Consider the following 61,393-nt stretch of genomic DNA (forward strand, 5'->3'; position numbering starts at 1 on the left):
CCACCTCCTTTGAGCATCTGTGCTGCTAAACAAACAAATCTTCTTTCCTTCCAGAGGCCTCCTGCCCCACCTTCATAAAAACCGAATACTAGAGCATGTTCTCACAAGAGAAGGAAGGAGTATAACAGGCCTTTGTTTTCTCCCACCATGTATTACCCATGTACAGCATAACAGACTGTGGAGGGCAGCCTTATATAGGAGAAGATCAGAGGTGCACCGTTACAGCAGTAACAGCACGGTTTGTGCTGGGCAGTCAGAAATGGAGTATATGAATATAATGCCTGTGTAGACAGAACAGGGAGAACAAAAGTGCAGTGAGTTTGAGCCCCAGCAGTGGTACAAGTATGTGTGCTCCCACCCACACTCTGGATAACTCTGTAAGGTAGCAGAATAGTGCAGAGAAGACTGGGATCAAAGCCTTTTTGTGGTCAGGTGCTTTCATTCCATCTCTTGCATTTGTAGGCTAGGTGATCAGCTGCAAGACTCTCTACCTTCCCAAAATGTGTCATCTTGTTTTTTCCCTAATTGCATTCACAACAGATGTATAAAGTTAGTATTCTCAAGAAGTATAGGTATTACCAAGCATTCAGGATGTATAGGTATTACCAAGCATTCAGGATGTAGTAGTGTAGTTCTGGAGACTTGAAAAGTCCATACTTCCTCAAAGGAGGAAGCTGAATGGTGTACAAAGTCCATTCCCAAGGCCAAATGTCTCCCGCACAGCTAGAATTCTAAAGCTTGCAGTTGTTCAAAGGACAGACAGATGTCATCCTGGCCTGTCCACGAGTTCATGTGAAATCTCTCACTCCTCTAGGCTTACCAGTTACAGAACAGCTTCAATACCACCAGACCTTTGGTCTTGATACCTCTTGAGTGCACATGCCAACGCTGGCATGCTCCTGTTATAATCAAAACAACAGCCTCTGTCTCCTGCTGATAACTGGAGTTTATCAGCAAGAACAGAAGCTTCTCTGTTATCAGGCTGTAAAGTAGCTGTCAAAAGCTGAACATCCGCAGAGGAAGTCGGAAGGAGAGCAACAGCTTGCAAATTTGATTCTTGTCTATATTTTTCATTCGTTGTGTTAGCATGAACATGCTTCTTCTGGTGTTTCTGTTCCCTCAGAAAAACACAACATATCTTGAGTCGAGATAAGACACTCACTCCTTTAAATAGCAGTTGTGAGTTTATTTCTAGATGGATGATTGCCCTGGTCTGATGGAACCACCTGTAGGAGAGTGCAGTTGCCTGCATCAGTACAGTGCCTAAGATTTGTTCAGATAGGATATAAATGTTTATTCAGAGAGATTCTCCTGGTAGGTTGCCCTCACACACATCCCAAGGTTAGCAGCACCTAAAACTGATAAAGCCCAGCCCAAGTTAATAGAGATTTCTTAGAAGGTATGGATGGGAAGAAACTCTGGTATATGTCGTTACCCTTGAAGAAAGGTGCTGTTTCAGAAAGTCGCTCTGTGTCTTAACTGATGGCTTCTGGATATGGGTGATAATAGAAAGGAAGGAGGTCTAACACTGACATATGCATGTTAAGAAGCTAATGCTGTGATCAAAAACATAATTTAGTCTTTAGTCAGGTGATGGGAATTTTAAATTATGCTACTAGAATGGCTGTCAGGTAATTTTATTATTATTATTATTTTAATCTTCGTATAATGGTGTAGCTCGGATTAATGGTAAATGGTATAGCTAGGGTTATGTCTGCTATTTGAGTAGTGATTCTTGCTGAACTAGATTGGACTTGCTGTTGTCTGTCCAGCAACATCCCTTTTAAATAATGACAACACTGTTGTAGCAGGTTTGCTAGCCATTTGCTTTTACATTTTGCAACATGCTCAACTTCTGCATGTAGCTGAAGTTACAGATTATACTACAATTAAATAAAAGATGCTGTTCACTCTAATTCTTCACTAATTCAGGTACCTTTCATCTGAATATTTAGGTTCTGTGGGGTTCTTTCCTTCTTTCTCTAAAAAATATATATATGATAACTGAAAAACCCACTTTTCTTGTCTGTAGAGGGGAGGCAAAAAATAATGATCAAAAAATGTTTGCCCAATGGTTTTTATTTGAACCAAATGAGAAGCTGCAATAAATACTGGGTCATTCAGCTCCTTCCTTGAAGAATTAAGGTGAAGAGCATTTTTTCATCACACTTTGTTTTGTGAAGTGAAATACACATGACTGCTTCCGCATGAGCCTGTGCTTTTTCTGTTAACAAATGTTTCTACTCCACTCCTTCCTCACCTATGCCCACTTTCTAATAGGCACTACTAAAATGCTTTACGCTACCTTGATTTAAAATGCATGAGATGGTTTGGAATTGCCCCTACCACCGCCCAATAAATGTATGTTTTAAAAGCACGGCCCAGGGGACTGGATTTTGCTTACAAATGTTAATTCACTGGCATATAGTATTATGGCATTTGCCTTAATTTTAATCATGGGTGAGCTGAAAGGCCAGTTATTTATTATAAAAACAAACAAAAAAAAACACAAGCTCAAAGGCCAGCTGGAAAAGCTAAAGAGATGAAGTCAAGCTTTTAAAGGCAACTGGTGATTTTTTGGTGTTGCCTTAATGAAGCTGGTTTAAAAAAAGCAATTAGATTTTGGTGAGCAGGGATAACTCGAGAAGCTGCACTGTACTGTTGGATCACATTTTCCTACAGAGAATCCTACTTCACAAACATAATGTTGATGTTAGTAGGACTTGAACTATCCCATGCTAAATAATTTAGGATCTAGTTGTAAGTAGGGGGAAAGAAGCATCTTCTAAAAATAACTGAACCGATTTTTATTTCTTTTATGCTCAAACTTCCACTCTAGCTGGACTAGCAGTTACATGGCTGATTCCAGGAACTGCAAAATGAAATTCTAAGACCTGAAATAAAAAGAAGGTCAGGTTAGATTATCTCTTCTAGCTTTAAATAATATTATCATAACATTGCACAATAACCAGTTTTAGTTGTTTCTACAGCACCCTTTTCTCTGTTCTCTTGAAATATGGGCTGGGATGTGCATGGGCAAGAAAGGGGGAAATGGTGAAGGGATTTCACTCAGGTGAATGTGCACAGCATGCTGCGGGTTTAGGTTATGGTGAGAGCAGTATTTCTGAGGTTAACTAAGACAGTGCTCTCCCCTTTTTGCAATCAAGGTTCAAAGCCTGCTGAGAAGTAAAGCATGAAGCCATCAGGATGCACAGAAGGAAGAAAGGGAAAGAAGAAAAAAATTTGATGGCCTGCTGTTTTTGTTTTTTGTTTTTGTTTTTTGTTTTCCCTAGACACGAGTGAAATGATAGAGATGCAAGGTTTTGGGACAAACTTGCTTTCGTGGCAGCTGGAGCATTGTAGCCAAGGCTCCTCATGTGTCTCCTGTTCAACAGGCAGCTCTCCCTATGACATACCCAGCTGCTGCAACTGCATCCACGATAGGTAAGCAAGTTGTGCAGACAGCTTAGGTGGGAAAATTTGTGCCACAGTTGAAAGCAAGAGTATTTTATTGGTTGCAGCACCAGAGACAAAGAATAACAATTTTCAAATAGTTTCTAACATGAAAAGATGGAGTTTTATAGCGAGGCACTTAGTTTATTAAAACTAGCCTATTAAGCCAATCTCAAGTCACGTTTTGATAGAAAATTTGCAGTTAGTTTTTTTGTTTGTTAGTTTAGTGCAATTTAGTTCTGGAAGCATGTTATTTAACAAGTAATTAACAATTATAATGAAGGACAACAACTCATCTAATTTGACAAGGACCTTTACAATGTACCTGAAGCAATTGTAGCTAAATGCACCAGATTAATTTGTTTCGGACCAAAATGCTGGTGGGAAAATGCTTTTAAAAGTATAATTTCTAATTACTGTTGTCCCTTAGGTAAACAAATCTTGATGCAAAGAAATAATTGCTATGTGTAGATCATAGGGCTCAGCATAAAGTTCACGATGATTTCTGTCCCTGTGACCTATCATGTTCCTGATAACGTGTCTCCACAGAACTCCATTAAAGATGCTGTGTGAAAGCATGAAGAGGCAGATAGTGTCCAGAGCCTTTTATGGATGTAAGTGAAGCTTCTTAGATCCAGCCCTTGTATCTGTATGCTTACCTAAAAAAACATGTAATACTTGCTTTAGAAAGTAGTCTAAAACCAAATTTATCGTTGCAAGTCAGATCGACTCAGGACACTTGTGTGGTCGTGACCCAAGTATCACAGCTCCGTAATGCCGTTATTTGTAGGTTTTAATACAGCTCTGGGAAAATTGATGCGTGGTAAAGACAGAATGTAATTTTACGCTGCAATGCAGTACTCTGCTTGGGTTTTACTTGGCTTTGTAAAATGGATTTAATCTTTGGCTCTGTTGCAGTTCCTCATTTTTGTATAGTACAAGTGCGAGGTTACCTCGTATAGGATTATTAGTGGCAAGTTTAAAATGTCACAACCTGATCTTGAAAAAGGCTGCTGATATTGTATAGGTTGCTCGTTTATGTTTACCTCCTTCCCCAATCACAGGGCTTGCCTACTGCCGCCATTTGTCAACAGTGCGGACACATCTGTCTGCCCTAGTGAACCACACAATTATCCCACCTGACAAGCCATCCAGTGCTGCAGGAGGTCTGACCAAAGAGGTCTGGAGCAAGTATCAGAAGGACAGAAAAGTAAGTAACAGAATGCCTCTACGATCATTAAACTAACTCCTGTACGCTGCTGTGGTGAGCATGGTGTCCCTTAGAACTGTCCGCAGGATGTATTAAAGCTTTCTGGTCTTCCCAGGGTGACTTCTTCCTAGTAAAAGACAGTTGATTCTTACACTTCTTTATCTTTTGCTTCTTTGATGATGGCAAAGATGTCAATGAACATCAAAGCAACTGATCTCATGATGACTCTAATCTATTAAAAATTAGATTATTTTCACGGGAGACATGACAACTTTTATTAGATTGGATTTGAACTAGGGCACTAAAGGCATGCATCAAGTTGCAAAATCTGTTTATTGCCTCGGGTGCATTTCACTGTCTTTGTACTTGGAATTAAGTGTTTATGAGCATGCCTGAGGAAAATAAAGATGTATTACCTTCAATACCTCTTTCTCACAACTGCTGCAGAATTACAAGGAACTGGAATTGCTAAGAAGAGTTTATTATGGTGGGGTACAGCATGAGATTCGAAAGGAAGTCTGGCCATTCTTGTTAGGTCACTACAAATTTGGCATGGCCAAAAAGGAAATGGACCAGGTAAGTACAACTTTCTGGGGATTTGAATTACCCTTGCAGAGTAGGCTTTGTTTTTCAAATAGCAAGTGTTAGTCTTTATTACTTTATTAAGGAGAATTTTATCCTGGGAGCTATTGAAAAACAGCTGAAAGACAACACAGTCACTGCTCACAGCCAACAGGGTTCACGAGGAGAAAATCCTGTTTAATTAATTTAATTTCCTTTTATGAAAAGGTTACTCACCTAGTTGACCAAGGGAAGCCAGTAGATGTAATCTTCTGGGATTTCAGCAAAGGTTTGCTTTATTTTTAAACTCATGCCACCAAAAGATACTGAATTTGGAGCTTCCTTGCATAGACTGCATTTTGCTGCCTCTGTTCTCCACAGTTATATGACCCATGAGATTGATGATCCACGTGTAGGAGTAGACGGTATGCCTGGAACTGGAAAAAGAACCCAGATACTTAGTTCTTAGATCAGGAAATCTGGAGTTGCAACTCATGGATTCTAGCCCCCACTTCAAAGAGTACATGCATTTATACAGCTACAATATCAGAGATTTGGAAAGAAGAGAGAACTACTTGAGTCAATTCATAAAATAAGAATTTCAGCAAATTCAGAAAAAAAAAAAAAAAAAAAAAATGTTGCACAGCGTAGAAAAATTGATCTGCGGAATATAAGCTCCTATAGCCAGTTCTTTTCCCTGAGTTTGTACCATACGAACCCGAGGATACTTGAAACCTTATCTGGAAATCCTGAGCTAACTCAACATCATCAGTGAGTAACAGTAATACCTGACTCCTAAAAGAAATGCACTGTTGGACTCTAAATAAAGCTTACCATTGAATCTAACAGTCTATTAAATGAAAAAGATGGGAACAGTCATAACATCAGCACATATAGGAGACTTCTCTCCTTAACTGAAGTCATCACGGGTAATTTATCATCGTTGCCTTCTGGTGATATTTTTGCAGTCATCCATCAGCATCTGGGGGACTTCGAAACATGGCTGTCCTCCAGCCTTCCACTGTTGTATTTTGTGATTTATGACTCCGCAGCTATCTCAAGTGACAAATAGCCTGCAGCTCTTAGTATGAATGCTCTGGTAGCAACTCCAGCCAGCAGAGTCCAGAGCCTGGAGCCAGCTCACAATTGTGGTTTGTCTTCAGCTCCTGACAAGTGACAGAGTAGTGAAATTACTCCATGCCCCTTAACGGCTCAGGGTTCTGTGTCCATCTTTCAATGGAGGAAGCCAGAAATGGCAAAAATCTGTTTTATTACTAGGGGAACCAGAGTGGCTGGATCTGGCGATGTGCAGTATACTAGGCTATGTCAGCTGGGATTTCTACTATTCAAGACTCCATTCCAGCATCTAATTCTTTATAGGCTGATGTCAATAAACCTGTGTCCTGGAATTCATTGCAAGAGCTATGTTAGAGATGGAACAGAGAAGGAGTTGGCAAGTATAATGAAATTAGGATTAATCCAGCTCTTGCTCCATCAGATTGCATCTGACTGCTGTGTGAGGTTTCACAGTCAGTGACATCTATGGTTCTTTCCTGAAGAGCATCAAGGCGCTGTTGATGGCACATACCGATGTCTATATGAATCTTTTCTGGCATCTACAATGATAGTTTATTCCCCGCAGTAAATACCTAATTGGCCTTTCCTGTGCAACATCTTACTGTTCCAGTCATTGCATTTTACAGTGATTTGGGCTCTAGCAAGAGGACTTCAGGAGCCTTCAGGCTTTTGATTTGATACATTACTTTTGCTTTAGTTCTTTCCTTCTGGCTTCCATTCATTTTTAATGCTGTCTTTCAAGGAGGACCAACATTTTAGTATCTGTCTGTCTGCCTGCAGGTCGATGAAGACATTGCTCTCCGGTATCAGAAGGTCATGGCTGAGTGGAAGGCCTGTGAGGTCATTGTAAAGCAGCGAGAGAAAGAATCACATTCTGCCACATTGGCAAAGTTTTCGTCAGGTAGCAGCATTGACAGCCACGTCCAGCGACTGATACACAGGGACTCCACCATCAGCAATGATGTAAGTACTCCCCTCCTCACTCAACTGATGCAGGCAGTGCAGGAGGCTTAGCCTTGGCACGGGTACAGCACAAGGAAGCAGAGATTTAGGTTACCAGTAGACACAGCTCTGTCAGTCTGGAGCTACTTAAATCCTGTATGGAAATTGAAGCTGTAGGCCTTCCACGATACAGCCAAGAGCCGGTCTCTATTTTGGGTAGTCTATAGCTGTTCTGAGCAGGACCTGCCTAAAGACTCTAAGGTTCACGTCAGCCTCTCGGTAGTGGAATAGCTTCCTAAGTCTCTTTATTTATAGGTCTGTCACTCAAATCCAGCATAGGAGCAAGAGATCACTACTATTAAAGCGTATTTTTGATTCTGTCCTGTCCCTGATTGAGAGGTTGTGTGTAATTTCATTTTGGGAGAGGGGATCTTTGTCAATCTAAGATGCTAAGCAGTAGAAAGGCAGATTGAATTAACATCTTGGTAAATTGAATAACCAATAAAGGGGTTTCTTGATTATAGTCACAAGTGGACAGGAGTGCTGGTGTTTGTGTTCCAAAAGTGTCTCTGTGTGTACGTTGCTTATGCAGACTTCAGTTAGCTAACTAATGGCAAGTGAGAATACAACTTGCAGTAGTTTGAAAAAGAGTTTTTAGCAAGAGAAGAGGCAAAGTGGTTGCACTGTTAAAAGAATCTGAAGGCCAGTCTTGACTTTAAACAACAGTATCTGAACTGAATTGTCTGAGGCCAGAGGTAGGTTAGTCCCCTTCAAAGATACCTTAAAAAGAGCAGGTGCTTTTAGAGTTGGTGTTGCAGCTAGGGAAGCTTCACTGCTTTCCAAAAGATTTCTAATTGATGATTGTGAAAGAGGAAGACATCATCAAAGGAGACAGATATAAGATCATAAATTGTTATTATTTTTAGAGAGTTTCAGTATAAAGACTGAGCAGTTCTCAACTGTTTGCTTGCAGGGAAACTCCATTAATCAGTGATCTTGCTCACTGCAGCAATGTAGTTACTTGTCTCTTGTGGTTGGTTTGCTACATTAATGTTTCCTGCTTCTCTACTCTCCCCCGCTTTCTCTGAATCTTTTTTTTACTCCCTCCTTGCCCACCCCAAGGTCTTTATATCTGTAGATGAAGCAGATTCAGCAGAACGAGACTCAAAAGGTCAAGATGACCCTACTTTCACTGTGGTGTCTGCCGACACACCAGCAGCAGTAGCTGCCGTAGAGCAACAGTCTGTCGAGTTTGACTCCCCCGACTCTGGGCTGCCATCCTCACGGAACTACTCTGTGGCCTCAGGCATCCTGTCCAGTATTGATGATGGGCAGAGTGTCTCCTTTGAAGATGGGGCTGAAGAAGAAACTACTACTGACTTGGAAAGGACAGATCCAGACGTACCACATGTGCAGAAAGCCAAGTCAGTTGTACTGCAGTCTCAGGATTCTGTATCAGAAGAGCAGCTGTGTTCCCAGGTGGATTATTTAATGGATGTTGCTTCTGTCTGTGCTGCATCCTACACAGTAGGTCACAACTTATGTATCATAATATTTTTCTGGCAAAGACTTGTACTGGATTTCAGATAGGATTTAGTGAGAGACAATCCCAAACTAGAACTACAGGTGGTGGGAGGATAATTGAGGATCTTTGCATCCAAATCATTTCATCTGGATTTTGAGATAGATTATAAGACAGCAATAAAATTTTGGGTCTTTTTAGAGTGAAAATAGCATGGTAAAGATCTAGTAGCTAAAAATTTTAAGAGATGATAGGACACCAATTGTAAGATTTCAGTGTCATTTAATTCAAGTTGAAATCCCCATTTAAGCAAATTGAATCACAACCTAAATGAAGATCCAAGATTTCACCATGTCTGTTAGTGTTGCTGTTAACAGATGGAGTTTTTGCTTCCATTTCTCTGTTGGAGTTGCTCATCTGGACATAACCCTTTGTAAAGAGGACAGGCTTGGAACATTTGTCAGAGAAACTGTGCACCATTTACTTGGGATTTTTGACAGTAATTGAGTAGTTCAGTGCTCTACTAAGTCCAAAGCATAATTTTACTGTTTCTGGTTTGTTGATTCTTAGACTCAATCTGCACCTGGGAATGCTCTAACTCAGTCTGTACCCACTAGTGATGGATATTCTCTTGTTAGTGCCACCTAAGGTAGTCATAAGGTTAGCATCAACTCTGAGCTGTGGAGAGAGGAAAAAAGATACAAGCTCTGTTTACAGCTACATGCTCCTTGCTGATGTTATCTATCTAAACTAAATGTCTGTCTAAAAATGATTTAGCAGCCTGCCTCTCCTTTGACTGAACAGCAGATCTAGCTTAAACTTTTCTCTTCTAGATAGAATTATTGGACACTGTTGCCTTAAATTTGCACAGAATTGATAAAGATGTCCAGAGATGTGATCGGAATTACTGGTATTTTACTGCTGATAATCTGGAGAAACTCCGCAATGTCATGTGCAGGTAATACAGCTTGTAAACTGAATTACTTCTCACATAACTGCCATAAACCATGAAGTATAATAACATGAAAATAATAATTGTACAGAAAACCTCAATAATTAACTTAAAAGAACTTAAAAGAAGGAATGGTAGTTCCTAGTATGGAAGGTTAGAAAGTACAGATGTGATAGGTGGTCCACGTTTGGAACATGGACTTGAGAGAGTCTCTTTTTACCTCAAGAAACAGACTCCATCGTTCACCTTGAACTGTTCTCTTAATGTACTATTAGCTGTGTTTTCCTCCATGTGAGGATGATATATCTTTGCTGCAATGGGGTGCTATAAATGGCAATTAATAATCGTGAGGTGCCCAGATACAGCGTTGTGGGACATCTACTAGGTAGACAAGAGGATTATTTAATCCTATTATCTCATGTGCTTTTCTCTTTCTGCAGTTACGTTTGGGAGCACCTAGAAGTTGGCTATGTTCAAGGCATGTGTGACCTCCTGGCTCCTTTGATGGTTATACTTGACAACGGTAGGAAGGGTTTTTTTTTTGGAACATGTTGGTATCTTTAGGGGGTTCTCTATAAATGCTGTTTTAGAAGAACTTGTATGCATTAATTAAGGTTAGGTCACTAGGAAAAACAAATTTGCAGCTCTTGATCCATATTTTCTTTAAATGTGGCTGTTGAAATGACCGGCATTAGTATCTCAGAGATTCCCTGTTTACTGACCAACTCCAGATTAAATTTTACTACATTTTCAGAGCAGCTGTGTTCCTGCAGTTGCTGATGCTGAAAACTCAACCTCAAGCTGTGTTGTTCTGAAACATAATTAAAATGGTCCAGAGTCAGGTACTGGCTTCTGTTTCACCTTAATACTGATGATGGGGATAGAGAACAGCAAAGGGGAAGACCCTCTTTTTTTTCTTTGCCCTCCTGTACATTACTTTGGTTCAAGAACATCAGAAGACTTGGAACACTAAGTGTTCTGCATTATACCTGCAGATCAGCTGGCTTACAGCTGCTTCAGCCACTTGATGAAGAGGATGAGCCAGAACTTCCCCAATGGAGGTGCTATGGACACACACTTTGCCAACATGCGGTCCCTAATCCAGGTGAGTCTTTTTGAATCTTATTTGAAAGAAGATGAGATTGTTTCAGAGGCTCAGAACTAGCTTGAAGGGCAAGGACTCCAGTGGAGGATATTTATGCAGCCCCAGAATGATTTCCTGCTTTTTAGGGAACGATATTTGCTGTCACAATAGACTATGCATTAGGGCAGGTCAGCTCATATTAACTTGACAGAACAAATTCCCAAAACTTCTGCCTTCAGTACACCAGCTACCCCATGTGATGACTCACATTTATGGCTCAGTCCAGCTTCAGCTGAAGCCTAGGAGAAATCACATTAAAATCCAGTCACGTCATACCTGCACAGACGGTAACCCTTCACCCTGTCAGTCTGTCAGGGCACCCACACCATCAGCACTTTGCAAATGCATAACAAAAGGGCGGATCTGTGCTAGGCAGCTGCTCAGAGTAACCAGAGGGTCAGCTGATAAAGAGTAGCAAAGAAGTCTTCACCAGCCTCCAACACCTTCGATTTTGGCTACTTTCAGACAAGATAACGTTTAACATCTGATGTTTTGCGTTTTAGATTCTAGACTCAGAGCTTTTTGAATTGATGCACCAGAATGGAGATTACACTCACTTTTACTTCTGCTATCGCTGGTTCCTGCTCGACTTTAAAAGAGGTAATAATGTTCTATGCCTATAGTTAGAGTTGTGCAAAACTGAATAGATGTGTTTTGATGTGAATGACTGGATGATGAGTAGCAGCTAGGCTCACTAGAGTTCTCAGAGACTAACTACCATTGGAATGATGTTGGCTGGAGAAGGGGAGAGGGAAAGGGAGGATTCATCAAATTCTATTATTTTCTGCATAAGGCCTGCAAGACATTAGTTAGAGGGGGTAAAAAGGTCAATTTGAATAATCAGATGCTCTTGTAATGTTTATTCCCATTCAGAATTGTTGTACGAGGATGTATTTACAGTGTGGGAAGTTATTTGGGCAGCAAAGCACATCTCTTCAGAACATTTTGTCCTTTTCATTGCCTTAGCACTTGTGGAAGTTTATCGAGAGATTATCCGTGATAACAACATGGACTTCACTGATATCATCAAGTTTTTTAATGGTAAGAGACATTTTTAAGAGAGTCGTTTTGATAAGAAGAAAGTATCCAGAGTTTGCTGCTTCTCCCTTATTCTGACAAACCACCTGCAGTTGTGCAGTTTTCTTGCTGACATGAAAAGCCCCATTTCAGTTTACGCTGTAAATCTCTTACCCCTTCAGTCACGTTGCTTTTCATGTAAACGAAGAGCCCAAATTTTCAAAAAATTCCTGAAGATCTTACTTGGCACACAAACTCCTCAAAAACAAACACACACTAAAGATTCTGGTCTATCAAGATGTCAAGAGCTACTTGACTCTAGCTATCTTACTTTACTACAGACCTCTTTATGTGGAACTATTGAGCCACATTGCTCCAGGTATGTGAAGCCCTTCTTATCACTGTATCATCACTTGCATCCCAGTCAATCCAGCAATGGTCCCTTCCTGGGGGGACATCTTTTGATCAAGTTAGGTTCTGGTTCTGCAGCTTTACATTTTTTAAGAGTCCAGAAGGGCTGTTCACAGGCATGTGTGGGGGCAAACCTCCCATTCCTGTTCTGTGGTCATAAGGCACTGGGGTTTTCTGGAGCATGAGAACTGACACCCAAAGGATTAGATCTTCATGCAAGGACCTATAGCACTAAGGGATTTGTTCATTTATTCTGTTAATTCTGCAAACCTAAAGCCCAGGAATACTTCTGGATTGCTGCTCGTGTTACACTAACTAAGCAGTGCTAATGTTATAGTACTACCAATGCTAGGGCACAAAAGGTCCTCTTGCTGACAGTTAAGAATGTTTGTCTGTGTCTTTTAGAAATGGCAGAGCATCATAATGCCCAGGAAATACTGAGGATAGCAAGAGACCTTGTCTACAAAGTGCAGACATTGATTGAAAATAAGTGATAACAAACAGACTGTCATTGTGGGCCTGGCTGTGAGCTATTGGATGGAGCATTTCTTGCACTGTAACTTCAAAACGGTGTTTTAATTGCATCTTCCATGTAATGTAATAAATATCTAACAGATTTGTAATACTTTTAAAAATTGAACTTTTCCTTCACGAGGTAAGGTTTGTGTTTGATAGTCCTTGTTACACTCAACTTTGTATTTCAAGACAATCTTTTTTCATTCTTGTATTCCCCTCTCTCTAGAGGACTGTCTACCTACATATTTGAGATATTAAAAAGGGGGGGTGACATACTGGAACACTTATATTTTGACTTACTGCACCCTTAATAGCACATTGTGTGCTCTGACAGAGCTTTTCAAGGAGGTAAGCCCTGATCCAGTATTCAAGTGTCACGAGCATTGAACTGGGTCCTTGGAAGAACACATTTATGGACGCAGTTTGTGGACTATGCCTTGAAAGTGGAAGAGAAGACATATACAGCCCCTGTTACTAAAACATTTGAATTTATATTCAGAGTATTTAGCAGCAAGTAAAATAAGCAAGGTTACCAACCGGGAGAATAGCCTTATAGTAAATAACATAATTAAGATGAGCAGCGAAGGTCTGGCAACATTGGCTAGAAACATGAGTTAGCCTTTGCTGACAGCTCATGCTGTTGAGTCGTCATGGCCTACGCATGCCACAAACATGCCCTCACTTTACTTTGCAAACTTAATCTGCAAGTATTCCCAAATGACAAATCTGCCCAATATAGTTCAGGTTAACACAAGTTGAGCACACAGAAACAGTTTCCTTGCTCATGTTAGCAAGTCCCACACGCTGCATCTGTGTGGAATCCCATGAAGTTCAGTTGCTGCTTACGGAGCAGACACCACAGAGCCTCACCTCCTCCGGTTTATTCACTGCTCACTACTAGCCTCCTCCTCCCTGCTCTGCAAAGCTTTCTGGGAGGACTTTCCTTGGGATCCTGCAAACACAAACCAGGCACTCCTTAACTCAAGCAGGTGTCAGTACTTGCTAGATTAAGCAGTTCAAATTGTTGCACCAGCTCCCTTTTGCTGTAGCACTGTGCTGGTTTGTCGAGCCATCCACGCACCTCATGGCAGTTCTGTGCCATTTCTTTCTTGTGCTTGGCTGCATGCTTTGAGTAGCAGCATAGGCTTTAATCCATGCTCTATAGAGATCAAAGGTGACTTAGAGTTAGCTGGGGCTCTGCCGTGGAGCTTTAAACAAATCTATTGCCATCTTAGCACTTCATCACACTAACACTTATCATGTATACTCTTAACTACTTTCCCAGGGTAGGTGTTGTTTCTAAGTAAAAGTGTATTTCTGTATTAGCACAAGAGATGAAGGGAGGGAGCAGTTCTGTTGCAAATAGAGTTAACTGTAAATTTCATGGATACATGTGACCTGTGCTCCTAGAAATCCTAGTGATTTAGCTTAAGCACTTTAACTATTCCACCCTTGGCTATTAGAACCTCAGTGATACAGAAGAAGAAAAAAGAAAGAAAAGAGCATTTGAATCTGATTTATTTTTCAGTCATTCGGAGCACATAGGGCTACACAGCTTTGTTTCCATTGAACCTCATAGAGAAAACAGTTGTCAACTCTGCTTTTAAGAAGTTTATATTGATTAAATCAGCTCACATGAGCTTCTGAAATGAGATTTTTAGCAAAATGGGTATAGGAACTCAAATTTATCAGAAGATTTAAATCCTGAGAGGTGACTCTGCTCTCGTTATTGCACAAATAGTGAGCAGTTTCCTCTTGCTCTTTGCACTACATTTGTACTGCCTCTGGGGCCTCGTGAGCTGAGCATTACTTGCACATGCAAGAGGGATTTGGGTCTAGAACGAGCAGCTGTGCTTAGATCTCTTTTTATGATTGCAAGAAAATAAAAATTATAAATAGTATTCCCAATGGACACAAAGTGCTTTTCAGCTCAATAGCCAAGCCCTTAAATCGGTCTCTGAAAATTTGACAGGAAGGTAAAGAAAAACAACCGACCCAATCCATCGTCACACAGCCTGCATCACTTCGGCCCCACTCCCCAGACCAGGTCACAAGGCCCCGGGTGTAGGCACACGCTCCGTCGCTGCTGTTGTGGGAACAAGCCAGTTGTTCTCCACACTCACAAGCATCACGGTCACAAAACAAGTGCCAACAGACGAGCCTACATAGTGCTGAAAAAGGTGTCGTGGAGGAGGAGGTTTAGAAGGAAACCCCCTTTCTACACAGAACTGTGCTAAAATAATAGCAGTGGGAGTTACAGAAGGCAGAGCATTGTGATAAGCTTTGCGCCCCACCTGCCACGTGCTCCCACAGGTAGGGTGTGCTCAGGAGCAGAAGCCAAGAAGTTGTACTGCAGGCACGCTCACAGCCTGAACTTGTCATTACTTATAGCTGTGCATCAAACTGTTTTATAGGCCAGTGCATGGCTGCTGAAAGGTCTGCAAGCGCTTCAGTTTGTGTGTTTGTCTGTTCACTTGAAAAGTGAAATAGTATTTTAAAAAAATTGATGAGCGAAAAAGCCCTCCAATTCACAGAGCCCGAGAAAGCGATGTAAAAACTAAAAACTGCACTATTTTTCTTTGTTGGGAATGTACTATACCACTCTATTCTGTTTAAAAAAAATCCTCAGCAAACTTTGTTGTACTTGTTAAAATGTTCTGTCTAATTGTATTTTACGAATATTGTGTATTAACTTATTTTTGTCAAGAGCAGACTATTCTCTTTATTGCTCAATTATTTATGTTTAAATGTAACATATGAATAAATACTGATTGTCAAGGCATGCTGTGGAGCAATTTGGAAATAATTTCTCTCCCTCCAAGGCAACTTCAGAGACAGAACACGGAGCCCAAAGGACCAGGCTGTCTGGGAAGAGAGCACGATATGTAATTAGTGTTTCAGTGATGAGCGTGCATGGGTTTTGTACTAAGCAGTAGTTTTAAAGTAAATAGGTCATCACCAAATAGACTGCTGATGTCCCTTAGCTGACTTTAAGCAGAGATTTAAATTATATACAGTGCATGCCTGAGAACACCTATCATCACATGCTGAGCCTGCTGGCAGTTCAGCTTCAGAGGAGGAGTGGGAACAGAAGTAGGCCTATGACAAGTGTTAAAAAATAAAATTTCATCCTACATTTTTAGGCCTGATCGTGCTGCAGCTAACATTAAAATCTAGCAGAACTGCTGGGCTTCCAGGATAGATCCTCCTCCAGCACTGCCAGTTCATCCTCCAAACCTATAAAAAATCCTCCTGCTGCTCCTCTTCTAGAGCAGTGACTCTTCCCCCTTCCAGAACCTGCTATCTTGCTGTTTTTTTGTTTTGTTTTGTTTTCCTGTTGTCAGTTTTTGCAGAAATTGCTTTTTCAAGTTTTTAGGTAAGCCTCATTTGTGTTTCTGCAGGAGAGCTCTGCCCAGAGGTGGTTCCTCAGGGGCACTGGAGCATTTCCCTAGTCTACCGGCTGTAAAAACACCCAAGTATAATGGCACTGTCCTGGAGAGCATACAGCCATCCCTCAGCCATTACTCGTGACTGTTAGAGCTCTTAATCATGTATTTATCCTTTTAAAAGAGGATAAGCTCTTTATGAAGTGTATCTGGTGCCACCCTGTCCTTCGCCTTCATCTTGTAACATGGTGGGAGCTTGGACTGGGATGGGACGCGCGTAGCACAGCTACAACTACACATTCGCTTTCACTTCTACAGGACCTTCTTTCTTATTACCAACACCCCCCCATCCCTCAGCATTCTTCTTTTTGCAAGTTCTCAGAAACTTTAAACAAGATATTCTACCTTAGACAGCTGTCCCCAAAGCTCCAGAGTGCCTGCAGCAACAGGAATTTATTTCAGCAAGATGCAGTGTCCCAGTGAAGTTTCATCACCCCAAAATTCTCATCTCTACCCAGTGCCAGCAGAAAAAATCAAAAGAATTCTCCCGTTTCCTGCCCCCTTTTCTGCAACCCAGAGACAGCTCTAACAGTGTCCTTGGTTAGGTTTCATGTGTTCTCTCCAGTCTACCACCAATTTTGCCAAACACAACAACTTTGGCACTCAGAGTTTAGTGCCACCTTTTACAGCAGTCTGTTTATCTATTATTCCAAGGACTGACTGCCTCCTGTCTTCAGAAGCTCTACCTCACCTAGAAATGCTTTACGGTTTCACAAAGAAAATACAACAACAACAATAAATACTCAGCCCCCAGACCACGCTGACAGCACTGGTTTGGGTTTTTCTTTTGGGAGGTACCACCTCACCCCTCCCTAACTGTTACACACGCTGCCAGAAGCCTTGCTGAGCAGCGAGCTGTGCCTTTGCTTCGCCGCTGCCACCAGGCACTGCTCAGGGGCAGAGGGAGGGCAACAAAGCTGGCGGCTGCTTGAAGATATGCTCAGCCTGGGGAAGTCCAGGTGCCTTCACTTCCAACCTCCCCAGACCCCCAGCTGCCTGATCCAGACACCCCCTTGTCTGGATGTTTATGAGGGCTCTCCCCCGTGCCTCCTAAATAGCTCAGAAAGAGGAGTCTGAACAAGTTGGCACTGTGGGGTGGTCAAAGGCTTCATCACTGTTCCTGCTCCGTAAGACTTCCCAGCTCTGACTCCCTCCCTTTTAATGCCCACGTGCCTTTCAATCCCGTCAGGCACGGTCCTGATACTGCTCGTAACAACAGCCTGCCACATCAGCCTGCCCAGGCACATCAGCAGAAACAAGCAAAACAAAAAGTAATGCTGTAAGTCTCAAGCAATAGCCAAGCACTTCTATAGTTAACATTCTGCCTCCGCAACGTCTTGTCAAAAATCCTGGGAGTAAGAAAGCAGGCTATGAAATAGCAGTGATAAAAGAGCTGAGTGCTTTGCCTTGCCTACCAGTTCGGTACTGAAGTAGGAGACTGTGTAGGCAAGTACGCTGCGTGTACAATCAAGACAGTGTAAGCATGGCATAATTACACAGAAAAAGGAAAGCCCAGACAAACACTTTCCAGTACACCTTAGCAATCCTGTTTTTGGTATAGTAGAGCCTTAAGTTTGCTTTATTTTTAAGCCCCTGGTTTACTTTTTTTTTTTTTTTTAATGCCTGCTTGGACATAACTTTTGCTACAGCTGTGACACTTTAAATGACTTACTAAACCCCCTGTTTTTTTGCCCCACCAAGACAGAGGTTCCACCACCTTGCAACTTACCAGTTGTGTTGTACAGTGGCATTGAAATGTGCTTCCTGTGTCTCAGCCTGAAACGTGCACTGCCACCACCCCAATCCATTCATCCAAGTATGCTAAGCTTACTGACCACCACGTAGTTCTCTTGGAAACCTCTGATGGGGGGTGGAGACGCCAAAATAACTCCTAGGAAATGTGGAAAGCAGAAGAGTTCCTTCGCAGGTGCTGCTCCTCAAGTGTCCCGGCAATTCAACCCATCAGTTCCCACACAACACTGCTGCCTGCCCAGGTGTAGCTGAGGCAGCATCAGAGGCACAGCTGAGCAATCACTGGCACTAGTACGGGTTTGAGTCCCACTGCATTTGCCCTTTCAGCCTAAAAAGCCATTGTTTCCCCTTTCAGAATGTTTTATAAATCCACTGTAAAGTCTAACTAGACAACTGATTATAAACACTGAGATGAACACTATCTTGCACGTCAAGAGTGTGGACAAAAGAGAGGACAGGTCATTTGCATACCAATGAGAGCAAATTACTGGACTACCCGGACTGTTTCACAGCATCTTAATTAACCAAACCCAATCTGCTGGGGCTGACACGGCAGGCTGAAAAACAGTGTAACAAGGTTTCAGCAAAAGGCCTTCGTTAGCGGTTTGGAAATCAAGTTGGGCATAACTAAGGGTGCTTCCGAGGCCGGCAGGCAGGAACGGGGATAACCACAGCCCGTTAAAAATGCCAGGGCAGCGCTGCGCTGAGCTCCCTGCACAACGAGGCCGAGCCTCAGTGTTAACCTGGCCGCCGGGAGGAGCAAGACACCTCCAAACGCCTTCCCGGTACAAGCGGCAGGCCTGCATGTACCCAGCAGCACCCGGCGGCTGCACGGCGCCGCACAGCCCCCCCGGGCCCTGCTCGCCACCGGCCCCGGCGCTCTCTGGCTGCTCGGGGCCAAGCCACGCTCCCGCGCTGCTCAGAACTTCCTCCCCGACCTGGCGCAGCCCCGCTCTTACTGCTATGCCAGCTCACTTAGCTGTGCGGGAAGGAAAGGCAAGGAAAAAGGCACCTGGTCTGACGCTCCTCTGTTGTCCTCCTCCACTTCAGGCTCACTCTCTGATGCCCAGAACAGAACACTTCTCACTGGTGGCTCCTGCACACCTGAGGAGAGCCAAATACACAGCTGCAACAGGATGCACAGGCTGAGTTCATTTTGGCAGCCCTGTCCCACCTGAGAGGTGTGACCAGACCTCCCCCAGCCCAGAGCTTGCACAAAGTCCCAGCACCACCAAAGACACTGTAAAGGTTTGGGCTCAGCTACAACTGTGAGCCCTGGACCAGACGATTTTTGAGCAGAGGGTTACACAGGGATGAGCTGGGGCATGACAGCACCGGGGCTGACTGCAGGGGTGCCCAGGGCACTCGCTCTGCCTGTGCTTTTCCTAAATTCCTGCGGCTCCAGCTTACCTGGCTCTGACTCCACACACCAGAGGCAGGGAAACCAGGAGGATTTCTGAAAACCTGAGACGTCCAACTTCGCAATCTGTAGGACAGAGCATTCACATCTGGGTTAGGTGAAGCAGAGTTATCCAGGCTGTATTTCTAGCTCCTCATCTTACCGGCACAGACGCTGCAGATCCCCTCCTCACACCCCCTGGCAGGAAGGACGCCCCGACGTCCCGCTGCAGGGGGGTAACCGCAGCTGGGGGCTCCTCACCTGGCATGTGGTCACGGTGCCATGCCGGGGAACATCACAGACCTGGGGCCTGGCTGGGCACTCCCAGTGCCCCGACGCATTCCCCAGACAGGAACAGCGCTGGCATGAGGCCGGTGGTTTGTGAGTCCTCCTGGCTGACTGGCGAGAAGCTCTGGTTGCGGGCCCCAGCCTGTGCATGACGCCCTCAGAATCACAGGCTGGGAGAGCAGCAGCTGTACAGCATGGAGACTGTTTTATTACCTCTCTTAACAGCTACCTAAAAGTAATTAAACTGCTATTTAACAGTGTTAACAATGCTAAAACATGTTACAATGACTGTCCCTGACATTCCTGACCAGAAGTGGTCTCAGTTTCTGACAATGACAAGCAGAGTGCCTTGGGTCAAAGCTTACAGGCTTGGGAGCAGAGCTGGACCCCCAGAGCATCAAAACCATGGGGCTCTGCTCAGAAATGACCCCAAATCCCACACAGGTTAGGAACAGCCTGCAGGTCAGGAGGTGCCTCAGGTCTCCCACCATAGCACTGCTGCTCCTATAGACACAGGTTTTAATTTCAGGGAGCCACAGTCCTGTGCCTAAACAAAGATGAATAACAATAGCCAGGAATGGTGGATATCACCAGAAAAAGAGCCTGCTTGACTCATCAGCACCCAACCTCGGAGCTGGCCGAGGGACGGCACGTTGCAAAGCTCTCACAGTGCTGCCAGCACCAATGGCCAACTCCCCCATTCATACTTTTGACAGGTAACATTTCAATCTTCTCTAAAGGATGCCAGTGAATTAAAGGTGCTTTGCTGATGGATGGTCGAGTAATATCCATTTTCCAAGTTTTGATAAATTCTGGTCTCTGGAAGGAGGGCTTGCTTCCTCTTGAGCATGGCACAGGCGCATCTGGGAGCACACAGGAGCAGCTCTGGGCTCAGCCTAGGGAGCACTTGCAGACCTGCTGCTCAACAACGTCGACTTGGAGGGAAAGCTACAGCCATGCACAGAGAGAAAACACTGCCCTTATAATTGGAAAATGACAAAGTGAAATATCTGCATGCACAGCACGAGGATGAAAATGCAGAATCCTGTTTCAGATTTCAGTGCATGTTTATTTCAGTTTTATATTTATTTCAGGCAAGTGCTTATTACATGGATATTATTCATGTTGGATACCTAAATTCTGGAGCATGAAGAGCCAGTATAATACAGCTGAATAGTAAAAATACAATATGTACAAAATTAGTTGTTTGTTTTTGTTTTTGTTTTTGTTTTTTTTTCACATAGCAGATGTATCCAAACACATAAAAATCTTTACAGTCTAGGTTTTTCAATATTTAGTATCTCAATAAATTGATAACACAGTGACAAGTCCTCACTGTAAACAAAGACTGCATTTGCCCAGTGTGATTGTTTGCCAGTTTGTGGCTTTCCTGTGATGTGCAGTGGGAGGCAAATAGATTTCCAGGGCTCTGAATCAGTGGCAAGCATTGGATGCAATTTTGCACTTACAATCAGGATCTTCACTGAAACATCCCTAATGCAGAGAGCTCAGCAGTGACCAGGGTAACAACTCTTAGCCACAAGGCTGGTTGCATGCTATGCCAGCGGTGGGGGGACCTCAGTGAGAAGCGCTGGCAGCAGGGACAGGAGGGTTCTGCGCTCCTGCCACTGGTCCTCACTTAGCAAAATGCCTCGGTGAGAGCTTAAATCAAGCAAATTCATAAGGGTGGATTCAATTGACACTTTGTCTCTTACTCTGTGAAGAAACACTCTTTTGGATCAGGTTCTTAAGGCGTATCTGTAAGGCATTCGTTCAGGCTTCACTATCTACAAGCACAGAGAGCCGTGCGGGATGGCTCATGACGGCACCGGCAGCTCGTGCCGGGCGGGCGCTGCTCCCCGGCTTCTCACCGCACAGCACTGCAGAGAGCCCACGGTTTGGGGCCTTCCAGAGCACAGACAGACACACGGGATGGGGTGCCGGCAGCCAGAGGGCATGGATCCCCATGCAGACACGGGGAAGGGCGTTTGGGTGCTTCCCCGGAAGCAGGTGGCCCCACTGTGGCAGGCAGCAGCATGCTCTGCCTCCTGCCAGAAACACTTCTTCAAACTCAAATTAATTTTATCAGCATAAAGAAAGGGGTCAGATTAAGGGGGCCCATTCTGTTTTACAGTAGAACCATGCAATGCCTCTGAGGGACCAAAATGGCATCCCATGGGAGGCATAAATACCAATTCCAATTACAGTTCAACACCTCCACCCTGCACTGGCAGCGCCAAGCAGCTGTGCAAGTAAATAAGAACGGGTCCTTAGTATTTGCTGCACACAAACCATTACACAGCTCCCAGGGAGGTGGCCCGCTGGCCCTGTGACACTGCCTCCAAGCACAGCATTTGCTGAAGCTGCACTTCTCTGGTGCTGCATTTATGCTAATATCTTGAGAATTCAAGTTTTGAATTATTATTTTTCAGCTCTACAAAACAGGAAGAGAAGGATGCCATGAAACTACACAATGTATTTTCCTTAACTCTAAACATCTGGTCCTAGCAACTGATGTTTGACTGAAGGAGAAAAAAATCTAAAAATAAATAGCATTATAATCAGGTCTCAGAATGATAGCAAAGGATAGAAAATAGGTCAGAAACATTTGATTTTTTTTTGCTAATGCCGATTTTTCAGAATTAAAATAAAATTTAAATGAACAGTTTCTCAATCACACAGGAAAAATGGGAAGCGAACCCCTAGGAGCCTCACCTGCGAGGCGATGAGCAGCCGCACACCTCTGCGCCACTCCCGAGAGATTTAAGGCATTCGGGTCGCAGCCCAGCACAGGTGTAACTGAGCTGAAGCAAGTGCCTGTAACTCGACGGGACCGAGCAAGTGTCTTGCGCAGGTAAGCAGAAGTTGGGTGATTTATCTGGGCTTTAAATCCAATCCCAAACCCCCGAGGAGACAGGAAAGCCCCCGAGGAGACAGGAAAGCCCCCGAGGAGACAGGAAAGCCCCCGTTCCTGCAGGATGGGGAGGATCTGTCAGCTCAGGCTGCCCGCACACGCACCAGGACGTTTACCTTCACCCAGGAGACATTTCAATACACATCACAGAAAGCAAGGGGGGGCCAAACAAGCATCAAATGCGTCTTCACACCAGGCAAATTACGTCTTCTTCCCAGGACCTCCCTCCCTCTGTCCCTCCCTCCCTCCCAAAATCACACAAGTGAGGTCTTCAAATACCCCTTGTCCCCACCCAACCAGAAACAATTTTCACACTTTTTTTTTTTTAAATGCAAAAAATCCACTCAAGATGCAAATCAGTCCAAAAGAGACACAGGCTACATACAAAAATCGGAGACACAATAGAGTCTTGAAGTTCTATACGTATATAAACAGGCGTGCATACAGACAACCACACCAATACTGACAAAAGCAGCAAGTCTCACCTCCATCTAAACCACTCAAAGGCATTTTATGTTTTTTGTTTGTTTGTTTCTTTTGTTCTTTTGTTACAGAAGGCCACTTTTAATTAAAAGAAAACAAAAAGAGACCAGTAGGCCAACACTAGAGCACCGCAGCCTGTCGCGGCCCTGGGCCCGCCACCCTTCCAGCGCGGTAGCGAGCCAAAAGCCAGCTGCTGGTGGGGCCGTCCCGACCCGGGCACTCGACTCTGAAGAAGCCGAAGGCTCTGCAGGAGGCCCACCACCTCCACCACACTCCCCGGCAGGCGGACAAAGCAAAGCACAATTAATTCACCTTTCCCTGCTCTATTTGGGCCCAGTCCCACCTCTGCAGGAGGCAGCAGGATGGCTCCGAGCGATGCAGGACCAGATCCTGGATCCCTGCAGCGGTTCTGACCGATCACCCCCTCCTCCTTGTCCACCCAGCGCTGGCCCCACACCAGCCCAGCCAAGACGAACACAAATGCAGCCCTGCCCGGGGCACACGGTGGTCTGAGGGGCCGCATCCCCGGCGGGACCTGTGGCTCGCTGGCGACTGGGGTGTGACAGACTTGCCGTGCTCCTGCTGCCCTGCTGAGCTCCCCCCAGCACCAGGGCTCCCCCACAGGGATTTTAATACCTGAACTTTGCTTCCTCGGGCACCGGTGTCTGACTGGGCCCACACACGTGAAGGAAGAGGGCTTGCGGGGAGCTCCCCCGCGGCCCCCACTGCGCTGACAGGGCCCTGCTGAGGCGGGAGCGTGGCCGCCCCTCCTCCGGCCCCGCTGTGCTCCCCTCAGCGTCGCCCCGCAGGGCACAGAGCTCCTGAGCACAAACCACAAAGCGTGCGATGCCTTCTCTAGGTCATCTTCATAAAACCATGCCATTATTAGTACCAATATCTTTTGTTTCCAATACTGTGAAACGTACAAGAAATGTTTTTGGTCAAAACTAGCTTCCAAAGCCACCCAACCCACCCAGCAGTGGGGCTGGCAGGAGCAGTGCTGCTGCTTCACACTGCTCTTCCCCTCCTGCACTCCTTGCAAATCAAACACCAGCAGAAAAATGGTCTTGTTCAACAGGAAGGCCAAAGCCAATTACCTGGTTTAGCCTCCAATAAAAACGATCTATCTTTGTTTTACAGAACGATGCAGTTTGCATGCCATCTGCAACTCTGGAAACTCGACTGCCCACACAGTACCACGCTCGTGCTCTGGCCTGAAGGGACAAGGGACGCGGCCCAGTGAGCAGCGGGGTCCCTGCAGCCCGGCCCGGTGTCGTGAAGTCTCTTCTCAGTCCTCCCTGAGATCAGCACGGGTTTGGCCCCAGGAAGTTCGGGGCTGAGACTTCAGGACGCAGCCGGGCAGGGGGGCTCTGCAGGAGCCATGGGGCCCCGCGAGTCACTGCCTCCATGGCAGCGCCGACAGAACCGCGGCAGTTACCGCACTGAATAGCTTGAGCGTTTCTGCGGCCAAGACAAGCCTTCTGTCTGCTAGAATAATCCTTTACAACGCAGCTACTGAACTAGGAGTTTAAAGATTCCTGGTGTTTGCCTGATAGCATGTAAAAATGGTTCCCTTTCCCTCAACTTCCCTGTCTGTTTTGCTTTAATCATTTTTAAAAATCCTGAGGGTGACCAAAAGGGACAGCCACCTCTCCAGCCAGGGCCCCAGCAAATGCTTCACCAGCGAGAGGCCACCACTGCCACCAGCACTGGTCACGTCACCACACCGAGGATTTTAGAAACAACAGGGCAGTTTCACCAGTCTCACTACTCCTTTCACAATTTTACTGCAGGAGAGCAAAGTGCCACCTGCCATCAACCATGCACACCAACACACACACATGCACGAGGATGCCCACCCCTCTGCGTCTCAGACACGAGCAACTGCAGGCAATGGTGGAAAATCAGGTCACTTCTCTTCCTAAGTTAAACTACAGGGGTTCTAGCTGGTTCTTACTGGAGAGGTCAGGCCTTCCCGTATCTCATGTGTCAGCTGTAAGAACTCTTTCCAGAATAATTCTGAAGTAACTGCCTGGTTTTATTCCCATTTGTCTGCATTCACTTGGCAAGTGAAAGCCAGAACTTAGACTGAACCAAAGACCTGGAGGAGCCTGACCTGCAGACTGCTCTTGGCCACCCACTCCAGCTCAGTGCAGGGGCTCCCCGGGAGCTCCTCAGCGCAGGCACAGCTCTCGCACTGCGACCACACCATCTGCCCCCCAGCCAGGGCAAGCTATGGAAGCAAAAGAGTATTTTTATGTGCAACTGCAGCTGTCCCAGCTTTTGCTCGCACAGGCCTGTTGGTGTGCATTTCAAATGAACACGGCTGTGTTGGCTGAAGGTTTAAGCACAGATCAAGCTTCTGAGCACGTTTTTGCTAGCAGTGGTGTTAGATGAACCATGGCGAGCACACAGGCTGCAGGGTCAGGAAACAGCGCTGCAGGTGACTGGCCAAAGCCTGCCAAAGTGCTGGAAGCATTTCCACCAACTTACAGGCTGAGTCAGGCTTGAAAAGGACAGAAAAATCTTCTCAAAACTACTACATTGAGAACTCATTTTCTTCTTTTTTTTTTTTTTTCTTTTTTTTTTTTCTTTTTTTTCCTGTGGTATGGTTACCAGTAACTAATATTATTCAACAACAGAAAAGATTTCTTGTAAACTTCATATTTATTGATTTTTTTGGGACAAATTAGATCTTCTGAATCCCAAAGTGTACATATATATATATTTATATATAGCTTTCTCCATAGGGAAAACACATATATCAAAGGAGGAGAGACATTTCTAAAGTGCCCCTTGTTATACAGTACTGAACATGATTTCTAAGAGCATTAGCATAAATCTGAAGTTTCTGAGCAGGAATGACAGCTGTGAGGAAAGAAGGGCTGTGGTTTGTTCTTTTCCCCACAGAACAGAAAGAACTTTGCTGACTGTAAAACACAAACAAACAAAAACAAATGTTTCTGGTAGCTGTGGAGAAGGCAAACGCGAGCAGGGATGACCCGTGACATCTGGAGCAGCTCATGGGCTGGCTGGGTGGGACAAGCCTTTCTTAAGGTGCAGTTTAACACTGAGGAAAGGTTCAGACTTTAACTAGTCACAGAAAGACAAAGAGAGAGGAAAAGTGGTAAAAGCAGGACTTACATGTGAGCAGGGCTAGTGGCTCTGATACCTGAAGGGAGTAAAAGATGCAGAGGTCAGTGGGATCACATGTCCGTAAGGTAAAGGCCATTAATCCACCAGAAAGTTCTTCTGTCTGTATCAAATAAAATGGGAACCCTTCTCTCAATCCCCTACATATTTTACTGTGGAAACACTGACAGGGCACTCTGCACAATTTAGGAGTAACTGCATGTCTGTGTCACTGCTCGTGATCCAGTAGCAGCTCTCAGGGGACAAGAAGCCAATGGAATTAAGGTGGGAGCTAAATTTTCAGTGCAGAGAGCAGGCCATCATTCAAAACTGCATGTAAAAAGTGCAGGACAAACGTGTAAATGCTGCTGCTGTACCTCTCTGTCAACACCTGCAAAAGGGGAACGGTGTCCTGAGGAGGAGGGGGCTCACTCTCGGTGCCCGTTTGCTGCTGTGTTCACAGCAGCCATGCACTGCTAAGCTCCGCTTCCCAAGCAGGGATTTTTCTTCTTCAATAAGCTCAGCCATTGTTGGCCAGAAATTAGACCTTCTGCCTTGATTTTGTTATTTTGCATGGCTCCGTGACTTGGAACAGCAAAGAAGAATGGCAGAAGGCTGCTTCCTCCTCCTCCTAACACAGCTGCGGAAGACAAAGCCATGCAGTTCTGCCTAGGAAGGGAAATGACCCTGCTGCAAATTCTCCTTTTTCAAGAGTCTCTGATGAAGAATAACTGTCCTGGTTTCAAACACCCATCTCCAGAAATACCACCTAAAAGCTCCCACTGGCACACAAATGTACAAGGGAGACAATAAAGCTCTGGTGACTCTCTCTTCCCCATAGCATTAATGGCAGACTACATGTGAGAATGAACAACCTATCTAAGTGTGGTTCAAGAATAAGGAATCCTTAAAGATTTGTCCATTCTGCTGTAGAAACTGTGCTAGCAACATGAGCAAAAGCTTCCTGGACTTGAGGATGCAAGGAAAGAAAAAACAAACAAGCAAAAACAGTACTAACTACTGAGCAACCCACAGCTTAATAAATACAGATTTAATGCAATTTTCAGCCGTGACTGCTCAGAAGGCACAATCACACTTGATTTCTGTTTGCAGTAATTACTGCCACCTCCAGCACAGTTTCAACTATAGTACGGACAGTCTAGAACTGGCAAGGTTGGTTTGTTTTTTTAATTTACCCCTGCCATTGTTAACAGCAGTCCACAATCAAGTTAATGTCCTGCTGGAGCTGACAGGCATTTTGGACAGACTACAGATCAAATTCTCCTGTGGAAGATCTTAACTCAAAACTAGATTTAACTGGCTAGCACAGTGAAGGTGGTCTCATGACTGCTCAACCCCATCTTACCTCCTCCTCTGAATGGGTGTCATTTCCAAAGTGTAACTGGTTGGATGCTAGCAGGGACCATCCTCTCATCCTGCCTCAAGGAGAACGTCTCCTGGCTACAACAGGAATTTTACCTGCATAAAGGACTGCAGAGTTTTTGTTCTTAGGAAGAGAGGAAGATGGAAAATAGAACGTTAATAGTAATACTACATGCGAAATGGTGCAAGGAACAAAGATCATGAACAGTAGCAATACAGACAAAACAGTGCAAGGAGCAGAATATTCAGTCAGCAATAAAACACATCCAAAGCAACCTCCCAGGCAGCCGGGCAGGGACCAGCAATCAGTACCCCTCACTCTCGGTGGGAGTTTGCCATTAACTGCAACGAGATCTGACCTCACTACCAGAACAGATGGAACAAGATGGTTACTTAGGATGTGGGGTTTCTTTGGTGCACGTCTCACTGTAGCCTGTAAGACTCCCTGTCAGGGTATGCATACTGAGCTTGTGGACTATATCGTTATCCTACACAAGACTATTTTTTTCCCCAAAAGAAAAAAAAGATGTCAAAATTGCTTGCACTTTGGAAGATATCACATGCACGTTTATCCCTTCTCTAACCCATTAACTTCCACACTGAAGTGTGGTCAGTTCAGGAACAAACTAACAAAAAAAAGTAACCCATGCAGCAAATCAGTTCAACTTCCGTTGGTCTTCTTGTCCCAAGTTCCATTCTATCAGGCCAGATGAACACACTGCACGTTGCTAGCACAAAGTGTCTGCCTCTGAAAAAAAAAAAAAAAAAAAAGAAAAAGAAAAAGAAAAAGAAAAAGAAAAAGAAAAAGAAAAAAGAAAAAAGAAACCTGGGGCTTAGGACTGGCACAAGGAATCCTGAAACTGGAAGGGCCAAGCACGGAGTTCTGCAAAACCAATTATTGCATTAGCAAAACTAAACCAAACCAAAAAACAAACCCCACCAGAAACATCTGAACACAACACTGTCATCCATTAAAATAATTAAAAACTTTTTTTTTTGACATAGCTATAAAAACCAAGTCATTTGTAAAACTGCAACAAATGAAGTCCGGTTGTGTATTCAAAGAACCATAGAACGGTTTGGGTTGGAAGGGACCTCAAAGATCATCCGGTTCCAACCCCCCTGCCATGGCCAGGGACACGTCCCACTAGATCAGGTTGCCCACAGCTCCATCCAACCCACTGAACACCTCCACGGATGGGGCATCCACGACTTCTCTGGGCAACCTGTTCCAGTGCCTCGCCACCCTCACAGCAACGAATTTCTTCTCATATCTCATCTAAATCTATCCTCTTTCAGTTTAAAGACGTTACCCCCTGTCCTATCACTACATGACCTTGCAGAATGTCCCTCTCCAGTTTTCTTGTAGCCCCCCTGGAAGGGTGCTATAATGTCCCCCCGGAGCCTCCTCTTCTCCAGGCTGAACAACGCCACCCCCTCAGCCTGTCTTCACAGGAGAGGGGCTCCAGCCCCTTGATCATCTTCGTGTCCTTCCTCTGGACCCGCTCCAGCAGGTCCATGTCCTTCTTGTGCCGGGGGCCTGAGCTGAACGCAGGCTCCAGGTGGGGTCTCACGAGAGCAGAGCAGAGGAGGACGATCCCCTCCCTCGCCCTGCTGCCCACGCTGCTGGTGGTGCAGCCCAGGGTACGTCTGGCTTTCTGGGCTGCAAGCACACATTGCCGGCTCATGTTGAGCTTCTCGTCCACCAGAACCCCCAGGTCCTTCTCCTCAGGGCTGCTCTCAATCCATTCTCCACCCAGCCTGTTTGTGCTTGGCACTGCCCTAACCCAGCTTCAGGACCTTGCGCTTGGCCTCGCGAGGTTCGCCCAGGCCCACCTCTCAGCCTGCCCAGGTCCCTCTGGATGCCATCCCCTCCCTGCAGCGTGTCGGCCGCACCACTCAGCTTGGGGTTGTTGGCAGACTTGCTGAGGGTGCACTCGATCCCACTGTCCATGTCGCTGACAAAGATGTTAAACACCACCAGTCCTAGTACCCCCCCCCCCAAGGAACACCACTCATTGCTGTTCTCAGCTTGGACATCAAGCTGCTCACCACAACTCCTTGAGCCTGCCCATCCATATCCAATTCCTTCATCTCCAAGTGATCCATCTATCAAAGCTATGTCTCCAGTTTATACACGAGGACATTGTGTGGGACAGTGCCAAATGCTTTGCACAAGCCCAGGCAGATGATGTCAGTTGCTCTTCCCTTATCCACCAACGCTGTAACCCCATCAGAGAAGGCCACCAGGTTGGTCAGGCTCAATTAGCCCTTAGTGAAGCCATGCTGGCTGTCACCAATCACCTTATCTTCCACGTGCCTTAGCATAATTTCCAGGAGGATCTGCTCCATGATCCTGCTGGGCACAGAGGTGAGACTGACTGGCCTGTAGCTCCCTGGTTCTTCCTTTTTCCCATTTTAAAAATGAGCATTATGTTCCCCCTCTTCGTCAGTGGGAACTTCACCAGACTGCCACAGCTTCTCAAATATGATGGATAGTGGCTTAGCAACTTCATCTGCCAGTTCGCTCAGGACTCATGGATTTATCTCATCAAGTCCCAGTACTTGTGCACCTTCAGGTTCCTTAGCTGGTCTCAAACCTGATCTTCTCCTACACTGGGCAGTTCTTCATCCTCCCAGCCTTTGCCTTCTGGGACTTGGGAGACGTGGCTAGAGCTCCTGCCGGTGAAGACTGAGGCAAAAAAGTCACTGAGTGCCTCAACCTTCTCCATATCCTGGGCAACCAGGTCTCCCGATTCCTTCTGGAGAGGGCCCACATTTTCCCTAGTCTTCCTTTTATCACCGATGTATCTACAGAACTTTTCTTGTTGCCCTTAATGCCCCTGGCCAGATTTAATTCTATCAGGGCTTTAGCTCTCGCAATCTGGTCCCTGGCTGCTCAGACAATTTCTCTGTATTCCTCCCAGGCTACCTGTCCTTCCTTCCTTCCATCCTCTGTGGGCTTCCTTTTTATGTCTGAGTTTGTCCAGGAGCTCCTTGTTCATCCATGCAGGCCCCCTGGCATTTTTGCCTTCTTCCTTTCAGTAGGTAGGACAGAGAATTTCCTTGAAATGCCGTAACAAGTCACAGTGATTTTAGATGTTTTTTTTTGAAATATAATATATTGACGGGAAATACCTTTAATGCATTTTTTTGTCACTGTATATGTACCCTGGTCCACCAAACCATCTATCTTAAAGTTTCTTGTTTAGAGAGGACACTCTGTCTTCTTCCTCCAAAAATGAATTTTGTCTAATAATCCTGCAAAATAATCAACCTTACAAAAGGCCTTCTTCAAATGTTATATTTATATATATATGTATATACATATATATACACACACATACACACATATATATAAATATAGACTTCTATGATTTTTTCCCATTCTACGCAATGTCTCAATAAAGAGATCAGCATTTTTATTCTACAAAGAAGCAACACATAAAAGGGGAAAATTAAAGTCTTAAGAACATCATATCCATATTTCACTGATTACACATAAAAGGAAAAAAAATCACCATGAACAACTGTCTTTGAAGTTTTCTCGGATTAACAAAACTCAAGTGCAGAGCGGCCCCATCTCGCTATCACCGGCAGGCTCGTGGCTGGGTGGCTGAGCCAGCCCCAGCCCCACGCGCCCCGCCACTCCGAGTTTTCTGCACTTCCCTCCCGCGGAGTCGGACGTGGTTGGAATGTATGGAGTTTAGGAAAGGTTCCCAACAACTTCGCCGTCAGACGATCCCCTCTAGGCCAGCTTCAGTGTGCTCACTGGGAATGATGGCATGGTTACCATAGTCACCGGGTTTAGGACCGTCTGCCCAACCAGCTGCGGGTGATGGACAACTTGGGTTCCTACAGCAGGCTTGGCCATCACCGCTTGCTGGCCAAGGCTTGTGGTTCCATTCACTTGCTGGTGAGAGATAGTGTGAGCAATGTGGCTCACCACAGGCTGGCTGACGGCCACGGGCTGAGGGTAGATGGGCAGCTGCTGGCCGAGGTGGGCCATGTGGTTGATGGTGGCTGGGTGCACAGTGATGTGGCCGATAGGCTGAGCAGCAGTGGTAAGTTGCACAGGGCTGGACGTGGAAGGTGCAATGTGAGCAATGTGCTTGGTCTGTGGACCCTGAATCACGTGGTTGACAGTCTGAATGACCGAAGCATGGGTAGTGGCGGTGTGGGCAATAACAGTCGATTGCACTGTCGAAGCCGCCACGATGTGAGTCTGTGCTGGGACGATCGCCTGCGGCTGGACCAGTGCTTGTGTCTGGATGGGAGGCTGTGCGTGGGCTGGGGTTTGTTTCTGCTGGATAGACAGGTGCTGAGGCAAAACTGCTGGGTGATGGGAAGCAGCATTTGAAGGGACGGCTTTCAGGAGCTCTGGGTGCTGGCGCTGGGTTAGTTTTGGTAATGAGTTCACTGGCCTGTCATCTTCCATGTCTTCATCCATGTTGTCTTCACCCTCTGGAAAAAAAATGAAAGGAAGAAACTCCCATAAAAAAGAAAGCAGAGCATGAACTGGGGTAACCAGCCTCTCCTGCATGGCAGCACAAGCAGAAGAGATGGCAGCAGGAGATGCTGAGCTACGGAAGGGCAGCACAGCACAGCAGGCTCCACTGAGCGCCAGTGGGGTGGCACACCCCTCTCTTCTCTGCATGTGGGCCAAGGACATGGAGCCAGGCTCTCAGCCCAGAGAGGGGTGCCCACAAAAGGCTGAGAGATCTCACTTGGCAGGCAAGGCAAGCAACTTGAGCAGAGGCAGACAGACAACCTGGGATTAGGAACGCTCCGTGCACAAAGAGAACAGGACTTCTTATCCTGGCAAGTTGTTCTGCCAGTTGGAACTACCCCTTCTGCTCCCAGAGCAGGAAGGAAACACGGATGAAGAAACATGGCAGCAAGTTCCTCAGCCTGGTTCTGGAAAAAGGAGTCTCCATTCAGCCCACAAATTAATGAGGCAATACTGACCCTAAGGAGATGAGGATCGTGTGCAGGGCATCTTGCACTGCATGCTCTGAAGACAGCCATGCAGTAGACTAAAAATCTCAGAAGATACGGAAGCAGCAGGAAAACCAGGGAACTTACTCCCCTTTTGCAAGCGCTGTGGTTAGTAGTAGTTGGAAGACATCATTTTCAGCTGAGGCCGGCTGATGCCCCTATTTACAAAGCACCCCTACTCTCAGCTTCCACCTAGAGATGGTTGAGAGCATGTTCAAAGGTGACGAACCCAATACAGGACTCTGAATGAACCAGAAAGTTCATGCTTTCCCTTTCTGGAACCTGCTGTATCGTCTGCCTGGAGCACCAAGAGCAAATGCTGTTATGATCTGAAGGAGCTTCTGCAAATAGTTATGAACTGCTACCCCCTTCCGATCCCTGGAAAGCAAAGCACTGTCCATCCATTACTGCCTATTCTTCCTGCTGCAGATCACTGGTACGGAGAAAAGCATGTGCTCTCCTACCTCACAGAAACTTCTTACTGGGCACAGCACCCTGATTTTCATTAGTACCATTTTATCTTCACAGTGAATCCTTCTCGTGCAATATGAAGGCTCATTAAGTTGGTCAAATGCTCTGGCGATCTCTCCTGTACCAATTCCTTCTGCTCTGCACGGCTGAACACCTTCCCACCTCCATGCACAAATACGTCACGATGCTTATACACCAGCCAGTTCTACTGAGCTGCCGTGCGCAGCCGTGCAAGAGGGAAACTACATTTTGGGAGCAGGGAGCTCCACGTGAGGTCCCAGCAGACTGAATGTCACACCTGCACTTTGTGTTTACCTCACATTGTTGATGCATGATTTTCAGTATACTTTGCACAACTGGACTTATTTTATTAGACCAGCATCAATGATTGCAAAACACTTGAAAACCTTTTACTGAATTCTGAATGCAAAGAAACTGTGGTAGTGCTGACTGAAGACTCCCACCACCACCACTAATAGCTGTGTCGGTGAGGTACAGTGATGATAAAAGAAGAGAGAAATTGCAGATACCTGATGCTGTCGAGGTAGATGCCTGGTCGTCCTCTGGCTGAACCGTCTGTCGAATAATTCTGTCAATCTCCATGATGTCCATCCACTGGCTCAACTCGTTCTTCACCTCTGCCAGTCGCTGCTGGGTAGCAATCTTCTCTCTTGCCAGCCGCTCCATCTCGTGCTCATATTCTTTTTCCTTTCTCTTTAAAGTCTAAAGACAGGAAGAAATAAAAAAAAATCTAAGGAGAAAAAAGACAAATGTAGTCTATGCCAACCTGGTCATTCCCACATCCATTGCTGGTTTTCTTCTGTTACCAGTTACACTGGTGCAGACTTGTCCAGACGTAGTTATGCCTTTCAAATTCATGCAGAAGGGGAAAGGACGAGACCTGGCCATGAAAACCTGAAGGGTTACTTTGGCCAACCACTTTCTGTTTTCTGAAGGAAAACTGATGAGCCTCCAAAACTGAAGTGGTTACCCAGGTCAGGTGTGAGGCACGTCAGCTCCAGGGGTAACAGCCTAGAGCTCCTTAGGAAAAGCAGTAAAGCTTTTCCTCTGAAAAAAAAAAAAAAAAAAGAAAGAAGTATTTCTGCCACTCTACGGACAGAGAATTAAACCTTCTTCCTGCATTCTTTTTCTCTCCACTTCTGACCTTGCTCCCGGGCCGTGCCAGCAGCCCTCCTGGCCGGGCAGGGCACGCTCCAGGGGAAGGTGCCGGGGAGGCGGCAGAGCAGATGGCGGAGTCTGCTGGCCCCAGTCATCTTTCAGGAACTATTCTGGGACGCGTTTTGTTGTAGCTCACCATGTAAAGATGGATTTCCTGGCTGAGCCGCTACTCGGCTTAGTAACGAACCTGGTGTAATTAACCAGAGCCTGCCTCCCTCTCCAGTACCTCCCCTTGGTCTGTGCCAGCAGCAGCCCACCACAGGCGCCGTCCCAAGGGCTCTGCAGGAGCTGCAGGTGTGTGCTACCCTCCAAGGGGGTCCCGGGAGGCTCCAACAGAGCTGTCCCCAGCCCCCAGCCCCTGCAGCACAACGCTCGTGTCTCCAGCAGGAGCTTGGCGTTTCTGCCATCTCCCACGCCTGGATCTCCTGCACGCCGGGCTGGGTAAAAGGGCTGATGCGGCCCAGAAGGGATGGCAGGACAGGCAGCACACCCCCTCCTGCCCCTGCGTTTCTTCCCACGGGTGCCACTGGGGGTCTGGTACTGATGGGGGGGTGATCATCTGCCTCTGCTCCTTGCTGAGCGGCGTCATCGGCGGCCCCCCCGGGCAGACCGCCAGCTGGCACCTGCCTGTGATGGGTCAGCTTTGCCAGTCATCCTGCCCACGTCAGCTGCCGGGCTTTCCAGTCACACACCAGAAACTCCACAGGGTCAGCCAAACCTTAGTCGTTCCGACTGTGCTTGCCTACATGTTCTCAAACAGAAAACATCTTCAGAGACACGCACTGGTCTCCTGTACCTTTTTTCTGAAACAGGAATTTCCTGCTGCAGCAGTATTATCACTACAGATCCTACTCTATACAAAAAAAAAGTAAGTCACAGCAGTTATATTTATTTTTAAAATACGCAGCAACCACACTGACACTCCTTTCACCAAATCCAACCCTTGGGATCTTCCAACAGAATTAGCACGTAAAGCTAGCACTGAAACGGGCAGAGGAGGCACTGAAACTCCATAAAGTAAGTAATTAAGAATGAAACATCAACAAAAGGAAGTCATACAAATGGCCAACCACCTGCCTTTCCAGGTCTGAATTTTCATTCAGCTGAGGCGTGTACCCGGGACAGCTGCAGGTCTGTAGCTGCTGTCTGACCCACTTCTCCAGCTCCCACTGGGAACTGCCGGGAAGGCGACAGCGAAGGCTTTGGTAAAGTGCTTAGAACTGGGACGAAGGCTGAGCTGCCAGCCAAGATGCGGAAGGATGCACACCCCAGGTCTGATCCAGACCCGAAGACTCAGACCGTCACTGCCCAGACGCTGCTGCTTTCCTCTGCACCGCCTTGCAGTTTCTTCTGGGCCGTGGTCCCGCAGCAGGAGCTCCCTGCCCGCAGCCGGGGACCAGTCCGGAGTCCTGGAAATCACTGCTTTAAGGACGACTGCACCCGAACTAGGTGAACCCCGAACACTGAACTACGAGGCCGCCCAGCCCTGCGGCTGCGTTCAGCAAGCCAGAAATCCTGTCCTGTGCCAGGCAGCTCAGCCAGCCCCGGGGGGCAGGACGAGTGCTCACAGGGACATCCCGTGCTGGAGGAGGACTGGTGGAGCAGGAGCCACGGCCGGAACCCCTGGGTCACCGCAACGCCTGCAGGCCCCGTCCCTGCCACGGCGCTGACCCGCAGAGAGGCCTCGAGCCGTGCTGCGGAGCTGGGCCGAGGGCACAAGCCTGGCACGGGGCAACGCCGCGCAGCTCCGCCGGCACAGCTCTTCCCCAAGCACTGGAGTTCGGCCCAGACCCTTCTCCTTACACCTGAGCCAGCACCACTGCAGGACTGCTGCTTTGACGTTGAGAAATCGGAAGCCTTGGTTGCTCTGGCAACTCTTGCTCTGCAGCATAAGGAAGGTACTGTGACAATCGCAGCGTTAAACTTGGCTTTTGTTTTACTTCTTAGGCACTTGAAAAAAATCTACCAACACATCAGGAACCCTGACAGTGCTGTGGGAGAAGCCGATCTCTCTACCCCAGGAAGAAATCACGGATTTCCTGCTTTTCATGCGGATGCGTCTGTGGCTTTTGGCGGTTGAGAAGTTGTGCACATCAGCTTCTAGCTCTAGCGAAAAGGAGTCGGTGATTTCACTCAGAACAGAGTTCTTGCAGTTTAACTCCTAACCACACATGAAACCGGGAGCAGAGCCCACATAAAGCGCCCAGGAACAGCCTGCTGCAGGGACGAGTATCCCTTTTGTTTGGCAGTTTCTTCCATTTCCCAGAAGGGCAGAACAATTCTGAAAGTGAAGGCTGTATTTACAAGGGCATTCAGCCACGCACGTCAGCATGCCATGATGCAAAGTACGAGAGCAGTCCCAGGGAAAACACGCCTGCTCTGAGGCTGGGAGCGAGCCAGGCAATGCCGGGCAGCTGCACGTATTGGCGCCGGCAATGCCTGACCTCAAACCCGCACACGTGGAGACGGTGATGAGGAAGGGAGGGCACAGTGAGGTCTCTCATCTTCTATTGGAACAGCAGTGACCAAATCAAAATCCATACGGGGGGTTGCCTTTGCTACCCATGCAATCGGCTTTTCCTCCGATACATGCAGCTGTCAGCTTCAAAGCCTTTTCCCACACGGATTATTAAAGCAAGGCAGCACCACTGCAGTGACAGCAAGCACACGGTGCAGTACAAGCTGTAACATTTTGGGCCTTTGTGCCCGTTCCTCTCACTGCAGAGCCATTATTTGGTCCTTGTGTGCATCCCACTTGCCATTATTTGGTAAACAAACCAGGAACAAACCACTGTTGTCACTACACTGCAACGCTCACTTGTCACTGTAAAGAATTTTCCATTTTATAGCTGGCTGTAATTAAATTGCTTATTCTTATGTCAAGATGGAAAATAATGCTGCCGGTGCTCTCTGCACTTGCCTCAAGAATAATGCTAACCCTGTAGTTGGCATCAGTGAGGCTTAAGAGGTCTTATTAAAAAGCTCCCCTCATAGGCATTATATTAGCAATTTAAGAACTCACTTTCAATTATAAGCTCTTCCAGAAGTATGTTTCAGCTGCTGTGCTCTATTACAGTGTTCACCGATTAAAAATTCCCCATCAATGCGCAATCATGAAAGTGATTTGTAATTTTGAACCAGATTCCTTAACTCTTGGCTACTGTGACTGCACACGCTGGAGCAGACCCCGAGGAGCTCTCGGGGCCCAGGAGCCCCCCGTGCCGCCATCCCGCGTGCGGCACCCCCGCACACTGCAGCAGAAGACGACTGCTCAGTGGGGCTGCGCGGTGCCATGCACCACTGACTCCTGTGTATAAACCCTAAGAAGAGGCTCTGGCCCTTGCAGGGCCTGCCACGCTGCAGCAGAGCTGCGGGATGACGCCAGCCTGCCTCTTGAAACGTCCCGAGGAATGCGGCACGCTGTGGGAAGCGCAGTCCCCCAGCAGCCTAAGGCCCCAAGGCTGTTGGCAGAGGTGTTACACCCACCTGCGGTACCTTTGGGATGTTACACAAGTTGTAACAATTTTGGACATCACTGCTTCGTATCTTGCTATATCTTCTATCAAGTTCTTCAGGTGCAAGGAACCATTTCTTTAAAACTGAAGCAACTGCGTGCCCAACTGGACCGAGCCCGCAGTGCTGGAGGAGAACCAGAGCAAGCCTGAAATCCAAGCGCCTGCCCCCTGCACGGCCGTCCCGTCCTCAGGCCGTGCCCGCAGCCTGCACACGCGGCCTCGGCTGCCCCCGGCAGCACAGCCCAAGCCTGTGGGCAGGATGAGGCCCCGCAGCGGAGGCGAGGGTGGCGCTTTTTCTCTGGGAGCTCGCTTGGCTGGTGGGAAAGCCCCGGCTGGTTGCCACGGGAACAAAATCCCTCGTTTCCATGGCAACTGCATCCTTCAGCTGGCTCTTACAGATGCCATCTCACAGCGGGGCCGCGCAGGCTCCCGCATGCTCTCATGCCACGGACCGCAGAACACAGGCGCAGCGCCGCCGCCAGCGGCCGAAGCAGCCACTGCCCCGTCACTGCCCTGTCACATCACTGCCCTGTCACTGCCCCGTCACTGCCCCATCACATCGCTGCCCCGTCACTGCCCCATCACATCGCTGCCCTGTCACTGCCCTGTCACATCGCTGCCCTGTCACTGCCCCGTCACTGCCCCGTCACATCGCTGCCCCGCTGCCCGCAGCCACACAGCCAGGAGCAGGTACGGCCGGGACCGAACTGCCACCATCCCTCACGCATTTTCCTGGGAGCCTTTGCTTGGCAGAGGGCTCAGTCTCGCTTACCCAGAGGCAAGGGAAGCTCCGGACAGCGCGCAGGGCTCTGGGGCCCTACGGCTCAGGCTCAGCTGCCCTGGCTCAGGCTGCAGCACGTCACACCAAGGGAGGCGCAGCCTGTGGCGGCAGCACACGATGCATTTCACTGTAAGCACCGATGGACCCGGCACCTTTTATCTGACAAGCACTCGTCCTCACACACAGAATGACATCTGTCTGTGGCTGTGGCTATCCAACGAGCAGCCGTGCCCCTGCAGGCCCCGGGCAGCGCCAGCCCATGCGGCACGTCCAACGCAGCCCCGCCAGGCCAGCCCAAACGCCCCGCGGGGAGGCTGCGGCCCAGGGCACGTCTCACGTCTCACGCCTTGCTTCCCCGAAGGCACGTCTTGTCTCACGCCTCTCGGACAGCTCAGAGGAGGAGACACAACGTGCAGTGCGGTGCCAAAAGCCTCTGCAGGCTCACAGACCTGCCGGGCCGTTCGCTAGCGGCCTCGTGACCTGGCGTTTCCGTTCGCGTAACCCCCAGGCAAGGACAGCCAAGGAGCACCGTACGTTCTAGGATGTGACTTCACCCTCACGTGCACGCAGCCAGCACTGTGCTTTCAGGAAACGAGCGAGTTGTTTGCTGTCCCGGCCTTCCTGCAAGTGATAAGAGAGCTGTGCTGGTGAGGGGCTTGTGGCCATCACATTTCTGGGCACCCAGCACTGCTCCCTCGGGTTCTATCTAGATGGAAATATTTCACAGAATGGGGAGTCTGTCTGGAGAAGAGAGTCATGAGAGAATGAGAGCATGCATTATTATTACTACGTATTATTTGCACACTGTTAGCACATAAGATTCTGATAAAAAACACAGTGGGCCACAATCTCTGGAACAAAAATACACGTGAAAAATGGCCATTTGCACTGGCCTTGCAGCTCCGAGAGGACTGAGCCTCCCGTGAGCACAGCTCTCTGAACGAAGTATAAATAGTTACTAGGATAGAGGGTAGCAAGAATCCAAATCGGGAAGATAAAGAATAAAGGACTTAAAAAAAAAAAAAAAAGAGAAGCAGCAAATGACTGGAACACACAGTACAAACACAAACCAAGGCACAGCAGCTCCCAGTGCACATCACCAAAACCGTGCTGGCTTTTACCAGTTCAGCAGACCTGCTCTATTCTTTGACGTGACTTCCAAGGCTAAGAGAAATCCAACATTAAAAAACAATACTGAAGTATTGTCTGCAATGACAATGTGCTAAGAGTGGTTGTGTGGTTTTGTTGTTTTTTAAATAATCTCTGCCATTCAGAAAATGAGGGACATTTTCAATGATGCTAGTAGATACCGGATGCCCCAATATCCCGAAACGCGGTGTCAGTTATTTGGAAGATGATGCTAACCAAATAATTTTAATTTGCTTCACATGGCAAATATGCCTGTGGTAGAACCAATAATTTTCTGCAAGCTGAAATCAATCACACTGCATTTCAAGGAGCGATTATTATTAGTGTCAAAATCACCGGATTTGAGACCTGTAAGCCCTTCCTGCGTCTCCGTAGGACGTACAGACGGCAGCTCTGGGAGGCAGCCCGCAGCTACGCTCCGGAGCTACAGCCGAACCTCTCACTGTTAGAGACGAGGAGGAGATAAATGTGGAGGCATTATCGCTGCACCTACTTGCTGCAGTATTCTTGTATTTTTCTTGGAGGCATCTCACTGCAGCTGCTGTGAGGCTACTACAAAGCACGGTTCAGGATGGGCCCTGGCTCTGGCCCTCCCTCTGTGACTATTTCTGCAGGTTTGGCTCAGCCCCCAGGCGGGACGCGCTCACCCTGTCAGAACTACGTACGGCTTCCCGGGGCTCTGAGCGGCTGCCACTGGGGAGCTCGCAGGCGAGGGCTTCCCCGTGACGGGAGCGCGCTTCCCACGGCGTGTTTTGGCGGATGACGGCAGCGCTGAAGCAAGGCGCACAGCCCAGCTGACTGCACGGCCTCCCCGGGGCCCTGCCAGCGCACAGCCGGGCGGCGCCTTCCCACCCACCGCCAACCTCGGCCTCGGGTCTCAGACTGAGCTCCTGGTGACCCGGGGAGGCGCCGATCCTCCTGCACCGCCTCTTTCCCATTTCTGCACTGCGGTAAGGAGGTCAGCGCTAGTTACTCACATCGTGGCAGCTCCACCTACGGCCCACAGATCAGATCTGGGTCACCACAGGATTTCTGTCCACCTCCCTGCTTCGGCCACAGAGGAAACAGAACAGATCTCAGGGCAGCAAGAAAAAGCCCGTGGCTAAACACAAACCACCTCCTGCACCCGCGCGAGGCCACAAATCAATGCCACAGATGTGCCCGGGAGAGGGTTTACGGCTGCCAGCGCCAGCAGCTCCGCGGCTGACCCGTGCCCGCCGTCCCCGCACGGCCGGCGCTCGGAATCCCCCTGCTGCTCGCCGGGGCGGCCCTGGCGCGGGGGCACCCCTGCAGGCCCCAGCACACCCCGCTGGGCTGAGGCAGCCCCACAGCCCCCTGAAGCCCTTCCCATAAAGCGACGGGATGGTGCCAGCTACTGGGGACGATGAGTTGTGAATCACGACGAATACTAAAGCAGAAGAGTGCAGCATAGCACGAATTGTAAATTAGAAGTGGTATTTATGGTCCAGCACTTTCTGAAAGTTTTCCTAATTCTCAGCTGATCGGTATGCTGCCAAGCCACCCAACCCGTACACATCCGGTATCACCGACTTGTGCAGAAGGTGTGACAAGCAGTGGGTTCAGATTTCGCTGGATCTCACAGGCCCTGAGCAGCCACCACGTGTTTTGGGCACCCCAACATGCAGGCCATGCTTTGGCCCCCAGATGATGGGGGAGCGGGGAGGGGAACAAAGGGTAAGATTTCCAAACTGGACTTAAAACTATCCCCTTTTTAGACTAGCCTATTGACATTCAACAGCTTTTCTGTTACTAAATATATTAGCTATATTGAAATCTATCAAAATTGAATGTGACTGAGACGCTGACTGGCTAAGACATCTCATAAGCTGCAAGGCTCACCGGGCATTCCTACAGGACCACACAAATTAGTATCTAGCAGATTCCTTTTCTCCCTGGTGTAGCAATTTGCAGAGAAAAATGCAGTATCTCAGCAACCAATTCCAACGCATCCCGGAGCCTCATCTCCTCACAGCGGCTGACAGCCAGCCCTGACGGTGCCAGGTCACCTAGCTGAAGACAATGCCCCGGGATTAACACAAGGCTGTGAGCCACCTGGGAACACCCGAGCTGGTCAAAACCTGACGAAGCATTTTGCCTGGTAAGACTGTTTGCAGAATGAACCAGCACTTGAGTGGGAAGTGCCGCTAGGAGTATCTCAGACCTTTCGGGATGTGGACCAGAACACAAGCTGGTCTTTCTAGTGCTGCAGAAAAATGCCTGACCACCCTCAGGGGCCAGTTCCCGTCTTGTTGAAGTACAGACACAGGGAATGCTCGTGCCCAACAGAGGGCACCCACCTCTTACAGTCACCCGGTTTCCCATGGCCTGACTGTGTCTTTCCTGGCAGTAACAGCAAAGAGAAACAGAGAAGAGAAGTCACAGCTGCTCACAGAAAAGCGTTTGGGTAGAACGGTAAGAATTGGCAGGGAAGACCAAGGCACAAGCAGGATCAGCATCACTATTCAGTTTACACACATAGCAACTGAGACGGGGCCCTGTAAAATTTTTCTTGTCTTTCCACCATCTCCAACGTACGCTTTATCAGTATTTCCATCACATCATAGTGACACTGACATGACAACAGGAGATGAAGCTGATACCAACTCCCTGCTGCTGTTTTATAGCTTCAAAACCCCCCTCGTTTATTATCCTGTAGTTGATGAACGCCTAGCAGGACGGCCCCCGACTCCTATGGCTGCAAAGCATTAGCGTGGGCTGAACTCTGCTGCACTGAGGCACTCAGCGATTTTGTTTTGTGACTGTTTGTAGTGCTATGAGGTCAGTACCTGCTTCCCTCTAATTGTGAAGAGCATCGGCACACACCTTTGCTATCTGCTAACAAGAACAGGAACCCAAGCTCCCCAGGTAACACGGGCCATTGGGCTCCCAACCTCTTCCTATCAGGCTCTCAGAGTAAAGCAAAATCACAAAACCAACTGGTTATGAAATAAAGGCAGTGCAATCAGGCTGTACACTCCACTGCTTTTGTCACATCCCGTGCACGCCTCTCCCGTGCCTGCTCTCTGACAGCACACCCAGAGTATGAGCAATGGTACTCGAAGCAGACTACAACACAACTGCCATTTCCAAACCCTGTGCTACGCTCCGCCAGGTTTTTTGGTGTTTTGGAACCTGAAGTGCTTCCTAAAGCTATTACTTAAATGATGGCAGTGTGATAGCTGTGGGTTTTCTCGCAATTAAAAAAATATGTAAGATTTATAATTTTGTTTACCCTTTCCAAACTCCTGTGTGTGAGTCACAAGTGAGACACCGCTCAGGAACATCACCATCCCTTCTGGCTTCCACTCCCAAGGTTCAAACACTGCCTTTTTTATTTCTATTGCGTGACACGTTTTGTGGCTACTGCTGCGAATGACATTAATCCACCGACTGCTCTCTAGACAGAGCCTCCCTTTGGGGACGTCCTGCCCCAGGTGGCGAGGGATGGCAAGGGGTCTGATTTCAGATGTCCGCAGCCGCCCGGGGCCCACATCACCCTCGGCAGACGTGCCAGCCGGAGCACTACGCTCTGATTCAAGAAGAGAATCCCGGGTTTCTTGTACTTGACGACGGTGCGAGCTATCCAAAGGGGAAACAATCTGTCAGCGCTACCGCACGCGAGGCACAGCCCTGCGCTACGTGCTGGAAGTTACTGGAAGATGCCCAGCAGCGGGAACTCGCGTGTTCGTGCCTCGAGCAGCGTGCCGAGTGCTGAGGGACAGGGAGCTGGGAGCCTGCCCCAGCTTCTCAGGCTCAGAACCCCTCCTCCTGTCCAGATGAAGCCTGACGTCAGGCCCTGAAGCTAGAATCAATCCTTCAGTGGCTCCACGAGGAGCAGGAACTGCACTTGCTGTGCAGGTGCAGCTCCCGCTGACTGCAGTGCAGACCAGCCCTGCGCTCCGATTTAATGTTCCACACCTTTAAGCAGTTTCCAATTTGCTTTACTTACTGAACACCTTTTTTATTTCTTTTTTTTAAAGTCAGATTTCTCATCTTTCTGACATCCACAGATGATCCCATACCCTTGTTCCATGACCACAGCCTATTGCTCCTGGAAGCCTTTATTACTTGCAGTGAAATTCAGGCTAATTAGACAAGATAGAATCAATTGGTCAGGTCAGGTAAACAACGCGAAGCAGCTCTGCTTTGCATGTGAGCGCAGCGCACGTGAAGGAGGCACTGAAGCTGGTAACGGACTCAGGTCCTTACCGGGCAAGTTTTACCGAGGGTAGCTGGCACCGAGTTGGCAACCCAGCACCAACACAAGCCACAGGCACGCTTTTCAAGGTGAGGGACTTGATCAGATCCAGCATCACGGTGTGGTTTTATGCATTCTGATCAATAATCCGGCCACTACAGGGCTGGAATGTAACGGAGCTCTACTTTTTGTTCAAGAGTACAGGCAGACCAAATTCTAGCTTCAGACACGTGGGCTCTGTCCGCGGCGTGGCACCTCTCTGCGCCACAAGTCGCTCTGTTGGCAGTGTCCTCTTATCTATGAAACATGGAAACCCTAACTTAGGCATTTCCAAAGGACTTTACAAATCCACTCGTCTTGTTGTGCTTACTGTTAGCACAGCCAGGAAAGCGCACCATTTTTAGGTGCACAGCGTGTCTTCATGCAGTTTGAGCCAAAGAGACCAGGTGAGGATATCTCCGATGTCTCACACAAACAATTAGCATTACTGATTAGCATAGATAAATCCGTTTGTGATGGGTTTCTACTCCCGGCAGGAGGTCAGGAACCAGCTCTGTAATTTATTGTTCACCTTACAAGAGCATCCTGTGCTCTCAGCTTAGATGGTGACTCGAGAAGGAGAGGTGGCAGAAGAGCTCACGCTGCAAACTGAGGTGACAGAGGAGGAAGCAGACACAAGGAAAATGGGAGGAACCAGCCTGGTAATGACAGTACAATGAGACAAGGTCTCCTGCATCAAAATTCATTGGCTGATGTTGACACACTCTCTACTGCCGGATTACGTTGTTGTTCTTTCGTTACAAAAGGATAGAGTCCCTTCTGCTTCCCAGGATAATCACTCCCCGCTTTATTCCTATTTCACATCCCTGTCCACTGGTTCGAGTTTGCCAAACTATTTTTCTTTCCATCTGGCAGTGATCTGGGACTGACGGACACTGTCCTTGCTTTAGCTTCAGTTGAAAGCAGTCACATCTGACCGAGGGCAATGACATTGATCCAGCAGCGGTGGCCTTGTCAGCCGGTCAGCTGAGGACATGGCAGCAATGCCGGGGGAGGTCAACAGAGGAAGCCTGCATTTGAAGCCTGCATTTGCAATCAGACGAGGAAATTGAGCACATTTCCTTCAGAATGAACAATGCAGTCATTTATTTGTGAATCTAAAGAGATGTCAATTACCTCGAGTCCAGTACAACACGACTTTGTGTTTTTAGCATGAACTCAGCCCATGAGGGGGCACCTGATGGGCGGCCACGCAAACTGACAGGCGCTGCTCACTCCCCTGCAGGGCAGGCGGCGAGAGGCGCGCGGGAGCCGGGAGCTGTCCCTGCACCACGGGACAGGGCTCGGGGCTGCTTCAGCGCTGACGTCCCCGAGAGCCACGGCTTTGATGCAGCGCCTCATCTGCTCCGATGCAGCACCCCGTTCCCAGAACACAGACCACGGGAAGATGTGTGAAGGTTGTGCTGCGCTAACGCACTTGTTGGGCTAGCTGGTGGACAGCCTGAGCGAGAACAAGAGGCTGCAACCGGCTCACACCAGCAGCTGTGTAACTTCCAAAGGCTCTGTCACCCATTCATAGATTTATTTAAGTGCATCTACATGCAGAAAAATCAGAAGACTGCTCAGCAACAAGAATTTCTCTGTGATTACTGGGAAGGCTGCAGAACCAGAGCAGGAGGCAAGGCTTGGGCTGCTGTCCGTGGCTTTGCTCCGGTATCATTCGGTCAGCAGGAGGCTGGGCATCATTTAAACCCTGGCTCCTGAGGTAGGGAGAAACTGTACCCTTCCTGCCCCTCTCCTTGGCAACACGTGACATACGGGTCATGCTATAAACCCCCAGTCCGTTTCATAGCTATTTGCTATCTCCAGTACCACAAAAGCAGCGAGCAGGGCTGGAAGATGAGCTCTGTGGATCTGTAAGGGAAGCCCACTGCTTGTACAGAGCGAACATTCCTCTGGCACAACGGGAGCTGGTGTATGGTATCACAGCACCTTCTCTCCCCTCTTGGTACTTTTCCAAGCCTTGTGCTAAGCAGCACGTGCAGTCGTGTGGATCAAGTGCATCCTGCTCCACAAAGGGCTTCCAAGGATTCTCCTCATTGCCCCCCCCAAGCTCCGGGAAGCTCAGCTTTGCCTAATATTTTGTAAGCGCGCTACCATTTGATCAGCATTTGTCTCTGGTTGTCGGGGGAAGCTCTGGCCGACAAACAGGACTTGCAGTGTGAGCGCAGGGCCATCAGGCTGCGGCTCGGTGCTGTTCGCAGGCAGCCTGGTTGTGGCTGTCCCGGTGTTACCCGGTGAGCTCACTGCCTGGATGCTGGTTCTCACTAAATATGCAATAGGAAATAACCCCTGGAACTGGAAGGTGTTCAGGTACCATAGCGACAGGCGCAGTTCGAGAACACAGAGGAGAAAACAGCCTTGCTTAAGGGCTTCAATTAGCTCCCAACGATGATGATTACAACATTTCCTAGGGGGCAAGGAATCCTTCAAAGAGAATTAAATCAAAACACCCAGCTGCAGCAAGGCCTGGCTACGAGCTGCGTCTGCAGCCTTCTGCTCCGAGTTCCGCTCCCCGGCCACCCCAGCAGCACCTTCCCCCGGCACGCAGAGCACACTGCGGCTGCCGCTTGCTGCTCGGGGACGGATGGCCTCGGCCAGCCACTCTCTGCCCAGGTCCTGACCCAGCCACGGGCACCCGGGCACTGCTCCCCACAAGCAGACACCAGCATTTTCCTCCCGCTGCGTTCTTCCCATGGCACTTCAGGACGTAGGAGAACTTTCAGGAGCCCCGCAGCACCGTCCCTCCTGCCTTGCAGGGAGGAAGGCGAGGAACAAAGGCAGGTAGCTTGCACAGCCACGCACTTTGTCACAGGCACGGAGCCCAGCAACCGCCACCTGCAGGGGACAAAACTCCCTCACCCGAAAGCCACAAAGCTGGTCCGCAACACAACAGCCTGCACTGCCTAGAACCGAATCGCCATTTAAAAGGATTATTAACTTCCAGCTGTGATCAGCCTAATTTCCTTTGTGCAACAGTGTGCTTAATTGCAGAGATTCCAATTTACTCTTGTAGAGCGCAGACCCAGCTCGAAGCATAAATTAGAATGACAGCTCCATGGGAAGTTTGGAATTTAACTTCTTGACTTATCTGATTTGATGCAGATACAAATATTCAAACCCAGCCAAGGAAACAAACAGCCTGCTTCTAAGAAGTTCCAGCTGGAATGGGGGAAAAGGATTTCATGGGAAGAGAGGCTGCAGCAATTAGTGCACTGTCATACTCCTGCGGGCACACATCATCAGCTAGGCAGCGCCTTAGGGCTGGCGTGCTGCACTCCCTCCTGTGGAAGAATTTTGTTTCTTTTGTGAAAAAACATTTTGCCATGTTGAGTCTTGATTTTTAAACCCCTTTTGGACAATGCCCATGTTCTCTTCACAAGGCAGAGGCCAGCGCCAAGCCCGTCAGAGGGACGTGCCGAGCTCGGCGCGGGACTCGTGGTACCCTGTGGCTGTCTGCAGAGACCTGGAAGGCTGCAGAAGCTGAGGAGACGGAGACGTTCCACGTGTGGGGGTGCTAGCTCTGTGCTTCTGCTGCCAAGAATAGAATGTTCCTTTTGTTTGTTCTTGTAACCGGCTCCGTGCTCCTGTCTGCAGAGGAGGCTGGGATTCACCTCGCCCAGCCTTACAACGAGCTGCTGCCCGCGGTCCCACCGCTGCTCTCTGCGCACGCCAGGGGTGGCTCCTCCACTCAGCCCCCGCAGCCGCTCTCGCCCGGTGCCGGGGGCAGCCCCACGAGGGGCAGAGCTCACGCAGGCAGGCGGCAGGCCGGGCGGGCAGCCCGGGGCCACCACGTGCGTGCTGCACACACAGACGAGATGCAAGTGCGCGAGTGCCCAGAGCTGGGGCTGGGTAAGGGCAGCCTGGGGACGGCGGCAGTGCCCCCACCAGGGACAAGCATGCCACCCTGCCTGCCAGGGAGGCACCGCTCCCCTCGGGATCCCGCAGCGAAGTCCCTGAACCCATGGCACGAGCAGGCAGAGCTCCGCCATGCGCTCGCTCCTCTCCCCAGCAGCCCCGCTGAACCCCAGGGCCTTTCCACACTGCTCTGTCGTCGGCCTGCCCAGGCGTTCCTGCTCAGCCACGGGCAAGTGTGCCTGTGGACATCTGCCCCCCATGAAGGGCAGCCCAGAATTTCCTGTTCCCTTTCTTGCTATGAAATTCAAAGCAGCTTATGAGGAACGTACATTGACTCTCCAGAACAAATAACTTCTAACCTAACCTGTCAGCAGCAATTACGCCCCAGTGAACCACAACAGTCACCAGACATGTTTTCTGCATCTTTACGCCTCCCTCAAACCCCGAGTGGAAACGCTGCACGGGTCTCAGAGCACCCATCGCTGCATCTTTGTGTCCCTCCGAGCCCTACCTGCAGCCGCTCACCTGAGGCCAAATGCCTTGCGGTCGGAGCTCCCTTCACCTGTGCGAAGCTCCAGGGGTGGGCAGAAGGCAGGTGCCCCCGTGCCAAACACAGAGGTTTCACGGGAAGTAAAACCAAAGCCAAGCAACCAAACCTGGCTCAACCGCCCTTAAAGCTACCTGCAGGCGGCAAGCCAGAGACAGAACTGGGACAAAGGATGCACGTTGGTGACGGCAGTTCAGAGGTGGCACCGAACTGGATTCCATGTGGAAGAAACTTAAATGTTTTTCTGAATCTGTGGGCACACAGTGGACCATCAAAAAGTAGTTTTTGCTTCCTAGAAGATGTGACAGGAGTTTAATTCCCAGCAGTTTTCAGAGCTGCTGGTACACATGCACGTAGGCAGCACAGAAGTGCGTTGCATCTAAGCATCAGAGTCAACGGGTTTCACAACAGATCTAGAGGGGAAGGAGAAAAAGAATCGGCCACCCCCACCAACAGCCTCAAAGAGCATTTTAAGCTGTCTCGCAGAAGCACAGAGCAAAAATTCTGCCAGAGAGCAGTGTCTGCTCACGGACAGCCCTGCACTTGCATCAGTATTCGCAGAGTGTCAGCAGGCCGGGCTAGAGCAGCTCTGATCGTGACATCACCACTGGACTCGAGTCCCAAGTGCAAGAACGGGCGACGCGGTCACTCCGTCTCTGCTAGTCCTAAGGAAAGCTCATCTCTTCGCTGACACCAGGCTGCCGAAATCAGATGAAATGCTCTTATCTGCTCCGATGCCTATTAACCACAATACAACCACATCTCCAGAAGTGACCTTTTAAACCACCCAGATGTTTCTTTTTGTTTGCTACTCTCTAGTGGCTGGGTACCATTAAAATCCATCTGGTTTCCATGCCCCAGCCAACGGCTCTGCGAGGGACGTCACGGGTTAAGGCCATTGAGAAGGGGCGGGCTGGCCCGATTCTCAAAGTTGGCAAGTGCTTACTGATGCTCCACAGAAAAGGTAACGTGGGCAGTGGGTGTCCGGTACCTCTGGATATACAACGAAAATGGCATCTGCGAGATACTGAGAAATATGGGAAGAGAATAAAGCAGGCAACACATCACTGTGGAAAAGCCCATCTGTGAGCAGTGCTCAGCACCCTTCATTCCAGCCAAAATGCTGGAGGTCTACTGGCTGTCTTCACTTGGAAGAGAGTGCTGAGAATTTAGCAAATTTTCCATTTTCTAGAACGATTTTGATTGCACTACAAGCTACTGGTTTCACAATCACAGAGGACACCTCTAAGAACTACCTCTGTGCAACTATTAACCGTTCTCCCACACAATCAACGTGGAAAACATACCGGGTAAGAACAACGCAAGGAAAAGCCAGCTGACAAGGCTGCTGACCGTGTCAGATATGACAAACAACAATTAAGCAAACATTAACACTTCACCCCAAACTCCAGCCTTTCCCTGCCTCCATGTAAGTGACATGTACTTACACCTCCGTCTCATCAAAAATCGGACACATTCAGAACAAGCCTGCCTGTTTTGGTTAAGCAAACAGAAAACCTCCCCAGATCACACAGATCAAAATTCCCCGAGTGAAAAAGAAGTATCACATACTGGACTAGATGTCCCTTTTTAGGATCACCCAGATTATCTGTCGCACTAAGGTGAAAGCCACCTGGTCCATCGCTACTGATGGTACTAAGATTTCAAGTACAAGGAGACTGCATGAAGCAAGCATTCCTAGCACACCTACAAGTTCTGGAAATCTGGAGCTTACACGACTACGCTTGCATGGGGGTAGAGCAGGGTGGGTTCACTTTTCTCCTTTTCGTTACAGGAAGCAGATATTTAGCTCGGGTGAAGCCATGTTAGCACTCTCTCTGTTTCAGCAGACAAAGCACCGCACGACAACAGCCAACAGTAAGCAGCAGCCACCCGAACGCCACCGGTACCTGGATGTATCGCAAGGCACTCCTTAGGACGCTGAGGTTTGAGGTCTTCTTGTCGTCTACGTTGGGGATGTTGCGTTTTAATGTCTCAAAGCATTCTTTCAAATGCGCACGTCTAAAGAAAACACAGGTGGTTTGTCAGCTTGTGAGCACACACCAGAAATCAAGTTCACAGAGGGCTAAAGCTTAATTTGGGCCTTAATCCAGCAAAGCACTTACACATGTGCATAGCAGTCACCGGGACTACCTGCATGCTTAGCACTGCACCACCTCAATCCAGCAGACAGGCCATGGGCTGGGCCTTGTACGGCCTGGATTCTAGTCCTAGCTTTGTCAGGAAACCACTGTGCGATCTTCAGTAAAGTATCACGTCTCCCTGTGCTGGTCTTTTCACTGTCACCACATTTCTGATTTGGCTAGTTAGGCTACAAGAGCGTCAGATCAGGAACTGGTCTTTATTCTGTATTCTCGCTGCACACGTGTTAGTTTATTACTGCAAATCAAGTAAGAAATTACACCGTTATGCACGTGGGGATTTACTTTGCGGGATCAGGGCTTTGCAGGGTTATTGTAAGGCAATTATGCAGCTAAATAAAACATACTGGGAAGCAAGAGATGCAGAATTGAGCTATAAGAAAGCAAAGCAATATCGCAAGATTCATTAAAAGTAACCAAGAATTCCGTTCAAGTCATTTGTTAAAAACAAAAGCAAAAAACCCAAGCCAAACAAATATTGACAGACTATAGGCCAAAAAATAAATAAAAAGTGAAAGGGAATTATAATTGAAAAAAAGCAAAACCCTGGCTTTCTACGCACCTGTTCTTCTCCAATTTATTATGTACTTCCCTGGTCCCAACCCTGTAACCCAAACAGAACAAAGATAAACTCAGTGTCAGGGTTAGAACTATTGCCATTCAACCTCTACGTTCAGCGTGTGTGTGTGTCTAGGATATGGAGGTAAATATTAAAGAACAATAGCGTTGTTGAGATATCGCTGGTTTAGTATTATTTGCAGACATAATCTACCTGTACTCTATCGAGATAAAATCCATACTTCACATGCATTTGGATGGGGTAAGCATGACCCACGGGCCGCACACGAGCTGCGGGGAGGTACCAGTGCAACGCGTCCATGTGAACGCAGACAGGGCCGCTGCCCGCCGGGAAGAGACCCCGAGCGTGAACCGTGCGTGTTCATACAGCCCTGGGTTGCCCAGATTCTGACCCATTTCTGAGCTACGCCTACACTCCAGGGGGGTGAGATTTATGCGGCTGCAAATTAAAGTACACATGACTTGGCAGACATACTTCAAACCTCTTTCATTTTTATTGTGCCTGAAATAACGCAGCCAAACATAAGCACGAAGTGAAGTAATCCAGGAATCCTCCAGTCGCTGCTGAAGGGAAAACCAGGGTCGGCTCCTGTTCCTGGGGTTCTGGGCTGTCCCTACCTCCCCAGCTCACAGGAGAACCTCTAGGAAACGCCAAATTCACGTTGCCTTAGTTCTGCAGCTACAGCGCTGATAAAGTACACGAGCAGGCTCGTGGAGTTTGATACCTTCCTCACAGCATGCAAAGTGATTTGCTTTTGGTGCTTTTGGTTGGAAAGGCACCGACAGCGAGGTGAGCATTTCAGGAGGTGGGTTAATATTTAATAACTGTTCAGGTGTTTAAAAATAAATATTTGACAGCCTTTTCCCATGAAACATTTACAAGCTGGTAAAAGCGCCTTCCCAGCGCTTACACCCAGAAATAGCTCTTCCCTGGGGAGCCGCAGCGCACCCCCCGGGCGCAGCGCTGTCCGCGACCCCTGCAACCCGCCCCGTCCCAAGTGACCCCGCAGGATCAGGGCTGCCCCAGCTGGGGGCACGGCAGCCCCTGGCCCCGCTCGCCCTGCCTACAGCACGCGGCCACACGCCAGCCCTGCGGCCGAGCGGTGTATAGGCAAGGGCTGAAGATCCCCAACTTTCTACGAGGAGTTGTACTGGCACTTTACAAAGGCTTTCATCTTCGCAAAGTTTTATCTGCGTTATTTCCACCGACTCCTTCCGTGCTGTAGGGTCTCTACTCTCCAGAAGACACTAGGGGCCCTTTCCTTGCCCGCCGCACCGTCCGTCCCCTGGTCCCACAGGATGGCGGTGGCACAGCTGCCCAGGGCCAGGCGCAGCCCCTCACAGCTCGCACTCCTCCCGTGCTGCCACAGGGGATCGGAGCGAACGCGGGGGGACCCCAGGAAAAGCAAGCGAGCTGCCACGTTCCTGACACACGTCCAGTGCTGAGCTCCGGCGGGCAGGGGGCAAACAGCAAGGGCAGATTTTGACCTGGCCAGAATCTCTCTCCCGAGCAGGAGGCTTCAGAGAGAGGACTGCACTGTGCCCAGCTCCCACCGGCACCAGCTCGGGTGGGGTGGACCAGAGACAAGCAGCAGCTCGAGCCCAGCCCAGCAGGACGAGGTGGCCGCCACAACACGGATTGGCAGGAGGTGGCACCGGTCCCCAGCACCTCCTCTGGACTCCCGAGCACAGCCCGCGGCCTGGCCCCGGCCCCAGGGCAGGGCAGGGCACGCGGCGATGTCCCACCCAGCGCCCCGAGAGCCCCGCAGGGTTACCCCCCCTGTTCTGGGCAGTCCCAAAGAAACACCATCAGCTGACAACGGTCAGAGGTCTGGTAACAGGGCCCAGGAGAAAGACCAAAGAGACCCAGGTCATTTATCCTGCAGAAAGTAACACTGCAGGGGGCAAGGGGAAGAGGCAAAAGGTTGCTACAAAGAGGAAGGGAATCATTTCTTCTCCCAGTCCACTGGAAACAGCACAAGAAATAACACAGGCTACGCGCTAGCACACTGTGCTCTGGAGCCAAAGTCCTTAAGAACAAGGCAGACGCTGACCAGGAGCAACACCAGTCACAAGCCCTGTCTGAGGGTGGGGACAGAGTAAACAGCCTTGAGTCCCTTCCAGCTCCAGGAGGCCCTCGGCAGCTCATGTGATCGCTGTCCTGGGAGACAACTTCCCAGAGCACAGTCCAGCGTTCAACAGAGTTCCTGCAAGGGCTGCTGCACGATCTCCCCGACCACCTTACGCAGAGCTCTTTTGCCCCCAGCCTATCACCAGCCTGAGGCCGGGCAGGCAGTGCTGGGCCTTGCTAACGTGCTTCTGGCTTGGGGAAAAAACAAAAACAACAACAACAAAAAAAACTGTACACTCCAGTCGGGGCGGGAACTGAAAAACACCAAGCTAAGAAACTGTGCCATGAAATAAAGCAAAGAGCCACCCAAACATCCCTGGGTCTCAGTGTTTCTGATCTGACAGCTCTTTACAAAAGCAGCAGCTGCCCGGGGTCGCTGCAGCGTTCGGGCACCGCCGCTGCCTCCCCGGCTCGGTAGGCTCCGCACACCGCACACACTCACCCTCCGGGCCGCTTCTTCTGCTCGTTCGGCTTCACATCTTCCGCCGGAGCCAGCTTCAGGGCACCCAGCTGCGGGGCGGCTCCCGGGTGCTGCAGGGGCTGGTGAGGCTGGGGCTGGATCGGCTGCTGAACCACATGGTGCTGGGAGATGGCCAGGACCGGCGCCGCGTAGTGCTGGAGCTGCTTGGGGCTGCCCGACGGGGGGGTGGCGGCCTTCCCGTCCGCGAGGAGCGGGCCCGGCGGCCGCTGGATGACCGGCGCCACCGAAGGCGCTTCCTTGGTGGCTCCGGGAGTGCTTACGAGGGGCTGGTGGCGCTGCACGAGCGGCGGGGACAGCGCGGCCTGGGCTGCCGGCTGCGGGGGGCTGGTAACAACCGGGATGGGGATGACGGAGATGGGGGCTGCCAGCGGCGGGGGCGGCGGCGGGGCTGGGGGCGAGATGGGCACCAGCAGCTCGCCCCGCGGCTCCTCCAGGGGGACGGCATGGTTGGCCCGCGGCGCGCTGGCCTTCCGCTGCTCCTGCTCTCGCTCCAGGCAGAGCTTCTCGTGCTTCTCATTCTCGTCTGGAAGAGAAAGGGAACACCGCCAGTGAGTAACGGGACTCCCCGGCATGGCATCTCCCAGCCCAGCCTCTCCAGGGAGCTGTCACGTAACCGCTCCAGCATCGAGCAGCGAGCCGAGGCCTTGCCCCAGGCACACCCTAGGGTGGCTGCAGGAGCCAGGGATCAGTGCCGTGCTCCGGCCGTGCTTCACCTCCCACCCACGTCCCTTTTGCTCCAGCACACATCTTACACGCGCCATAGGTGCTGCCCCTGAATTCGGCCCTCAGAGCCATCAGCCGCGGTGACTCCTGGCTCCCCGGCCCCTGGCAGGTGCAGAGGACCTGACCAGAGGCAGCACCTCCAACCTGCCCTCCTCGGTTCTGGGGCACGGGCAGAAATCTGCAGCGCCGGTACTGACAAAGTCAGTGAGAACTTTGGTTTTGTTCCCTTCCTTTCTTATTAGCACCCACACTTCTCCCCAGCAGCCCCTCCACGTGCAAAGGGGGAGGAACAGGGAGAAGAAGGACCCGTGCTGGTGGGAGCTGGGCGGTCCTGGTCCCCGCAGGAGCGGGCAGTGACGGCCGCAGCCCCCGGCACCGCTCCCTCTGACACCCCCGCCCAGAGCCCCCGCTTACGTTTGTGTACGAACGGCACAAGGAACCAACCCACGGCAAGACACCTCCGCTCTTCCTCGTCGGTGCTTGCACCGGACCTTTAGCACAGGAGCCAGCCCTGGCCCTGCCGGCCTCACACGGACGGGGCCGTCCCCGCCTGGGGCCACGAGGAAGGGCCAGAGCAGGGCCCGACAGCACCCCGCAAACAGGGGCCAGGACCCGCAGCCACCCGTGGGGCCGGGCGGGCTCCTTGGGCTGCAACACCACACCTTGTGCCCTCAGGTGGGCACAGTAACTCGAGAGGCCTTCCATCGACAGGAACCCGCGAGGGCCTTTTTCTGCTGCTGCGCACTTTTACTCAAGCTCCTCAACTTCCCTTTGATGTAGCTGTTCCTGTACGTTGCCGGATCACCAGACAAAGTAAATGAAATCTGTGTGGCCCGACTAGCAAAATAAACCTCATTAAACGTGATCCAGGTCCCTGGCTTTAATTGTGTGAACACGGCACAAGTGAGATTTATTTATACAAGTCCCGCGGCGCCAACGGCCCCGGCATCCAGACATCTCACGGCCTTAACCAAACACCCCCCGCTCGCTGCCCACGGCGCTCGGTGCGTGCCATTCCCGACAGCTGGCCAAGGGCTGCAAGAATAAACGGTGCGCTGACAGAGCCTGGAGCCGCGACCTCTTCGTAGGAATGTACGAATGGGGGAAAAACGTGACTGACTTCATCGAGCACGCGCTGAGAGAAATGCGGCACGCTGTGCTTGTACGCGCTGGGCAATGGCAGGCTCAAAGAACACGCAGACATTTCCTCAAGGTGCCTTCAGCCCAGGCTTCCGCAGCACAGCCTCACAGCACAGCCTCGCGTGTCCCCAGCCTTCCTGAAAGCACTCGGGCCCAGCCCGAGCTACGAGACCGGGTCAGCCGCGCGGGGCATCGGGGGAAGCGCTGGCTCTGCCTGAGCTCTGCCGGCGCCGTGCGCGTGTGCCCGTGCTGAACCCTTCCTGCAGCGGCCGCGGGCAGCAGCCTCACCCAGCAGAGCGAGGCGTTTCAGGGCATCAGCGGGAGCCGGCGGTGACATTCCTACAACAAACCGTTTCTGTTCACTGGGGAAGCCAAGAGAACAGGAAAGGCTGGGAGCGAGCATTACCGCTCAGCGATGTTTATGTAAATGCCTCTGCGAAGCAGGTGCAGCCCTCAGGCTGCTGACGAGCTGCCAGCAAGGCCTTTGGTGTTGCAAGTCTTGAGCTCCCTTAAGCTAAAGGGTTCATTTCAGGGATTGTGTTAGCCAAACTCTGATGCCAGTGAGCCGCTGCCCCTCGCCCACAGCACGGCTCCTGCGACGAGGCTGCGTGGCGAGGGCTGCGGGCTGCTGCCAGAGCTGCCAGATGCACAGCAGTGCCAGCAGCCACGGGAGGAGACGGCGGATCTTGTCACAGGAGGGCAAAGAAACAGGGTCAACAGTCCCTGACCGGTGGTAGACTGGTGCTATTTTGGGGCCCTGGTGATCCAGGAATACACGGTGCCAGGGACTCTTAACTTCGTCATTTAATTATCTGCCAGGTTCAAATTTATCTCCTGCCCTGGGAACGCCTCCCACCCGCGCGGCCGCAACAGGGCTGCAGGCTCCTGGCAGCCGCGGGGGGACCAGGGGCGAGCTGCGGCCCGTGGCAGCACGGTGATCTCCATCAGAATTAGAGTGCCCCAAGTGTCCTTTGGGCCTTTGATGATCTCCGTCATCAGCTGCAGATGCTGGGCACTTCTGACCACAAACACCTCCAGCAGCGCGGCTCGGAAAGGTCGCTGAGGCACGCGGGTGGGTGACTCCTTCCCGCGCAGCCCCGCGGTCTGCAGAAGGCAGGAGGACAAGTCAAAAGAGATCCTGTTGGGTGTCACGACCAGGTCTCAGCCCAACTTTCTGGCAGTACCCGTGCCGATGTATTTTTGCCATCTGGTGTTCCAGCTCAGCTCCTGCACGGAGCATGGCAGCAGCCAGCACCTCCCCGGCACCCTGCGGGCACTGGAGGCGCAGCCAGGGGCCAGGGCCAACGCCGCAGAGGTGAGCTTCGCTCGGCAGCGCCTGGGCATGCCTGTGAGAGAGCCAGCGGTGGCTGCCCAAATGCCTGCCCCCACCAGCTCCCTCCCACGGGAGATTCCCCTGCAGAAAAGGGGAAGCAGTGACTCTGCAGAAGCGAGGGGGGAAGCTGAGGAACCGCCGTTCCCCTTCCCACTCTCGCCCCATCCCCGCGTGGTGCAGCACAATTCCTTTGATTGCTCATTACCAAGTAAACAAGGCTCCTATTTCCTCATTCCTACGTACAACCGAGGCTGTTCTCCAGGCTGCACAGGGGAGGCCAGCCACGCTGGAGAAGGCGCAGTCTGACTCAGGGCTGAGTCACTCAGACGGTGCTGACATAGGAGGACACGCCAGGGAACAGCCGGGGCACTTCCAAGTGCCGGGAAACGAGCTGGAGCCCTGACAGAGCTGTGACCCCTAACCCGGGTGCCTCTGAACTGCGGCTGCCATCAGCAGAACACGAGCCCCGTCCCTCCCTCCCCTCTCTGCCAGAACCGCTCTGTTTTCTCACCCGTCCCAGCTCAGGCGTCCCGCTGCGAGGACGTGCACTGAGGAGCGCAGCGCTCGGTGTGGGGCCTGGAGGCTGCTGCTGGGCGCTGCCGCGCTGGGCCGTGGCGCGGTGCAATCAGCCCGAGCCTCCGCACCGCGGCTCCTGCAGCAGCCACATCCCCAAAACCCTCCTCCCTTCAGCAAGACCCCCGGCGGCTGCTGCTGACCCAGGGGCCGCGTTCCGCTGTCAGCCTGGACGCGGTGCCCCACCTTGTTCCCACCAACACAGGCCGGTGCACAATCCTGCGCTCTTACAGGAAGACTGTGGCTTTTACATTTTGGTAAAGCTCATGGTTTAGGTATTTCCTGGTTTCAGGCCCACCTGAGTCTGACCGGTGAGCCACCCGGGCGCGCTGACACCGCGCACTCCTCAGACCTTACCTGAGGAAGGCGTCACCATCCAGTGGTAACGGCAGAACACCTTTGATCTGCATTTTCTCAGCCAGAGCGTTACGACACATTTCTGTCCTACCTGTAAAAGCAGAGGAGAACCAGCCTCCGCACCAACCACCCCTCCTTCAGCGTGGTGGGTTTGTCCCTAACTCTAGAAACCACAGGGACCCCGGTGTCCAAGCCCGAGATAAAACAGAGAAGTGACAAGATGACCCCGGTAACACAACGCGGGGAGCAGACGTGCTTCATCCCTACTTCACCGAGGCAGAGGTTGTACCGAGCAGCGAGCACTTCCCCGCACCAGAACCATCGAGGCTCCTGGAACACGGGAAGGAAGGTTGGGAAGACCCCCAAGAAATCTTGTGGTTCACCTTCCAAGCCCCAGCAAAGAACCAACCACAGCTAAGTAAGACCTTACGGATGTTTCTCAGCACAACGACTACCCCAGCCTCGATGGATGATTTACCTCATGCCTAGGTTTGCTATTCCAGTGCCTAGCTCACACCCGGATTCAGCCCCAGCTGGTCATTTTAGCTGCGTTTTAGTTACAACGAGCTCCTGGTGGAGAAAGAACGGATTTTGCATTATTACGAGGGAAAAGAAAATGGATCAAGACCGCTAAGAAACAAAACATCCTGGACAGCCTCGCACATACGCAGCCACCTGCATTGCCCTCGGGCAGTAAGGGCGCCCGGCTTGCCACGCGGCAGCACCGCAGCCGGGCAGGCTGGCCAGCGGGCACGGCCTGTGCCTGCGCCGAGCTCGGGGACTCGCACGGAAAGGCAGCAGCTCCGGCAGGCAGGAGGAGCTCACAGAGCCAGGGCTCCCTGCCGCCCGCTGCGCTGTCCCAGGAGCTCTACCTGGGCCATCGGCAGAGCTCTTTTGATGCGAGATGTCACCTCAGCGCTTCTCCACCGTGCATCGGCAGTCCTAAGGAACACAAAGCCACGCACCCTGATAAGCGGTTATTTCCGAGCTGAGCAGCTTCCACGTTGGGAGCAGGACGTGGCACGCAGGCAGCCAGGGCCCATCCCAGCTTCTCCAATGCACGAGAGAAACCAGAGGAACCGCTGCCTCCCCTGCGAGCCTGGGGCAGCACAACAGAGCGAAGCCTGCAGACCCGTACGGGATCAACAGCGCGCCTCCAACGGGCCAGGCAGGCAAGGGCAAACCTGTGTTCTGAGGGCAGAAGCGCCCGGCTGCCTGCGGTGCCCTGGAGCCGCGCAGAGCTCCGAGACCTGACCGCAGCCCCTCGGGACGCAGGCAGCGCGCTGAGCAGAGCCCCTCGTGTCTCACACCTACCGTGTAGGACAGAGGCACACGGGCTGGGTGACTCCATGTCACACACTGAGTCACGGCCAAACCGGAGCTGTGGGTCCCTTCCCACCTGCTAGGTGGGCGCATCTCAGGGACAGGAGCTCCCGTAACAGCCCCGGGCCCGGCCACCGCAGCCCGCTGCCGTGCTCTGCGCCAGGGCCGCACCGGGGGAGCTCACACCAGCCGGCTCTCCGCAGCGGAAGGAACGAACCACTCCGTCACCTTCCAGACCCCAGCTCCGTAACAGAACACGGAAAGTCCATGGGCACCTGCCCCCACACCGCGGCAGCTGCGGGGCTGCCACTGCCGTGTCGGCTCTCGGGAGGAGCCACCAGATCCGTCCCACGCTTCACAGCCGACCCTGAGCACACAGACACGGGGAACGGCCTCACCAACCCTGCCACGAACACCAAGGAGACCAGAAACAGAAGGACAGAGGAAGCACGAGGGGATCCCCGGTTCTGGAGGGATAAATGCACATAGAGGAAGGTCGTTCCTCTTCTCTGCACAGACCACACAGGGCGCGAGCGAAACAAGCGGCGGTACGCAAGCAGAGCAGCTCCATGCTGCAGCCGGGGGCTTCCCGTCCCGCAGGCACCAGGCAGCCCCACGGCGCTTGTGGCCTGAGCGGGGGCAGCTCCGGGTCGGGCACCTCGGCTCTTCTGCCTGCGACCTCAGCACGGCTGCAAGACGCAGCTGATGTGGGGGGAAGGACCAGCACGGAGAGCATCGCGTCCTGGGGGCCCTGCCGCAGCCTCACACCCGCAGCCCGGCCTGACGCCGAGGCCGGCCACGGAGCGCGGCACCACGCTGCTGACACGGATACTGGACGGGAGCCCGGGGCTGCTGCCTTCGGTCCCCAGCTCCGTCAGCGCTTCGCTTCAGGCTCAGAGCTTCAGGGGGGCTGTGGGCCCCCCAGGCCCTGCCATCCTACTCCTGCGGGCGTCGTACTGCCGGTAACGGGGGGCAACAACCAGCCACCAGGGAAGCAGCCAGTGCCGCACGCCGGGCATCAGGGCACTGGGAATGAACCCGCACAAGGAGCAGGAACAAAAAAGGGACATCCCCACGGGCACACCTCCGCGTCTTTGAGGGACGCTCTGTAACCACGACAGTGAAGCTGGGCAGCACTGTGGCCAGGGGAAGCCCTTCTGGTCAGCACACATCGGGCCGTCAATGCCACGCAATTACAGCGTGAGCCACAGCGGCAGTTAGATGAGATGGGGAAGCACCAGGCCGGGGGCACACAGGGGGGTCACCGCCCGCGCTGGGAGAAGGGCAGCGCTTACAGGGAAAGTGAGCAGCACGAAGCTCTGCGGAGAGCGCCAGCTCGGCGGGTTGTAGCCCCGTATGTACGGGAAAAAGCCCCAGGACGATGAGTATCGGTTACTGGTAATTGTAAATAAGTGGGTTTTCTGAGCACAAAACATTCTTCTTAGGTTATAAAACGCTAACCTAGATCTGGAGCAATCAGACACCGCTGATGCACACCAAATGTCCCCATGTTCGCAAGTATCAGACAGGCCCTCAGCGTGGGGGCCTGTGCACGCACGTACGTGGTCAGGGGCACGGAAGCTGCGTGTCCGCAGGGAGCGGGGCCACCAGCAGCACCGCGACTCTGCAAGCGAGGTCAGCGCAGCGCTTCACTCGGCCAGAGGCGCTGCAGCCCGCGGCCAGCACGGTGTGTGGGCGTGCGGCCGGGGCGCCCGACGGCGTCGGTGTTCCCGGGGCTTCGTCCCTGCAGCAACGGGCACGTAACGCCCACCTGCCCACCCGCCCCCACCCGGCCTGCTGCTGGTGTCCCCCCGCGTTAAGGGGACCCAGAGGACGCTCTCAGCAGGGTGAGCGGTTACGCGACCCCGGGCACCACGTAACGGGATGGGCTGCTGAGCACAGGGGGCCCGCGGCGCCTTCCCTCTCGGTACAGCCGGTACCCGCAGCCGGCTGCCCCCGCACGGAGCGGCCCAGGCCCAGCACCCACCCAGCGCGGCGGCGGGCAGCGCGCGGGGCCGGCTCCGTGCCGTACCGCAGCGCCTGGCGCCGCGGGGCCCAGGTGCCCCAGGCGGGGGGCTCCCGGCTGCAGCCAGCCCCGGGCACGGGCAGCGGCCGCACCGAACCGCGGCTCCCCCGGGTCCCAGCCCGGCTCGCCGCCGCCCGCTCGGGGCCCGCCCAGCCCCGGGGGGCTCCCCGAGGGGCTCCCGGCCCC

The 61,393-nt window shown here is 50.4% G+C and overlaps 2 protein-coding genes and 1 long non-coding RNA gene across 8 annotated transcripts in view; 1 reads left to right on the forward strand and 2 right to left on the reverse strand.

The window, feature by feature from the left end:
- Positions 1–15,587, forward strand: part of SGSM2 (small G protein signaling modulator 2) — a 49,004-nt gene extending 33,417 nt beyond the window's left edge. For 5 of the 6 annotated variants that reach the window (XM_035343066.1, XM_035343068.1, XM_035343070.1 and 2 more), the window contains 12 exons: positions 3,294–3,444; positions 4,003–4,067; positions 4,518–4,663; positions 5,111–5,239; positions 7,082–7,264; positions 8,366–8,770; positions 9,599–9,723; positions 10,158–10,240; positions 10,713–10,822; positions 11,365–11,461; positions 11,735–11,902; positions 12,695–15,587. In XM_035343066.1, coding sequence (XP_035198957.1) covers positions 3,294–3,444; positions 4,003–4,067; positions 4,518–4,663; positions 5,111–5,239; positions 7,082–7,264; positions 8,366–8,770; positions 9,599–9,723; positions 10,158–10,240; positions 10,713–10,822; positions 11,365–11,461; positions 11,735–11,902; positions 12,695–12,783 — 1,751 coding nt within the window. In that variant the 3' untranslated portion in view covers positions 12,784–15,587. The remainder of the gene's footprint in view (positions 1–3,293; positions 3,445–4,002; positions 4,068–4,517; positions 4,664–5,110; positions 5,240–7,081; positions 7,265–8,365; positions 8,771–9,598; positions 9,724–10,157; positions 10,241–10,712; positions 10,823–11,364; positions 11,462–11,734; positions 11,903–12,694) is intronic. The other variant, XM_035343069.1, reaches the window with a different exon arrangement.
- LOC118176224 lies at positions 9,155–12,134 on the reverse strand. Its single transcript, XR_004755304.1, has 2 exons — positions 12,053–12,134; positions 9,155–9,443 (listed from the first exon to the last, which is right to left on the reverse strand). It is a non-coding gene; the product is annotated as an uncharacterized LOC118176224 (long non-coding RNA).
- Positions 15,588–30,891: 15,304 nt separating the features above from the next.
- On the reverse strand, positions 30,892–54,322 carry MNT (MAX network transcriptional repressor). The gene is made up of 5 exons (XM_035343273.1): positions 53,694–54,322; positions 51,104–51,145; positions 50,290–50,401; positions 33,602–33,794; positions 30,892–32,066 (listed from the first exon to the last, which is right to left on the reverse strand). The coding sequence occupies exons 1-5, from the start codon at positions 54,302–54,304 to the stop codon at positions 31,351–31,353; spliced, it is 1,674 nt and encodes a 557-aa protein (XP_035199164.1). The 5' UTR covers positions 54,305–54,322; the 3' UTR covers positions 30,892–31,350.
- Between the last annotated feature and the right edge of the window lie 7,071 nt (positions 54,323–61,393).

This window comes from Oxyura jamaicensis, chromosome 19 (genome assembly GCF_011077185.1).
Source record: "Oxyura jamaicensis isolate SHBP4307 breed ruddy duck chromosome 19, BPBGC_Ojam_1.0, whole genome shotgun sequence".
NCBI classification, from domain to species: Eukaryota; Metazoa; Chordata; class Aves; order Anseriformes; family Anatidae; genus Oxyura; species Oxyura jamaicensis.

Bases quoted from the DNA above. Each gene is read 5' to 3' on its own strand.
- MNT (XM_035343273.1), bottom strand. From the start codon at position 54,304: ATGCCGGGGAGTCCCGTTACTCACTGGCGGTGTTCCCTTTCTCTTCCA. The intron at 50,402-51,103 runs GTGCGTAGAAAG...TGTTTTCTTTAG, and splicing joins AATAAATTGGAGAAGAACAG to ACGTGCGCATTTGAAAGAAT. The intron at 33,795-50,289 runs GTACCGGTGGCG...TCCTGTCTTTAG, and splicing joins GTGCCTTGCGATACATCCAG to ACTTTAAAGAGAAAGGAAAA.